Raw genomic sequence first — 54,579 nt, 5'->3', positions numbered from 1 at the left:
TAGATCCCTTACTTTTTTGGGAGCAGGGTCCCAGGAGGGTCTGTATGTCTCCAACATCCTAGGAGCCAATCAGTACAAAAGGGGAGAGTGTTAGTCACTGAGAAAAGTCTTCTAACATGCTTCCTTGGCCTTTCCTGCTGTTTGGAGCCAATCAGAGTAAAGGCAAGTGAGTCAGCCACTGAGAAGACTCTTTTCAGTAGCTAAATCTCTTTCATGCTTATTGGTTGCTAGGGATGTTTGCTGTTGTGAGATAAGGCATTAATAAGAATCTCATTCTCAACTCAGCAGCAAAAAAGAAGGAGAGGTACGGTTGTGACTATCATGAAGGGACCCTGCACTTCTGAATTTGCCACTACACTACTATTCTTACCTGGTGTCAACCTTGCTATGCTTTCACCATTAGGTAGTTGTTATCCCAGTTTGCCCAGGCATTTTAAGTTGGTAAGTTCATACATCTGTTCCTTTTCTACCTTTTAATGCTGTTTTATATTTGTGGTGTTGTAGACAATAGTCAAGAAATCAGGAAAAGGGTAGGACTGGGGAAGGCAGTTATGAGAGAACTAGAAAAGGTCCTTAAATGCAAAGATGTATCACTGAACACTAAAGTCAGGATCATTCAGACCATGGTATTCCTGATCTCTATGTACGGATGTGAAAGCTGGACAGTGAAAAAAGCAGATAAGAGAAAAATCCACTCATTTGAAATGTGGTGTTGGAGGAGAGCTTTGCAGATACCATGGACTGTGAAAAAGACAAATAATTGGATGTTAGAACAAATTAAACCAGAACTGTCACTAGAAGCTAAAATGATGAAACTGAGGTTATCATATTTTGGACATATAATGAGAAGACATGATTCACTAGAAAAGACACTCATGCTGGGAAAAATAGAAAGGAGCAGAAAAAGAGGAAGGCCAAACAAGAGATGGATTGATTCCATAAAGGAAGCCACAGACCTGAACTTACAAGAACTGAACAGGGTGGTTCATGACAGATGCTCTTGGAGGTCGCTGATTCATAGGGTCGCCATAAGTCAAAATCGACTTGAAGGCATATAACAACAACAGATTAAAAACAGATTTTTTAAAATACACAGATAGATGTAACAATACAGTTGTATCACTGGTGCTATACAAATGACCAGGAAAACAAAAATGGGTTGTATTTAATACTACTCCTACTCAGAGTAGACCTATTGAAGTTAACAGACATGACTAACTTAGTGTCATTGGGGCTACTCTGAATTGGACTTAGTTGAATACAACTCAGTGCCTTCGTCTGGTACCTAAGTGATGACAGGGTTGATGCTAGATGGGTCTCCCTTGGGAGAACATTCCATAGATAGAGGAGCTACTGCAAAGAAGTGCTCATTCTCTCACTGCACACTAGGGTTGCCAAGTTCAGGGCCTGAGACTGATCCTGTATCTTTAGGAGAAGAGAAAGTCAGCCAAGTGCAGGTGTTCTTGCAACTCTGTAATGGGAAAAACCACAAGGTGGAATTCTCCCTTCCCCTTGCACAACTTTTAAAGATACAGAAGACCTCTTGGAGGCTTGTCCTGGCCTCCAAGAGGTCTTCTGTATCTTTAAAAGTTGTGGAGGGGGAAGGGAGAATTCCACCTTGTGGCTTTTCCCATTACAGGGTTGCAAGAACACCTGCACTTGGCTGACTTTCTCTTCTCCTAAAGATACAGGATCAGTCTCAGGCCATGAACCTGGCAACCCTACTGCACACCCACCTCAGGCTCTGGACAGGCCCATATGGGAAGAGGCGGTCCTGAAGGTATGGGAGGTTCCAAGCCATGTAAGGCTTTAAAGGTCCAAACCTGAACTTTGCATTGGCCTGGAAACAAATTGGCAGCCAGTGCAGTTGGGCCAGAACCGGTGTGTTATGTTCATGCCTTCTTGTTCCAACTAACAACTGTCTTAATAAATAAATAATAAAAAATAAATTAAATTAAAATAAAAGGCCAAATGTTATATCAGGCCCAGCTGTGAATAAACCTTGGAGCAAAAGACTTAGCTTCTGCAATGCTCTGTGGAAAGTTTTTTGCAACCCAGTTACTTTGGTTATTTGAGGTAAAGTGAGGTTGAGGGAATGCAGAATGGAAGGGAAACAGCTTACAGTGACGTGACTGACTAGAGGCTTCATGGGTCAAGAAATGAAGTTTTAAAAAGAAAGAAACTAGGCCACAGCTCCTGAGGGAGAACAACAAGCCTGGAAAATCAAATTGGGTGGTGAAATCTAAACAGTTCCATTCTGTTCTTGTAGGAAAGATCTTTTGTATAGATACATCACGATACCTTCACCTGTAAAACATTTGTGATGTGTTTCTTTGTCAGCTGGGAGACAACATTGCTTAAATGTCATATTTTTAAATGTCATTTCAAGAGACAATTAATTGGAATTATTGTTACCATCATCATTACTAATAAAAATCTTACTTTTTGCATCATGGTAGGTATGTAATTTGAATCTATCCCAAACCTTTAAATGTCTCATTTTTAAAAGAAATTCTAATGAAATAGAGACCAAAATTATACACAGCCTGTGCTCTTTAATACTCTCTAATACTCTATAGAGAGCCAGTGTGGTGTAGTGGTTAGAGTGTTGGACTTTGACTTGGGAGACCAGGGTTCAAATCCCCACACAGCCATGAAGCTCACTGGGTGACCTTGGGCCAGTCACTGCCTCTCAGCCTCAGAGGAAGGCAATGGTAAACCCCCTCTGAATACCACTCACCATGAAAACCCTATTCATAGGTCACCATAAGTCAGAATTGACTTGCAGGTAGTCCATTTTTAATACTCTATAATCAGCTGTGTAGTCCTGCCAGGTTGGTCCGTGATGCCGTCCTGGAGCTTTTTTTTGGAACCAGCTCCCTCCTGGATTCCTCTGTCTTGAGTGAGCGATTCTTTGCAAAGTGAAAGCCAGCAGGCAGCCAAAGCCCTCATGCTATGGGAAGACCCAGGGGGGCTCTGCTAGGGACAGCAAAGCAAGGGCTGGCAGCCCAACTTCTTGAGTCTCAAGTCTCCGATTAACCCTCCCTAGCTGCTGGTGCTAATAATGGTAGAGGGCCAGAGGCTCCATCTCCCTGCTTAGCACTCCTCTTCTATGCTCCCCCCATATCATAGGGTTGCCATATTGCCCGTTAGCTGGGTTTTACCCAGATTATAGCCCTGCTACCCAGCACCAGTTTAGCCCATGAGGTGGCCTGGATTTTCCAGGCGGGCGCTGAGCTGCAGAGACTAGCGAGGAGAAAAGAAGAGAGGAGTGCATGGAGGGCAAGGTGGGCAGTGCTCAGGGCCGGCACCAGCCTGCCCCAGGCCCCTGCACGCACATTCACGCATGCATGCACAATCTACCTACCTATCTCTCCCTTGACATAAATGCTGGTAGCACTGGGGGCACAACCCTACCATCAAGCAAGATGGCGGCTGAGGCTTCCATAAGGGGCTGATGCCTCTGCCACCATCTTGGTTGATGGCATGCGAGCATGCTATGTGCGTGTATCCCTGTCATCAACCAAGATGGCGGCAGGGGCATCAGCCCCTTAGGGAAACCTCAGCTGCCGTCTTGGTTGATGGCAGGGTTGTGCCCACAGAGTGACCAGTATTTATGTCAAGGGAGAGGTAGGTGGAGCATGCAGAAGGGCATTGCGGGCCTGCACAGTGAGGGGGGATGCCTGGGAGCTCCCTGTCGTGATCTGCAGCAGGGTCGGGAGCCTGGATTTGTGGGATTAGAATATGGCAACCCTACCATATCAGTGAACACAAACATGCACAGGCACACTCACCACTGACACTGGCCAGGGAAGCTTGATCCTTTGCACATCAGGGACAAGAAGGCAATGGTGATGGGCCAGCCAGCTCCACTCAGGGCTAGGGAAGGCAGGAGAGAAAAACTGGAGTGGATTCCAGAAGGACGGATACACCTGGGAGGCCAAGAGGATGTACACATACATCATCCAGGAAGGAAAATCTAGAGCAGAACAGAGGGAAGGATCAAGGGGGAACTCAGTTTGGAATAGGGTTGTCAGGCTCAGGGGTTGAGACTGATCCTGTATCTTTAGGAGAAGAGAAAGTCAGCCAAGTGCAGGTGTTCTTGCAACACTGTAATGGGAAAAACCACAAGGTGGAATTCTCTCTTCCCCCTGCACAACTTTTAAACTACAGAAGACCTCTTGGTTGCCGACCTCCAAGGAAGAGTGTGTGTGTACGAGACAGTGTGGTTAGCCACCTTGTATATTTTTCTCATATCAAGAAATGCTCCCTGTTGTTATTAGACAACAATAGCATCAGTGTGTGTGTGTGTGCGAGAGAGAGAAAATCAATATTGTACGATTGCCATAAACAGGACCAGCGGGATATAGCACTGACTTTCCAGGGTAAGCATGAAGTGGCTCTATTCTACTCTAATTTTGTGCAATGCCATGCTCCCATTGTTGGCTATGCCACACACACCATGGTGACCACTTTGTGAGTGGTGCTGTTGGCAGCGGTCTTCATTTTTAATTCTCTATAACTCAAAGTAATAAACATAATCTATAAAATGGTAAAATATTTTAATTTTATTATTTTTTAAAAAAATGTAGTATCAACTTTTTATTATCATAACAAATTCAATAGAGAAGAGGGAGGGGTGGGCAGAAGAGGGGTGTGACTGCAGGCGGGATGGCTGCAGGGGGCGTAGCATGACTCATGAAGGGATTCTGCACTTATAAATTTGCCTCTACACTACAGTCTATAATAGACTGTTGCTCTCTAATACTAATGTTGTTATATGCCTTCAAACTGATTATGACTTATGGTGCGAAAGAAGATGGCGGCCACGATTCAGCCCCTCTAATCTAAGCTCCGTAAGAAGCCTTTTATTTTATCCCTTTTATTCCTATTTTATAAACACATTTTTAAATTATCAACATCTCTCAATAGCCCAGCAAAGCAGCTATTTACTTTCTACCGGCAAATGTTTTTCTTCCTAGTGCTAGCTGGATAGATAAGCTAGTTATCTTTCTCTCCTTTCTGACAAGCTCTTGTCTCCTTTCGGGCTGCACGGAACTGTATGAAACTGCAGCCGTGCTTGTGTTCCTTTTCTGGGGTTTGGAAGGTTGAGGGCACCCCTATACCTGAACCAGTGGATTATAATAACTGACAACATACCTTGAAAAACCAAACTTACTGAACTAAATTTGTCTCCAAGAGTTAAGACAATAAACGGATAAAATGGTCCTGACGAGGCAAAGATATAGAGCATTGGCTGACAGCCAACTTCTACAGCCACAATCTCTTCCTCACCAAACTGCCCAGCCGAAAATTACTGACTTCTTCTCTCAAAAGAATCTTTCACAGACGCGAGATCAAAGAAGCCTTGATATGGAATCCCACCCCACGACGCCTCCACTGACCTTGGATTGGTCAATAAGTCATATTGACACTTTTCTTCCTACCAGAGAGGTTTCGTTTTCAACTCCATTGAACGTTGAATTAGCAGAAGCTAATATATTAGCTGGGGAGATTCAAGCCAGCTGCCTCCAATCTCAACAACAACCTTCTCCCTCCCCCCCCCCGCTCCTACTTTCATCTTTGAACAAGAACACGCCGACTGAGGAAAATACATCAGAAGATATACCACCATCATCTCTTGCCACCATTACGGCGCTTCTGCTATTGGTTCTAGAGGACCTGAACTCAATTAAGTCTTTCTGTACTGAAGCATATGCCCTTTTAAAAACACTGACATTAACAACTAAAAATTTTTTACCTAATATTTCATCGGGAATGGAGGCTACCTTACGCAAAGGAAAAAAGTCGACTCCCTTAAAAATTCTTCCAAAAATTCTTTTTCAATCAATCAATCTACTCAACGCAGAAAATGCAAGAAACACAAAAAAGGAGACAAGAAAGTTAAGAAAACCAAGAATTTAAATAATGTTAAATTCCTATCATATAAGAAATTCAATTTCAAGCCGTTATTTGAAATCTTGAAAGCCTATGATTGTTTAAAGACACATCCCCTATTAGGCTACCCCCTTCAGATTCTACTGAGACAAATATAAAAGCAAATACTACTAGGAGATCTGAGCCCCTTACTAGTCAAAATGTTTCAGTAATTTTATCTCCAAGCTATCCAATTCCTCCCACAAATGCTAAAGAAGTTGCTAGACCCACACCAAGAAAAAATGCTTTAGTTCTCCACAAGGACAATCTTTTATCTCATAAAGTTATTGAAACTGACCTGTCGAAGAGTCACATGAAACTAGTTCTGGATCAAAACAAAGTGGCCCTTTTAAATTATCCCAATTTTCCGAGGCGACAAGGCTACTACCCCGATAAATACCACTTCTGTGAGCACCTAAAAGCGCTCTCTTCGTTACAAATTACACCTGAGGAGATAAGTAAAATTTCATTCCTTTACAGTAATAAACCAACAACTAGAGTAATAATAACCTTTGTAAATAAGCAACACTCAAAGAAGTTTTACACTTTAAAACCTTATTTGGAGGATCGTGGTTTATTTATAGTCAACTGTTTTAAGAACATAGCCAACCCGATACCACTGCTGGTTAGACCCCTGTCTTTGAATTCACCTTTAAGTAAATCTATCACATTTAATTCCGACTCTCCTCTCTCTCTACAACTGTCTCAATCAGACCATTATGACCAGCCAGAAAACCTACTAAATGAATCACAAGAGTCAGAGGACCTCCAGTTACTAGAAGTCTTTCCAGAACTGCCTTTAGAAGAGCAAAGGAAAATAATTAGTAGACTTGATCGGCTTAAGGGCGATTTATGCCAACAATACAAGAACTCTCCTCCCCTACTTTCGCAATATGATAACGCCCATATGATTCCCCCAGCACTACTGTCTCGAGAGTCTGATCCCACAGTGGTTTCTTGGACGGATAGGAGATTTCTGGCTCCAAATGAAATCGGATATAATAGTCAACCACCACAGCCACTAAACCCCCAAGTTAGTGTGGGCAAACTCCCCACCACAAATGTCAGTGTAATAAGACCTGAATTAGAGCTAATTTCCCCCTGCCCCGTTCCAAACCACTGAAATCCATTGTGTCAAGATGTGGATAACTTAACAATTGATCTGCAAAGTGATCCTCCTGTTACATTATCTCCAGCACCATCTACTATACTATATTGGAATATAGCGGGCTGGAAAAATAAAAGTAACAACCAGGAATTACTATCTTTCCTTCATGGGTTCGATATTCTATGTTTTCAAGAAACATGGTTGACAGATGACCAACCTATGTTGATTAATGGATTTAAATGCTGGACTAAGCCTGCCGCACGTAAGGCCCAAAAAGGTCGGGCCAGTGGAGGTTTAGCCCTCCTAATTTCTACTGACCTAAATGTAGTAGTATCGGAGGTTTTATGCCCACCCCCCGCAAATTGCCAGGTCTTAATTATAACACCGAAAACATCCCCAGAACTTCTCCACCACTTTATGTTTCCTTTCATCTGTATCAATGTTTATTTTCCACCTTGCTGTCCAGTCCTACGTAACCAGCTTTGGCATGATTTTCTGGACTTTATTGATTTAATTTACCAAAAATATCCCAGTTATAGTTTAATAATTGGCGGGGATTTCAATGCGATGGGTCCCAATCTCTTAAGATCCTTGGATCATTCAGATCTAATGTTAGGAGACCCCTTTTATTTGCCCCGCACATCATGTGACAAGACAACAAATATAAATGGCCACAATCTGTTTAAGCTATTGATTAAAGCACATCTATTATGTCTTAATGGATCGAAATTTTACCAGTCCAAGGGGTTTTTCACTTTCATCAATAGTAAAGGAGCTAGCGTGGTCGATTATATCTTGGTTTCTCCCCAGTTGTTAGAAATTGTAAATAAACTAGATATACTAGATCGATCCGATAGTGACCACCTCCCCCTATTATTGTCCCTGTCCTCACCAATTACTCAAGCACCTAAATTACAAACTTCGCCCAATCCTTTAATATCCCAAGGGCCAAAACGACGAAAATGGTCCACTCTTTTATTAGAGGAGACTAGAATACTATTAATGTCCCCTAGGTTTATGGATCTACGACAAAAAGCTACATGTCAAACAAATGACATTGTAAAGATTTTTGAACAGATTCTTGATCAATTCCATCCTGCTGTCACCTCATCAATTGTCACCCAAGCTGGTTTTCGAACAGGCCTTAAGTCATGGTTCGATAAATATTGTAGGGCTAAGAAGAAACAACGTTGTTATCAAACCCGTTTTACAAGGCTACACTATTTGGAATCGGCGGTTGCCAAACTTTTACAATTAAAAAAAGAATACAATAATTTATTGAAAAATAAAAGATTATCATATTCTATTAAATTTTGGCATCGCCTTGACCTAGCAGCCCGCCAAGGAATTCAGCAGGAATTTTGGAGCCTGATTCACGTCTCCCTTTATGATAAATCTATAAATTCAATCCCTCCGATTCTTCCAGATACTTGGGTCACACATTTTCAAACTATATTTGGTGAGTTAATACCATCAACCCAAAGTTTGCCATCTCTTCCTCCAGACTCTCCAGTATGGCCCCCAGTGTCGGTCGAGGAAATTGACAAATTAATCAAGTCTCTACGTTTAGGCAAGGCCCCTGGCCAGGACATGATTCCTCCCGACTTATACCAAGCCTACTCCCTATGGTGGTGCCCCATCCTGGCGGCTCTATTTACTAAAATAAATAATACTGGATGTATTCCCCAGGGGTGGAGAACGAGCATAGTGATTCCGATATTCAAGAAGGGTGATCCTGCCTTACCTTCAAATTATAGACCTATCAGCCTTCTTGATGTTGCAGCAAAGCTCTATGGGCGATATTTATTAAATAAACTCCGTGATTGGGATAGGGAACATTCCATTATATCTGAAGTCCAGGCAGGTTTCAGAGAGGGAGCCAGCACGCTGGACCAATTGTTTATATTGCATCATCTCATTGGGAAAGTTAAAAAAGGCCCATTGCATTCTCTTTACTTAGCGTTTATTGATTTTGCCGCAGCCTTTGATTCTGTCGATCGCACTTTACTATGGCAGAAACTAGATAAGGCTGGCTTAGATAAAAGGCTTTTATGGCTTCTTCAAATCCTCCATTATGATACAGTCATAAGAATACGCCTGGGACTTAATGGTACGCTTTCCCAAAAAATCCCAATGATGAAAGGAGTCAAACAGGGATGCATACTGGCGCCATTTTTATTCAACTTTTTCATCAATGATATTGTTCCAGTAATGGCCTCACCAGAGTTTTTTCCTCCAGCGGTCAGGAACAGGAAGGTGCCTGTTCTACTTTACGCTGATGACTTACTTCTATTATCACAGAACAAGATTGGCCTTAAATGTATGCTTTTGGCACTACAGGAATATAGCGATTCCCAATCTTTAAAAATTAACTATTCAAAGTCAAAAATAATGGTGTGTGGGAGATACAGCAGATCCAGAACCATCTGGAGACTAAATGGCCACACTCTAGAGCAAGTATCCTCCTTTAAATACTTGGGAATACGTATAAACAACCAATTACACTGGTCCCACCAGTTAGCGTATATCAAACTACAAGCTCTCAGAACATTGGGCCTATTTAAAAAAAATTTTTTTTACTCAAAGGGTGGCCAACTAGTAAGACCTATGCTCAATCTCTATAAAGCTAAGCTTCTTCCCACAATTTTGTATGGAAATGAGATCTGGGGCCACTCACTAAGGATGACCCTCGAGTCAATCCAAAATACTTTTTTTAAACAAATCTTGGGCCTCCCAAAAAGTACCCCAGCCGCTCATGTGAGACTGGAATTAAATGCCCCTTCCTTAATGGTTAGACTTGATTTATCATTTCTACGCTATTGGAAAAAACTTTCGCTCCTCGACTCATCCTCCCTGGTAAAACTATGCTGGGAGGACCAAATGGAAAATGGGGGCTGGGCCTCTAACTTTTTTGCCCTTGGTTTCCAATATCTTTTGACGCCCACCCTTCTTACAAATTTTAACCCAGACGCGCTACGTAATTTCATGTTCGAACATGGCCTACAAGTGGATAGAGCAGCGATCGCCACCTCATCCTTTTCCCATTGGTTTCCACATATTATGCCAAATGGTACAGCCCTTAATTATTTTGATATACTAACGTTGGCCCCCCTGCGCAAAGCATACACTGAGCTGAGATTCCAGGTAGTGCCTTCAGCATATTTACAGGGCAGATACCTTGGAATTCCTATTGGTGACCGTTTATGCATAGCTGGATGCAAGGTACCTGAGGATTTGGTACACTATATGCTTGTATGCCCAATGTTCTCTCTCCCACGTGAAAATTTTTTAAATCCATTGATTGCCACGAGGAAAGACCTTAATAGTTCCCAAAAAGTGATCCTTTTATTATCTTCTGTACAACCCCACATTGTGTTATCTACAGCCAAGTTTGCCTTGGCAGCAAAGAAACTTAGAGTCAAATGTGCTAATAGCTGTAATTGAACTTATTAGCAAATTATTGCTTGTTTTATTTTAGTCTTGTGTATAGTTATGTTTTATGTTTTGCTTTTGTAACCACCTTTGGCTATATACATTTAATAAACAAACAAGACTTATGGTGACCTTATGAATCTTTTTGGAGGTATTCATAGAGTTTTCATGGTAAGAGGGTATTCAGATGTGGTTTACCATTGCCTTCCTCTAAGCCTATGGCACCCAATATTCCCAGGTGGTCTCCCATCCAAGTACTAACCAGGCCTGACCCTGCTTAGCTTCTGAGATCAGACAAGATCAGGTGTGTTCAGGGTAGTATGGCTGTAGGCCTAATACTAATAGACTGTAATAAACTGTTACTTCAGGCAGGAACAAATAGCAGAATTATATTTTTCAAATGTCATTTCGAGAGATAATTAATTCAGCTTCTATTCCTCTTTTTTAAAAAAACTTATTTTTCCAATCATGGTAGGAAATCTAAATTGTATCCATCTCAAACCTTTAAATGACTCATCTTTAAAAGTTTCTGAATAAAATACAGAGCAAGATCATACCGAGTCTATGCTCTTTGATGCTCTCTAATAGAGATTTTTTTTCTGAGGAAGGTTGTACATTTGGCTGAAAAGGGACTTACAAGAACCAATTGAAGAAATACATATTTAAAATACTTCCATCCTGGGCTGACCAAGATCAGAGTGCTTGGGCCCTCTCTCTTGCCTCAAAGGACCTTGGAGGGAGCTGTTGCCTAGCAACTGCCAACTGCCAGTCAAGGAATTCTTGACTCCATCTTGGGCTGAGTGAGTTCCAGTTGCTCTGCTCCACTCCTTGCCTCAGAGGATCTTGGAGGAGGCTGTTGCCTAGCAACTGCCAGTCAAGAAAGTGTTGCCTCCATCTTGGGCTAAACAACTTCCAGTTGCTCAGCCCCACTCCCTTGCCTCAGGGGATCTAGCAGGAAAGAACAAAGATGAGGGCAATGTTGGCTGAATAATCCTGGTTCCATATGGACACCCTGTCATTTCTGTTCCTGTACTAAAATTGAGTGTGGCTTTCTTTCGAAAATCATTTGTAATCTGCTGTGAGAGCTTCTCGGGGCTATAAAGTGGGACATAAGTATTCTAAATACATCCTAAATGAGTAATACAGTGATTTTCAAACTGTTTCTTGGAGGAACCCTGGATTGTCCCAAAGCTAATTGTTCCTTTATTTATTAAAATATCTATAGCCAACTTTATTTTTAAAGTTCATCAGGGCAGCCAACAACATGAATTAAAAACATTGCAAACCCATGTAGAAACATATTATTTTCTTTCTTTTGTTTTTTAAAAAATACTGTACTGACTAACTGGTTTTTAATTAGCCTTTGATCAGACTAGACAGTAACGGGGGTGGGGGTATAATCAGGGCGACCAAAAGTTATTTGGAAGAAAGCTGTCTCGGTCTGGGATCTGAAAACCAATAAAAGAGGAAGAAGACAAATGTCCTGAGTGAAGGAGTTCCACAGCTTTGGAGCTATTGTGGAGAAGCCCCTGTCCTCTTGTATTGCCCCTCAGCATACTTCAAACAGTGGCAGGCTGTCCAGGTGTCCTACTTTACAGAGGACAGATCTCTGTTTGAAAGGTTGTCAGAGGGCAGTCCTCTATTTGATAGCATGCTCTATTTGAAGTGTAATCTGGTCAAAATCTGGTTGAAAGATAAAGGACCCTAAGAAGACAGAGCAGGGCTCTGAAGTTGCCCATCAGCAGTGAGCACCTGGACAAAAGATTGAGCAGGAGCACAGGTCACTTGGACACAGCTTTTCCTACTGTGGTGAGGTGCATTGAATTTCTATTTAAATTATAGTGATTATAAATCTGCGTTTATACTTATAAATTAGTATATGCAAATCTCTGCCCTCTTTTTGGGTGATGCATTTCCTTTTTTTCAGCAATGTGTGAGTGGTCACCCTAAACAGTGTGTCACATGAGGTGGGGCCTCTAATGAAACTCTCAGTTAAAGGGTAGGTTTTTCTGTGAGCACATTATGAGGTGTTCTTTAGTGAGAAGATCAGTAATGGCAGACAATCCCTGAAATGCAGGCCTTCCATGAATGTCCCCTGTTATGTGCAGCTACAGGGTATTTTTTAAAAAAAACAAAAACGGGTACACTGCATTCTCCATTCATGTGGGTTGGTGGTGAGGTCCAAAGCACCTCATAGAGCCACATGTGAATCAAATTTCAGCTTAGAATATTTCCCAGATTCCTCTGCAACATATTGGGGGGGGGTTTCTGTGGTGGATTGGCAGGGCTGGGCTATAAGCTGGGCTATGGGCAAGCAGTTGAGATAGGCCAGAAAGCAAGGACCAGGAGCTGTAAGGACTGAAGAGTAAATCAGATCCAAAGGACAAGGCAAAGACAGAAGACAGAACTGGAGAAAAACCAAGGATGCAGGCATATGCTAGAGGCTTGGAAGACCTTTTTGCTCAAGGAAGTTCTGTGTATTCCTTCCTGTCCAAGAGGATCCAATGAATAGCCAGACCAGGGCCTGATGGTAGCTCACTGAGATGTTGTCAAATTCAGTTCAATGGTTCGCCACAAGGGGCTGCTGTCCATAGATGCCAGTAGTTCCTTATATACTCTTCTTGAGAGGGGCCATAGAACTATGATATTCTTGCGTGCCTCCCCAATCTCCGAGCGGTGAGATTTCAGGGGTCCCTGTGCTCATCCAGGGTTTGGTTTCCTTTGGGAAGAAGTTCAGTGGAGACTGTGGTGTCTTTATGAAATATGGGTTATTTATTTACACACATTCCAACCTGAGCTTAGGATGGAGGGGTTCTAGGCATCAGCAGTCCAATATCCAGCTTTTCCATCAGTGTTACAGGAGGCATCCTAAAGCCATTGTGCAGAGAGATAGCCTCTTTGCCTGCCTCCAATTCCCAGCCTTTCTCCAGACACACTCTCAAAACACTCAAAGCACAAACCTCTGCTAGCCGCCGGGGTGGGGGTGGGGGTGGCTCTCCTGCAGAGTTTAAATGACAAAAGAATCTTCCTGGCTCATTCACCAGTTGCTGGGCACCTGAAAGACCCATTAGCAGCCTGGCCACGCTATTAGCTTAACAAAAGAAATTCATCTGGCCAGCAGAGCCAGCCCCAAGGCACAGGATTCCAAATCAGAGGCTGGAAGGGGACTCACAGGGATCATCCATTCCAACCCCCAAACCACAACAATATGCTAATACACAATTTTAGTTCTCCTGTTGTGGGAAGGGACAGGACATCCTCCTCCTCCTCCTACTAAACCAAATATAGCTATTTTTCTCCTATGGGTGTGGGATACAGTGCAAATATGGAACTCAACCATTTTGCAAGGGCTTCCACATTCAATTAAACAAATGGGTCAGATCTAGGTGTGCATTCTTTTGCGCATGCCAATGTGCTTTCTTTCAAAAACAATGAGAAATTTGGCATGCAGATAAGTTCACAGAGGTCGTATTGGAGCAAAGCTATCAGGCAGCACCTGCTGAATATTACCAGAAGGTTGTTCCATGTTCCTTGATAGAAGTGCATCTATGACAATAATAAGAAAACATTCTGATTGGAGAGAACACTGTTGTTTCTTGGCCAGTGTGGTGTGTTTGAGGTTAATGGAATGTATATTTCTCTGGAGAGGTTACAGTTTTCTGTCTCATGCTGTAATGTTCCATGCATGAAAACATTTCACTGTAGAGCATGAAAGTGTTTCAGGGGGAAAAAGTGTACTTGTCGATAAGGATAGATCCTAAACTGGCGCACAATCAAGAAAGGTCTTTCTTTTCAGGAGGCGGCTGCATATTTGAAAGAGAACTCCAGCTTTAGGGATAATTAAGTCCCTTCTGTTCAAAACAACACACTTCTGTATGAATCGAGAAAGCCCTGGCCAGGGAGCACATACTGCCAGCTCCGTCAGTGGCCTGAGAAAACTGTTGGAAGCTCAGCAAGGAAGCTCAGCCCAGGCAGCTTGTGCCAACAGCTGCTGAAGAGACCATCAGTTGGCCCGAGAAGTCTCTGCTGCTCTATCGTTTATTCTACTTACTTGTTGTAGTATCTTAAAATTGTAAACAGCCTTGGGTGCCATGGCAAAAAGGCAGTGTATAAGTGTAGTTGAATGAATGAATGAATAACTTAAGATGCTTTATATCCGAGCCTGATGATTGCTGCGATCTGTGGGGGAGTCTCTGTTGTTGGTTGCCCACGGCTCAGATGCATAGCTTGTAACGACTAGAAGCCACTCATTCAGTGTCGTGGGCCCAAGCATGTGGAACTCCCTCCCAGCTGAGATTAGGCAGGCACTCTCCTTCATATCACTAAAACATTCTTGTTGCAGGAAGCTTTTTAAGGTAGTACTTGGTTTTATGATTATTTTATTGTTTTACTGTTTCATTTTACGTGTGGCTCGTTTTTATGTACACCTCTTTGAAATGTGAATGATTAAGCAGTACATAAATGTCTTTATTTATTTATTTATTTAAAAATCTAAAAATTAAAAATTAAATTAAAATTTAAAGTTAATAAATTAAAATATTATTTATAAATTGGTAAATTATTTATAAATTTATTTATTTATTTATAAACATATAAATAAAAATACTAGGAGTTTCCTGTTTTAGGGTGAAATCCAGCTCACATTTATGCTGGGGGAGGGAAGTTGGATGTGGAGGATCTCCAGCTGAATGCAGAAAGTGGCAAGCATTGAAAAAGCCGAGAATAAAAAAAGAGGGGAAATCCCAAGATGCTGGATGAAAAAAGCCCAACGTGTTTCGGCCACTATGCTGTCTGGCCTTCGTCAGGGGCTGTAAATAAAATTGCAAAGACACACTACATTATTACAGATAATAAACAAAGTACATTACAGCATAAAATCCTTTTTTATTCTTGGATCTCCAGCTGAGCTAGCTGGGTCAGCTGGGTTACGCCAGTGTTAAGTCTCTCAGCCCAGCTCAGCCGAGACTCAGCCGGGGCTTGGCCAGCTCAGACGAGACCATTGTAAGTGAAGCTGGTGTAAGCCAGCAAAAGTCCTGAAAAAGGCATGTTCTGGGTGCGTGTCAGGGGAGGGCCTGAGGTGAGGGGACTTAGGCCACATCCAGCTCATGTTCAGAGTGCTCCTACAGGTCCCAATTTGGGCAAAAGTTGAGCTGGGAAAAAGGTCAATCTAAGAAAATAAATACAACAGAAACAATGAAGATGTCTTACTCCCTGATAGGGGTATTTGGGAGATCAGGCTTTTACTTTTTGGTCCCTGCATGCAGCTCCCAGCTCCTGAATGGCAATTGGATGGAACTTTATTCCAGCTTCTCTTGCACCGGCACACTTACGCCGGCTTCCGCTGAGCTGGATTGCTCAGCCTGTGCTTGGCACCCATTGCATTCTATGGAAATGCATCATGCTGCTCATCCATCCTCATCAGTTATGTGCATGGATCTCATTTGCTGGATCAAGACATCAGGACATTTTGGGGATGTAAGCCCACCAAAGCAATAGAGCATTGCTACAAATACAAAATATTAAAATTTTCTTGTACCCTATCTCAAAATAGCCTGACTAATCAAGTGCCTTTTGTAGTATATTGTTACAAACAGAATGCACAAGCATCTGTAGTGCATAGTAATTTTAAAGAAAAACCCCCACAGAGCTGGAATGAGCATGTTTTTATAAATAGCCTGAAAGGTTTCAAACTGGCACCTGACAAGCGAGCAACATGGCTGCATAGTAATTTCCTCCTTATGGTGAACGTAAATTAATGGGAGTAGAACTGAAAACAGACAGGTCACAGCACCTAACCAAAAACACCTGGGCAGAGAATAACCAGAGCATTAATGGATGTGATGTGCAGAGGGAGAGGGACACATTTTTCTCCCTGCTGTTACCTTGCCAGTCACATCAAATTTTCATTGGAAAATGATACTGCAACCTATTAGGCTTCCTGGGCCAAGTCACCATGACAACAGGACATTAATCTGCCACCTGCTGAAGGTGGTGTGGGAAGGAGACCTACCACCACAAGGACATCATTTTCTGTGCCCCATTATACACTCCAAGACTGATCTAAAACACATCGAGAAATCAAGAAGAAACGGGGTTGCTTTAATAGTGAGAAGTGATGTAGCAAAAGCAATTAGGAGCTACAACGCAAGGTCTGACCGAGTGATATCAATGAGATTAAATGGGAAACCTATCAACACAACCATCATCCAAGTCTATGCTCCAACGGCAAATGCAGAAGAAGAATTGGTGATATTTTACGCAGAAGTACAGGAAGAAATTGATCACATACCAAAACAAGATGTGCTGATAATCATGGGGGACTGGAATGCAAAAGTAGGGAACAGAGAAGAACTAGGAATTGCAGGGAAATGGGGTTAGGAGACAGAAATGAAGCAGGAGAAAGACTTATTGAATTCTGTGAAGCCAGTTATTGGTTTCTTACAAACACATTTTTTGAACAACCGAAAAGACGACTGTACACATGGACATCACCAAATGGTCAATATAGGAATCAAATTGATTATATAATTGCTAGCAGAAGGTGGAGAAGTTCCATACTTTCTGCAAAAACAAGACCAGGAGCAGACTGCGGTACAGATCATGAACTGGTAATATAAAAAATCAGAGTAAAGCTAAAGAATAAAGCAATCATAATGCCAGATACAATTTAAATAACATCCCAGAAGAACATAAAGATCAAATGAGGAACAGGTTTGAGGCTTTCAACTTAGTTGACAGAGAACCAGAAGAGCTATGGAGTGAAGTCAGAGACATGATCAGGGAAGAATGCAAAAAGGCAATACCTCTAGTTAAAAAGAGAGAAAGGCCTCAATGGATGACTGAAGAAACTCTTCAAATGGTTAAAGAGGGGAACACACTGACTGACTGAGATGAAATAAAAGGAAGATGGAAGCAATACGCTGAAGAACTCTGTAAAAGAGATGCCAGGACAGATTCATTCATAGAGGAAACGTATGATGAAGAACCAGAAATTTTAGAGTGTGAGTTGAAAGCTTCTCTGAAAATACTTGGAAGAAACAAATCACCAGGAATAGATGGCATACCAATAGAACTGCTACAAGCTACTGAGACTGAACCTGTCCAAATTTTGACAAAAATCTGTCAAGAAATATGAAAAACTAAACAATGGCCCACAGACTGGAAGCGTTCCATATACGTCCCAATTCTAAAGAAAGGGAATGCAGTAATTATTGAACTATTGCCTTAATATCCAATGCAAGTAAAGTAATGCTCAAGGTTCTACAACAAAAGCTCTTACCATATATGGAGTGAGAAATGCCAGACATCCAAGCAGGATTTAGAAAGGGAAGAGGCACCAAAGAGCATATTCCAAACATACGTTGGATAATGGAACGGAACAAGGAATTTCAGAAGAAAATCACCCTGTGCTTTATAGATTACAGCAAAGCCTTTGACTTTGTAGATCATGAAAAACTATGGAATGCTTTAAAAGAAATGGGGGTGCCGCAGCGTCTGATTGTCCTGATGCGCAACCTATACTCTGGACATGAGGCTACTGTAAGGACAGAATATGGAGAAACAATTGGTTCCCCATTGGAAAGGATGTGAGACACGGGTGTATTTTATCACTCTATTTATTTAATCTATATACAGCACATATATGGAAAGCGGGATTGGACCAAGATGAAGGAGGTGTGAAAATTGGAGGGAGAAATATAAATAATTTAAGATATGCCGACGATACCATACTACTAGCAGAAACCAGTAATGATTTGAAACAAATGCTGATGAAAGTTAAAGAAGAAAGCACAAAAGCAGGACTACAGCTGAATGTCAAAAAGACTAAAGTAATGACAACAGAAGATTTATGCAACGTTAAAGTTGACAATGAGGACATTGAATTTGTCTAGGATTATCAATACCTTGGCACAGTCATTAACCAAAATGGGGACAATAGTCAAGAAATCAGAAGAAGGCTAGGACTGGGGAGGGCAGCTGTGAGAGAACTAGAAGAGGTCCTCAAATGCAAAGATGTATCACAGAACAGTAAAGTCAGGATCATTCAGATCATGGTATTCCCAATCTCTATGTATGGATGTGAAAGTTAGACAGTGAAAAAAACGGATAAAAGAAAAATCAACTCATTTGAAATGTGGTGTTGGAAGAGAGCTTTGTGCATACCATAGACTATTGTTATGAGGTATCAAATATTGGGAATTTTTAATCTTTGATTCATCTCAGTGAACCAGAGTTTGGAAAGGCCTGCAACAGCAAAGATTCCTGGGAAACAGCCCCTCTGTGACCTCTGAGTACATACCTTGCAATGCCTGAAGGTATAGACTTCCTGACTCATGGAAATTTGGGATTTGTCACCCAGTAAGAATAGGCGCTCCTTTCAAACAGAGGAAATGTTTATGATAACCTAGGCCATCAGGAGGAGACAGAATAGCTCCTTTCAAAGTAGGAGGTGTTGTGCATTTCTAAGACTTTGGAGAAGACAGGATAAACTCCTGTCAAACAAAGAAACTGTTTTACACAAGGATTATGATAATCTTAACTTTGAGGAATCATCAGGAATCTACAGCAGGGAGATCACACCTATCATCTGGGAACTTATCAGGAAATGAGTGGGTCCACATCCTCCTGGAGACATTTACTTTAGGTTTACTTTGGGGTCAGTTTAGTTAGGAAAAGGTATAAAACATGAGGAGTGAGAAGGTGAAGGCAGTTCATCTTCTGGGGGGCTGCAACAACTGCTTTTTTTATCAACGCACGCTAGCATCTTTGGGACAATTTCAGAGCTATGGACTTGGGTGAGAACTTTCAAATCTGGCGCTGGTTACAAAGGGTGGAGCTTTTGCTCATTGGGCTAGATACGAAAGTTTCTCTCTCAGCTTTAGGCTTGCAGCAACTCTCCAGGAAAGGTATATGCAACTATCTGGGCCTTTTTCTTTCCTTTTTTCTTTCTTTCTGTGTGGGTGAGCTTAATGTGAAAATGTTTATAGGGCTAGTCTCTTTGCTTCAGTCTATCCAGTGTTGCTGAATGAATGAATGAATGAATAATAGTTAGAAAACTACTCATTGTTAACTGCAATTGTAAACTGCAATATTTTTCCTTGTTCCTTCTCTTAATAAAACCACTCTTTATTTTACTTTCAGTGTATGTATTATTGGGTTAAGGGTAAAATTATACATGTTCTGGGGGTGACGTGCGGGTAACTCCAGCAAAAGATCCTGCTGCTCTCTTTTGGGGAATTTGGAATTCTAGTGAGCTATGCTCATGAGGAAGTTCAAGGTCCTGTCGTAACACTATGAAAAAGACAAATAATTGGGTGTTAGAACAAATTATACCAGAAATGTCACTAGAAGCCAAAATGATGAAACTGAGGTTATCATACTTTGGACACATCATAAGAAGACATGATTCATTAGAAAAGACAACAATGCTGGGAAAAACAGAAAGCCCTTCCTGGTGGCTGCCATGTTGTTTTCCTCCAGAACGCCTCAGATGTTGTGTTTTTACACAGCACCTTGGGGAAGAAAATGGAGACTGTGGCAAAGGATGATGCACTACCTCACCACTGGTGGTGGCCATCTCCCCACCACCCACCGGCATGACCAAATGCCCTAGAATAATGCAACTTTCAGGGCATTCTGAGAAAAATTGTGGCCAGCCACCAAGGGCAGATGCTGCTGCTGTTGTTGCTACTATTAGAAAAGGTAAGTCACTCCCTCTTCCAAATAGAATGAATTCAATGTGACACATGTGCCATCTCCCATCTTCAACCACAAATCCACAGACATGCCGTGGACCGCTTGAATGAAGCCTACAGACCACAGTCTGGGAACCCTTGCTTTAGATTGCAGGGAAGTGAAATTGACAAAGTTCTGAATAAGGAATTATTTAAATCACCCGGTTGATGAGAAAAACCAAGTCCTCTGAAGTGCAGCGGAAAAAGTTGCATACCCTTAGCCTGGAGAATAAAAGATTAAGGGGGAGGCATGACAGCAGTCTTCAAATATTCAAAGGGCTGTCACAGATAGAGGATGGAGCAGACATATTCTTGTTCACTCCAGAAGGCAGGATGAGAACCAACGGGTGGGAGTTGCAGGGAAGCAGATTTCAGCTAAATTTTAAGAGAGATGTCCTAATGGTGAGAGCTGTCCAACTGTGGAACAGACTGCATCAGGAGGTGGTGGGCTCTTCTTTGCTGGAGGGATTTAATCCAGCCTGGATAGCCATCTGTTAGGGATGCTGTCATTGCATCCTATGTTGCAGATCCTGCCTTGAACACAGAGTTAGACCAGATGACCTCCTTGCAATGGAGACTGGTCGCTTCAATGTCAGTGGGGCAGTGAATCCTCTCTGGGTTTTAGCCTGAACTTTCAAGGAGCTGTCCAAGGTGCTGAATCTAGATTAAGAATAGCACTTGGGACAGCTCCATGAAAGTTTGTACTAAAACACAGAGCAGACTCACTGCGCCATTGACACTGGAGCCACCCGTCTCCTCTACCTCCCTGGACCCTTCCAGCTCTATAATTCTATGACTATGAATCCTGTCCCATAGTGACTGGACACAGTATACAGATGGATATGTAGGAGACTTGCAGAGAGAGAAAAATGGTGTTTGAGTCCCTCTTGTGTGCATGGTCCTTATTAAGCCCAGATATTCCCCCTAAAACACACAATCACCCTCACTATCAAGAACTATTGTCTGACTCTAGACTGAATATGAAGCTTCTAGCCACTCAGACTTCATAATATAGTCTCCTGCTATTTAAAGAAATTCACTGCAAAAAAAAGTCATTCAGAGAGAATGGCTTCAGTTGCTATGAGCGCCACAATCTTGATGATAACCTTTCAGCCAGCTTGAAATCTGCAAATGCCACAGAACAGGTACCCTTTAAGGCACTTAAGATTGTGAGCTATTGATAGAGATTGAGCACAAAGGTGTGTTGCTTGCAGCAAAAGAAGAAACCAGTAATTTTCTTTTAGGGATGAAGGACAGAAAGTTAACCTTCATGTGGAATTCATAGAGGTATTTCTTCCCTTTAAAAACCCACCATTTTCTGAAGACTTTGCACGTAGTGATCAAGCACCACATCACCAATACATTGTGCATACTCTAATGGTTCTTCCGTGGTGCTCTAAAAGTGTTCACTGCAGTGATCAAGCTTAAAATTCCCTGCCTCGAGGTCAGATGTGGGGTCACCTCTGGATGTCATGGAAAAGCCCTTCCCTCTGTTGGCAATCCGTATAAGAACATAAGAAGAACCTGTTGGATTAGAGTGAAGTCTTACATGCCCAGCCTGCTGCTTCCCATAGTGGCCAACTCACTGCTTTTGGGGAACCTTCATGGTAAGGAGTCCCAATTCAATGACTCTTCCGTATGTGTGAATCTGAGGACTCATTTTCTCATTGCATTCATTGTGAGGGAGCCTCTGCAGTGCAGCCGCTTCCCCTGGTGCAGAGGTACATGAGAAGCCCCAGAATGTGTGGGTTTGGTCCCAGGAGAAGCAATGTTTGTGTAGGGGAGGCCTCTTGTTTCAGGCTGAAGCCTGCTGAGTAATCAAGCCCATGGATATCTAATGGTGGGGCTGGTCATTACAAGATAAAAGACAAAAGCTCCACAGATCACACTGGATGCAAGGCAGAAGCTTGATACAAGGAAGAGGCTCCTCATGATTAATGGGAAGCAAGGTCATGCTCCTGCTCCCCCCCCCACTGCATATGTCACGGATCCTCCCTTCTCAGTGTTCACTTGTTAGGTGTGAACATCTGGAAGGAACACAAGAATTCCAATTTGCTGCTAGGTCAGATTCAAGCTGCGAAAAAGACAAATAATTGGGTGTTAGAACAAATTAAACCAGAACTATCACTAGAAGCTAAAATGATGAAACTGAGGTTATCATATTTTGGACACATCAAGAGAAGACACAATTCACTAGAAAAGGCGATAATGCTGGGAAAAACAGAAGGGAGTAGAAAAAGAGGAAGACGAAACAAAAGATGGATTGATTCCATAAAGGAAGCCACAGACCTGAACGTACAAGATCTGAATAGGGCGGTTTATAACAGATCTATTGGAGGTCACTGATTTATAGGGTCACCATAAGTTGAAATCGACTTGAAGGCACGTAACAACAACAACAAATGTTATTTCACAAAGCCCTAAACAACTTGGAGCCAAAGTACCTTAAGGACTGCCTCACTCCCTATGTTACATCTCTATCACTGAGATCTTCTGATGGGCCGCTTTTAGAGGTTCCCCATGCCCTTGAGGTTCGGTTGACCTCCACCCCAGACTGAGCCTTCAGCGTGGCAGGCCCTGCCCTTTGGAACTCCCTACCAATAGAGGTTCAGCAGGAACCACCGCTCCTTTCTTTCAGGCATCTCAACTTTTGAGACAGCCCTTTGTAACATGAATCCCCCCCCAACCAATGCAGTATTTATTGATGTTTTTATTATTGTTTTTCATATTATCATTGGTTTTAAAATTTTATTATGTCTTTGCATGGTATAAGCTGCCTTGATGTATGTCTATGGAAAGTGCGGCAAAGAAAGAAAGAAAGAAAGAAGAGCCTGCTGGTTGCCAGGCCCGGCCTCCCAGAGGTCTTCTGTATCTTTAAAAGTTGTGGTCACTTCCCGGAAGTGAGTGCCCAGCTGGTGATTGTCTCTGAGAGATCTCTGCCTCAGAGGAAGCTTATTTCAGTTTAAAAGCCAGCCAAGAGGAAACTTTGACTGGCTTAAATGTTCTCCAAGGTATAGGTGAACCGATCAGATTTTCCACAGGACTTCGTTGAGCTGTCGGCTGCTGGAATTGATCAGGAATTCCCTGAGATAAGAAGGCATACCGATCGGCTGAAGACGGAGTCAGGACTTCCAACATGCTGTACTGAAAAAAAGCGAAGCGTTTTTTTTCTTCCTAAAAACGTTCTTAACCAGCGAGCCTCCTTCTGTCTAAATCTTATCATTTGGCTTAAATTACTACAATAAAAGGGATTTGTTTACGAATCAGCAACTGAGAAACCTGGGTGAGTCATACTTTTTCTCATTTAAATATAATTAAGGAAGAAAGAAAATGTAAACAATTTATATTTTTTTTTTACGACAAAAAGCTGGCCTGAATTTGGAGTTTTAAAGATTAAAAACGGATGAGAGGTAGTTATTATTTGATGGAAATATATTTTGGACTATTTTTCTCCTTAAATTATTTCTTTTTGGATGAATCTGCTGTTCGTATATGTTACTAATCGCTTGGTGTTGTGAACCAGAATTGTTTTGCATTCCTGGACGTAGATAAGAACTGTGCTGGCCGGACTATAATAACAGGCCTGGAATATTAACTCTTTTGTTGGTGGAGGAAAAAAAAAAGAAATAGACTGCCTCTAGGTTTTGGAACAGTGGTTAATATCAGAAATTAAAGTCTTCTTTTGAGAATGACAACTAGAAAAGCAGCTAAGGCTCAGGAGCGAAGAGGTTCAATTGATCCACAGGAAGGGGCTATACCCCCAGATATGTTTCAAAAAATAATGGAAGGGATTAGTGATATAAAACAGGAAATGAAAACTGAATTGATAGATATAAAAGACTATATTAAAACACAAGTGGATGAGATTAAAGGGACAATTGGGCAAATAAAGGAGGATGCAAAAAATACTAAAGAAAAGGTACAAATCTTGGAGAATAGAACAGATATATTAAATCTGGAATTAGAAAAAAATTTGGACTACATGGCTGTGATTGAATTAAGAAATAAAGAACATTGTTTGAGATTCCGTGCAATCCCTGAGGAAACAGGTGAAGACATCAGAGATAAAATTGTTAATGCTTTAGTAAAATTTCTGGATTTGAATGAAGATCGGATGAAATTTGAAATAGACAAAGTTTATAGAATTAATTCCAGATATGCAACAATGAAAAAAATTCCAAGAGATGTGCTTGTTCACTTTATAAAAAAGATGACCAGAGATATGGTATTACAACAACACTTCAACAATACCTTTAAAATTGATGGTAAGGAAATACTGGTGATGAAAGAAATTCCTATTAGACTTTTACGTAAGAGAAAAGAATATGCTTTCTTTACAGAAAAACTTAAGCAATGCAAAATTCAATTTAGATGGGATGTTCCAGAAGGAGTGATTTTTACATTCAGACAACAGAAATATCGATTGAATACTGTTCAAAAAGCAAGGGATTTCTTGAGAAAAGCTTCAAAAGACATGGAAGAAGATAAACTCAAAGATATGGATACAATTCCTGGGAAACAAAGTCAACAGGAACATGCAGAGGAGGGGAAGGAAGATGATGGATTAAAGGGAGCATCAGGTACATTTTAAAATACACGCTTAAAGATGGATTACAAATATCTAACTTGGAATATAAATGGAGCCAACACCGCGCAGAAGAGAAAGTGTTTCATTATTTGAAAAAATTAAAATTGGATATAATTTGTTTACAAGAAACTCATATTAAGAAGAAAGATTCCAAATATTTGATTTGTAAAAATTTGGGTGAAGAATTTATTTCGGCTGGATAAAAAAAAAAAAATGGAGTTGTTCTTTATATTAACCCACAATTGCTTCCTAAGTTGATATTACTGGATGATAGTGGTAGATTTGTGGGGGTTGAAATTACTTTACAGGGCATAAAAATTTTGATAGTGGGTATTTATGCCCCCAATGAAGATAAAACAAGGTTTTACACAGGACTTATGGAAAAATTGTCAGAGTTTTCATATGATCATTGGTGTGTCATGGGTGATTGGAATGGGGTAATCTTACCAAAAATTGATAGACTTTCTGAAAAAAATATTAAAGAGACACAGGGTAAATTACCGAAGATTTGCTTTGAACTGATGGAAAATTTAGAATTGGTGGATACCTGGAGATATATAAATGATAATGCAAAGGAATTTACTTATTTTTCAGAAAGACATAAAACATTCTCGAGGATTGATATGATTTGGATGTCTAAAAATCTAGTGAAAGATATTGTTAAAATGGATATATTACCAAAAACTTTTTCAGACCACAATCCTGTGATATTAACTTATAAAAAAAAAATCTTGGATTTAGATGGAGACTAAATGAATCTTTATTACAGAATGACAAAGTAGTACAAGAATGTAAGAAGAAATTAAAAGAGTTTTTTGAACATAATTTACATAAAGGAACAAATGAAAATGTTGTTTGGGATACAAGTAAGGCATTTATGAGGGGATATTTTATTAAATGTAACTCTGAATTAAAAAAAAAGAAACAACAGAAAATGCAATTAATTTTGGAAGAAATAAAACAAAAAGAGGAAGAATTGAAAAAGAATCCAACTAAAGCTTCTATTGTAAATCAAATTAAAATATTACAGAATCAAGTATCAATGCTGACAGTTAGAGAAATTGAAAGGAAACTAAATTTTGCTAAACAAAGGACTTTTGAATTTGCAAATAAACCGGGGAAATGGTTAGCATATAAATTAAGAAAAGAATGTCAAAAAAAATTATTTTAAAGATACAAGAAGGAGATGAGATGCTGACAGATAATGTAAAAATCAAAAAGATTTTTCATCAATATTATTCAACATTGTACAAGTGTCAGGAAATCCCATCTGAAAAAATAGAAGAGTATATATCTAAACAGAATTTGCCTAAAATTACAGACTTCCAGAGACAAGCTATTAATGGCCCTATCACGTCAAGAGAGATATCTGAAGCTATAAACAAAATTAAATCAGGAAAGGCGCCAGGACCAGATGGGTTATCTGCAATGTACTATAAATGTTTGGAGGAAGAACTCTTGCTACCTTTACAGTATACAATGAATTCTATTTTGCAAGAGGGAAAGATACCGGATAGTTGGAAAAATGCTAACATAACATTAATACCCAAAGAGGAGCAAGATTTAACTAAAACAAAAAATTATCGGCCGATATCTCTATTGAATAATGACTATAAAATTTTTACAATGATCTTGGCAGAAAGAATGAAAATAATATTGCAACAATTTATCCAGGAAGATCAAGCGGGGTTTTTAACTAAAAGACAATTACGTGATAACGTCAGGAATGTCTTGAATGTGTTGGAATATTTAGAACAACGAAATGATAAACAAGCAGCTTTGATTTTCTTAGATGCTGAGAAAGCATTTGATAATTTGAATTGGAAATTTATGTTTCAGGTTTTGGAGCTAATGGATTTTGGAGACAATTTTATAAAATGGATTAGATTGATTTATACATCTCAGAAGGCTCAGATAATTGTTAATGGAGATTTAACGGATTCATGTGAAATACAAAAGGGTACAAGACAGGGATGTCCATTATCTCCCCTTCTATTTATTCTGGTTTCAGAAGTGCTGCTTAGAGATATAAGGCAAGATAAAAGGATTTCGGGATTAAAGATAAAAAAGAAGAATATAAATTGAGAGCATTTGCTGATGATTTGATAATTGTATTAGAAAACCCTTTGGAAGGAATTAATGTATTGATGGACAAATTAAAAGAATTTGGACCGTTAGCAGGATTTAAGATCAACAATCAAAAAACAAAGATGTTGGTGAAAAATTTAACTTTAAGGGAACAGAAAGAGTTAATGGACAAGACAGATTTTACAATAGAGAAAAAGTTGAAATATTTAGGTATCATTATGACAAATAAAAATTCAAAGTTGTTTCATAATAATTATGAAAAATTATGGACAGAGATTAAGAAAGACTTGCTAAGATGGGATAAACTACAACTGTCATTAATGGGTAGAATATCTGTGATAAAAATGAATGTATTACCGAGAATGATGTTTTTGTTCCAAACAATACCTGTAATATCCTCTGATTTACCTTTTAAACAATGGCAAAAAGATATCTCTAAATTTGTATGGCAAGGAAAAAAACCAAGAGTCAAATTTAAATTACTACAAGACGCCAAAGAAAGAGGAGGACTGGGATTACCAAATCTGAGACTTTATTTTGCTGCCTGCTGTTTAGTCTGGATAAAGGAATGGATTTTATTGAGGAATAAAAGACTATTGGATTTGGAGGGCCATAATTTGAAGTGGGGATGGCATGGATATCTATGGTATGACAAAGTAAAAGTAAATGTAGACTTTAACAATCATTTTATAAGACGTCCTCTGTTGAAAATATGGAATAAATATAAACCAAGGTTTTATTCGAAAATACCATTATGTGTCTCAAGTCAAGAAGCGTTTTACAGAAGAGAAATGGCTGGAAAAGAGAAATGGTTAACTTATCAAGAACTATTAGAAAATGTACATGGAGAATATATAATGAAAGAGAGAGAACAACTGATAAAGGAAGGATATAGTTCTCAATGGTTTGCCTATTTACAATTGTTTGAAAGATATAAAATGGACAAGAAGTTAAGCAGCAGAGCGAAAAGAGGGTAAGTAGCTCCCATTTATTCCATTATTTAATTGAAGTAAAACAGCTCAGAGCAATAAGTAATAAGGGCAGCCCAAGGTCACCCTGAGCTAGGAGCCAAATCCTGAAAGAACCTATATCTTAGGAGACAGATCCTAGGAGAAGGAAGCCCATAGAAAGCTAGTTTTCAACACCACCCTAGGAGGAAAGCTTCAGGGGACACTGTAAACAAGGCTAAATTCCAGTCGAAGAGAAGGGGGAAAAGGAAACTCCACCAACACATACAGGGAGAGAGTCAGCTCAGTCCTTGCTAAAAAGGGCAGCTTCAGCCTTCCTGAAACACAACCACAAGCTCTGTTTCCCTAGGTTAAAGAAAGGTCAGGCTGTTCTAGGTGGGAAAACAACAAACACAAAAGACTTGCCTGGAAGGCGCAGCCCCTTGATTAGATTAAAAGCAGCCAAAAGCTTAAACAGCCCCGCCCCTCGCTCAGGAAGGAAGGAAGCCTGAGAGAATACTAAAGTGTTAAGCCCCAGCTGATAGCCATCAGCCTCAAGTAACACATCATTGGCTGGCAGCAGTAGCTGGGAGGAACCAGCCACACATATAAAGTCAGAGCACCCTAGCGAGGGAGCCTGCTCCACGAGCTAGAGGGAGCCCCAGCTGACAAAGCATCAAGGCGAGTTAGGCAGCAGAGCGAGTTAGGCAGCAGAGCGAGTTAGGCAGCAGAGCGAGTTAGGCAGCAGAGCGAGTTAGGCAGCAGAGCGAGTTAGGCAGCAGAGCGAGTTAGGCAGCAGAGCGAGTTAGGCAGCAGAGCGAGTTAGGCAGCAGAGCGAGTTCGGCAGCAGAGCGAGTTCGGCAGCAGAGCGAGTTCGGCAGCAGAGCGAGTTCGGCAGCAGAGCGAGTTCGGCAGCAGAGCGAGGAGGCCAGGGCCCCCCACTCTGCCCGTCTGTTCCCTCACCTCAACTAAACCGCAGTCTCCAACCCATTGATGTAATAAACCTTAAACAAAACTATGCTTAATGGACAATATAAAAACTGACAAATCACCGGGCCCGGATGGCATCCACCCGAGAGTTCTCAAAGAACTCAAAGGTGAAATTGCTGATCTGCTAACTCAAATATGTAACTTGTCCCTCGGGTCCTCCTCCGTGCCTGAGGACTGGAAAGTGGCAAATGTAACACCAATCTTCAAAAAGGGATCCAGAGGGGATCCCGGAAATTACAAGCCAGTTAGCTTAACTTCTGTCCCTGGAAAACTGGTAGAAAGTATTATTAAAGCTAGATTAACTAAGCACATAGAAGAACAAGCCTTGCTGAAGCAGAGCCAGCATGGCTTCTGCAAGGGAAAGTCCTGTCTCAGTAACCTATTAGAATTCTTTGAGAGTGTCAACAAGCATATAGATAGAGGTGATCCAGTGGACATAGTGTACTTAGACTTTCAAAAAGCGTTTGACAAGGTACCTCACCAAAGGCTTCTGAGGAAGCTTAGCAGTCATGGAATAAGAGGAGAGGTCCTCTTGTGGATAAGGAATTGGTTAAGAAGCAGAAAGCAGAGAGTAGGAATAAACGGACAGTTCTCCCAATGGAGGGCTGTAGAAAGTGGAGTCCCTCAAGGATCGGTATTGGGACCTGTACTTTTCAACTTGTTCATTAATGACCTAGAATTAGGAGTGAGCAGTGAAGTGGCCAAGTTTGCTCTGACGACACTAAATTGTTCAGGGTTGTTAAAACAAAAAGGGATTGCGAAGAGCTCCAAAAAGACCTCTCCAAACTGAGTGAATGGGCGGAAAAATGGCAAATGCAATTCAATATAAACAAGTGTAAAATTATGCATAAAAATCTGAATTTCACATATACGCTCATGGGGTCTGAACTGGCGGTGACCGACCAGGAGAGAGACCTCGGGGTTGTAGTGGACAGCACGATGAAAATGTCGACCCAGTGTGCGGCAGCTGTGAAAAAGGCAAATTCCATGCTAGCGATAATTAGGAAAGGTATTGAAAATAAAACAGCTGATATCATAATGCCGTTGTATAAATCTATGGTGCGGCCGCATTTGGAATACTGTGTACAGTTCTGGTCGCCTCATCTCAAAAAGGATATTATAGAGTTGGAAAAGGTTCAGAAGAGGGCAACCAGAATGATCAAGGGGATGGAGCGACTCCCTTACGAGGAAAGGTTGCAGCATTTGGGGCTTTTTAGTTTAGAGAAAAGGCGGGTCAGAGGAGACATGATAGAAGTGTATAAAATTATGCATGGCATTGAGAAAGTGGATAGAGAAAAGTTCTTCTCCCTCTCTCATAATAGTAGAACTCGTGGACATTCAAAGAAGCTGAATGTTGGAAGATTCAGGACAGACAAAAGAAAGTACTTCTTTACTCAGCGCATAGTTAAACTATGGAATTTGCTCCCACAAGACGCAGTAATGGCCACCAGCTTGGACGGCTTTAAAAGAAGATTAGACAAATTCATGGAGGACAGGGCTATCAATGGCTACTAGCCATGATGGCTGTGCTGTGCCACCCTAGTCAGAGGCAGCATGCTTCTGAAAACCAGTTGCCGGAAGCCTCAGGAGGGGAGAGTGTTCTTGCACTCGGGTCCTGCTTGCGGGCTTTCCCCAGGCACCTGGTTGGCCACTGTGAGAACAGGATGCTGGACTAGATGGGCCACTGGCCTGATCCAGCAGGCTCTTCTTATGTTCTTATGTTCCTCTTCCTCTAAAAAAAACGGACTTCACATAAAAGGGAACCTTCCCCCCAAAACCTTAAAGGTGTTATTATTTATTTATTTATTATTTGATTTATATCCCACCCTTTCTCCCAGGAGGAGCCTAGGGCAACAAACAAAAGCACTAAAAATGCTTGAAAACATCTTAAAAACAGACTTTAAAATATATTTAAACAAAACATCTTTAAAAACATCTAAAAATCTTTTAAAAAATCTTTAAAAACATCTTAACAGCAATTTCAGCACAGATGCTGACTGGGATAAGGTCTCTACTTAAAAGGCTTGTTGAAAGAGGAAGGTCTTCAGTAGGCATGGAAAAGATAACAGAGATGGCGCCTGTCTAATATTTAAGGGGAGGGAATTCCAGAGGGTAGGTGTCACTACACTAAAGGTCTGTTAATGCGTGTGGGGAAAAACACAAAGTTACTACATGATATTCTCTTTATGTGTCTTGCTTAGGATGAAAATATCTCAAACTACAGCAGCATCTGTACAGAGAGTCCCTGAAGGCAAATAGCAAAATGAAAATGTCAAATATTTCACTTGGCCTTTAACATCAAACAACATTTTTCTCCTTTTTTCCTTCTTGTTTATGCAGTTGGTTTTTTTTTTTTACTTTGAGCTTTGAAGAGAAATACTAATATTTGAGAAGATTTAGATTTAGAGCGAAAATTTGTAGTGTTTTCATTATTTTTTTATTTTATATATATGCAGTCCTAGATTATGGGTTATTTTTTATTTCAGTTTTTTATTTATTTAAGAAATTTATATATTACTTAATCATTCATATTTCTAAGCTGTATTTCTCCCTTTATCATCGTTATTTAACTCCCTAGAGAACTGGGTCGGCATACAAATGCTGAAAACAAACAGATTGCTGGAAAATCATTTATTTATTTATTTATTAAATATGTTAGCCGCTTGTTGCCCGAAGTTCTCCAAGCTACTTACAACATTGTTAAAAACAAAAATAAATATATCATACTATAACCAGCCCCCATAAGTTAATAACAACCCCCATACAGCCACAGGAAATTTTGGCAGCACACTAATAACAAACAGCATCATCCTAGTCTATCCAAAGGCCTGGTGGTGATGGCGAAACCTAAGTCTTTACCTGGCACCGAATAGATGTCAATGAAGGCACCAAGCACACCTCACTGGGTGCATTCCACAGATGGGGAGCCACAACCAAAAGGCCCCTTCCCTTGTCACCATCCTCTGAGACTTTTTCAGGATGGTGGTGGACATGGAGAAGGGCCTGGACCTGCAATCTTCTCACTTTTCAGGAGGAGACCTGCTGGATCCGTCCAAAGTCCCAGTCTAGCCAAGCATCCTGTTTCTTAGAGTGGCGTATTAGATAACTCCAAGAAATCCACATGTGGGTATGAAAGCTCCCCAGAAATAGCTGGCATTCAGAGAGGAAATATGGCTCTGAATCTGAAGGTTCCACACGACTATCATGACCAACAGCCATGGAGAGATGTACCCATCTAAGCCAGCAGCCATTTAAACAAATTCCACACTTTATATGCTTTGTGAAGCAGGCCTGGCCCTATCATTAGGGAGAGTAAGGCAGCCTCCTCAGACAGTACATACTGGGGGAGGGAGGTTTTAGAGAACAGAGCTGTGTGTTCTATGCAACCCGCCTCTTGTCCCCAAGCTAGCTGGCTGCCCTCAGGTAGGGTAGAGGATGCTGTTCCATCACTTGTCAGTTCACTGCAATTGTGTACATAGAATGGGGGCGGGTGGGGGTCATCTTCTCCTTTGCCTCAGGCCAGCCCTGGTTTTGCCTCTGAGATTACAATGGTCTCCTTCAAAAATAGTATGAGAAACAGTTATGAGGCCAAGGCTGGCCCAAGGCACACCAACAAATGGCATAATGTCCCTCCACCAAGAGAAGGTGTGTAGTATTAATGGGTAACTTAGTTATTTTGGCACCTGCATGAGGCAACCCCCCCCCCCCACAATCCCACAAGTTCCTCTCCCCTTCTTTGGCTGTGAAAATGTAACAATAATAAATTGATTAACAAAGTTTGATGCCCTGTCATGACACCTCAAATCAGGTGCTTGAGACAGCTGCCTCACGCTGCCAGAGGTCAACAACTTGGTACTCGCAAGTACCAGTGTGCCCACCAGTTTCTCCCATGATGCTCATGAAAGGTCTCAGTAAATATTCCTTCAAAAACTACAACACAAGAGAGAGACTGTTTGCTCTTCCTGTTTCAACTGGCTCAGCTTCTCCTGTCTTGAGGCCATTGTGCCATTTCCCCACAGCAGCCATTTTGTGATGTGCCATGGCCCCCTAGCAGCAACCAGGTCTGAGCTCTGAACCTGACCCAGCTCCCCATTTGGTACACCTGCAGCCTCTGACTCTGTGTCCAGTTCACGGCTAGATTCAGGGGTCATGACACTTCTCCCTTCCCAAACTGGTTTTCATGTCACATTGCCTGAGTAGGGTCTGGTCCAGTCATTCCAGGATGCCTCTGTCTACCACAGTGAGATATATTTCTTCTCAGTTCTGCCGTAACATAAATAAACTTTTGTTCATAATTAATACATTTTAAACATTTCTTTTTGGTTATACGCTTGCCAAAATGTGTTAGAAACTGCTCTGGGAATGTGGAAAGGCCAATCAATCAGACCTACATACAGAAAGGACCAGCCAATCAGCACCATGCATAGCCCTGCTACAAGGAGAGAGACAAGGTGGCTGTGTCACAATGACACAAAGGCCAACCAATCAGCACTGTGCATCTCTAATTTCCACTGACAGCCAGAACAGGTTTCCCCTGAGTTCTGTTTGAGGGAGAAAGTTGTACATCTCTCCCAAATACCGTGAGTGCACTTCCGCAATGAGTTCAGGATTGAAATTAACGTGTATTTGAGTGTATCGGAGCCCTGCCATCCTATGGTCATTGGGAGGGCAACCCAGGGGCCATAGAATAGAATGGGCTTCCTTCTCTCACTGCCTTTGTAGAAGAAGACCCAGCTTCATAGGTCCCTCATCCTTCGTCCCAGAAACCTCTGAGGTTTTAGCTACACTGACATTGGAGCACTGATGTCAGTGAAAGTGAGGAAAAGAGGCAGACTGGTCATGTGCTAGAGCAGACTGGGGGAAAGCACAGATTTAAAGCAGGGATGGGGGAGAAATTCGATTCAGATCACATTGAAAGCCGAACCTATCAAAGGTGCACTTTCCGAAAGGAAACGAGGACTGAAACACAGCCATTCATTGAAACCTGCACTGACCTGAAATTTGTGATGCAGTCCTCCAACCAACCAGTAAAAGAGGCATATATTAGGCAAAAGTGTGCATTAAAATGAGCATATTAGTGAGAATAACATACAAAAATGCATCATATTGGGAGAAAATGCTTGCCCAAATGTGTTTTTGTTGTTGTTTTGTGCCTTGACCATGACTTATGGCGACCCTATGAATCAGTGACCTCCAAGAGCATCTGTCATGAACCACCCTGATCAGATCTTGTAAGTTCAGGTCTGTGGCTTCCTTTGTGGAATCAATCCATCTCTTGTTTGGCCTTCCTCTTTTTCTACTCTCTTCTGGTTTTCCCAGCATTATTGTCTTTTCTAGTGAATCCTGTCTTCTCATGATGTGTCCAAAGTATGATAACCTCAGTTTTGTCATTTTAGCTTCTAGTGACAGTTCTAGTTTAATTTGTTCTTTGTTGTTGTTGTTATGTGCCTCCAAGTCGACTACAACTTATGGCGACCTATGAATCAGTGACTTCCAATAGCATCTGTCATGAACCACCTTGTTCAGATCTTGTAAGTTCAGGTCTGTGGCTTCCTTTATGGAATCAATCCATCTCTTGTTTGGCCTTCCTCTTTTTCTACTCCCTTCTCTTTTCCCCAGCATTATTGTCTTTTCTAGTGAATCAGGCCTTCTCATGATGTGTCCAAAGTATGATAACCTCAGTTTCATCATTTTAGCTTCTAGTGATAGTTCTGGTAGTTCATAGGACTGTGAGAGACCCCTCAGATGACATCTAGATGCACTGTCTAAACTTAAGAATAATGTTAATAATCATGCCTTAACATTCATGCATGTATATATTTACATGAATACGTATTACTGACAAGACGTATCTACTCACACCCAGAGATATATAGAGCAATCCTCTATAGGATTGGGTGTGCAAGTCAATGGGATGTATGTCTGAGTTTGTTGTTATGTGCCTTTAAGTCTATTACGACTTATGGTGACCCTGTGAATCAGCAACCTCCAAGAGCATCTGTCGTGAACCACCCTGTTCAGATCTTGTAAGTTCAGGTCTGTGGCTTCCTTTATGGAATCAATCCATCTCTTCTTTGGCCTTCCTCTTTTTCTACTCCCTTCTGTTTTCCCCAGCATCTTTGTCTTTTGTAATGATTCATGTCTTCTCATGATGTGTCCAAAGTATGATGCCAAAATGTGTACATTAGTCAAAACTGCATACGGAAATGTGCTTATTAGGAGTCATTTGTACTATAATGCTGAAGAATTTTCAGAGGGTTTTTTTCTTTTTTAAAAATGGCAGATTGCTACAGAAATGTGGAGACCTGAATTTAATACTGGAAACATAAGAAACTGATAGAAACAAAATGGACAGATCCTTCCATCCCTGACCCAAACGATCCCAAAATCAAGGTGGAAACTATGCTAGCTCTGGAGTTGGCACAGTGAATTTTCCTTCTATTGTTTCCAATCGGGTGTGTGTGTAGGTTTAGGGAAACCAAACCGAACCTTCTTCAAAACCAGAAGAGGACAGCAGAGCACAAGACCACTATTCCACCTTCACTTCTGTCCTGCTGGTGAGAGCCTGGTGGGATGTTGGATGTAGCAGTTCATCCACCTTCATTTTTCCTACCTAGTCTTGCCTCTAGCATTGCAGCCTTAAGAGTATTACAGATGAGTTGCTATCTTAGCAGAGACGCATGACCAAGACAGGAAGAGAACTGACTACCTAGGTGTAACTGGAGTTGTTTTGGCTCATTTTTTCTTGGCTTTCTGAGCAGCTTTCTGAGTGGCACTGAAAGGTGTTAAAAATATTAATTAGATTTCAGCAAGGTCACACTGACCTGGCTTGGCATTAAAATATCAAAAACAGGCTGTTTTTCTTTTGAATTAGAGACTTGGCTGCACATAGTTGAACTGGAAGAAGTTAACCATGTCGCAAAGTGGTGCAACATGATCCTGAACCACAAACCAGAATCTAGTGCCCCATATAAGCAAGCACAGACATTGAGTAGAAATGTATGTCCATAGTGGACTCTTTGTTACATAATAAAATCTGGACTTGAAAGTTCAGATTTCAAAATTCAAGAATTCACTGGACTCAGGTTTATCCAAGCAGCTCAGAGCAGCAAAGATAACTCTCCCATTTTTATCCTCACAATGACGTTATGATTGTGATTTGACAGTCTTTTATTATACAGCCCCGAGAGTGGTTGTATACTCTAGTCAGCATGGATTTTTTGCATTCCGCAGTGTTAAACTGAAAATATCCCCCATGCCATTCTGATGCTTCCCATAAGCTCATTTCAAAACAAAACCTTACAAAACTTATAGTCCTGAACTCAGAAACACTTGCTTAACAACCCTCTAAATTTTCATGGCGATACATGAAACAGTCAGAGAGAATCGAGAATTCAAAGTGTAAAAAGAGAGGGTGGAAAAACAGACCCATGTTAGACTTTTTTCTGTCAGAGTTCTCATAATTTGTTGAAATCAATTAAAAATCAGCTGTGTTCACACAGTACCTGTAATCCTAATACTGACCTTGACCCATACTCTGACCATCATCTTCTGCAGTCTAAAAGGAATGGCTGATTTTTCATTAATTTAGAAAATTCAACATTGAAGTCTATTATAGTGTTGGGCATGCTCATTAAGAACCAACTGTCAGTGTTCTAAAAGTCAGAATCATACTTGTTTGGCTTGGCTAAACAGGTGGCCACACCCACACCAGTCATTTATTCCGCTTTAGACAATCATGGCTTCCCCCAAAGAATCTTGGGAAGTGTAGTTTGTGAAGAGTGCTGAGAGTTGCTAGGGGACGCCTTATTCCCCTCACAGAGCTCCAGTGGCCAGAGTGGTTTAACAGTCAGCCCCTCTCTTCTACGGATTGTAGCTCTGTGAGGGGAATGGGTGTCTGCTAGCAACTCTTAGCACCCTTCACTAACTACATTTCTCAGGATTCTTTGGGAGAAGCCATGACTATCTAAAGTGGAATAAAGGTCTGGTGTGGATGTGGCCAGGGCCAGCTTTGGTTTAAGTTTGGGTGGGAGGCTTCATGTGCCTGCTGTAGAATAAAAAGGTGGGGGAAATGCTGAAAAACAATGATACTGCTCACAATGTTTTCCTTTTGGAAAGGAAAGGGGCTTCCCCTCTGCCCAGTGCCCACCCATCCAATCTCCTCCCCTACTCCTTCTTCCCTCCCTTCCCCCTCCCCTTCCAGCCCTCCTCCTCCCCTCCTTGCCCCTCCCTCAGGTCAGTTTCACCTATCCTAAGCATGATTATATTGGAGTAAATCCCACTGAACTCAAAAAGCATGCAAATGATCAAATCTGCCTTCCCCTCCTTCTCCCTCCTATCCCCTCCCTCTTGCCCCCTCCCTCCCCCTCCCCTCCCCTTCCAATCTCCCCCTCCCCCTCTTTCCGCTCCCCTCTCTTCCTCCTTCCCTCTCCTCTCCCCTCCCCCTCCCCTCCCTCATGGTCAGTTTTACCTATCCTAACCATGATTACATTGGAGTAAATCCCACTGAACTCAAAAAGCATGCAAATGATCAAATCTGCCTTCCCCTCCTATCCCCTCCCTCTTGCCCCCTCCCTCCCCCTCCCCTCCCCTTCCAATCTCCCCCTCCCCCTCTTTCCGCTCCCCTCTCTTCCTCCTTCCCTCTCTTCTCCCCTCCCCCTCCCCTCCCTCATGGTCAGTTTTACCTATCCTAACCATGATTACACTGGAGTAAATCCCACTGAACTCAATAAGCATGCAAATGATCAGACCTGCCTTTCCCCTACCTGTCCCCTTCTCCTCCCCTTCCCTCTCTTTCCTTCCCCTCCCCTCCTCTCCTTCCCGTCTCTTTTCCCCTACTCCTCCCTTCTTCCTCCCCTTTCCTCTTCCTTCTTCTTCCTCCCCTGCCCACTCCAGCCCTCCCTCCCACTTCTCCTCCTCCCTGCAGCATGGTCAGTTTTACCTATAAAACCTATAAAAATTTACCTGTAAATTTTTTTACAAATTTGTAGGGCAGTATAATATCTCAGAGAGGAGGTCAGGTCTCCTGCTCCCCTGGTGCATTCACTATAGCTGCCCAATTTCCCTGCTTTTTAAAATTTGATAGAGATATCTGTGGGCCAAAAGTACGTTCTTAAACTGCAAAGGTTTTTTTTGCCTATTAGTGAATTAACTATACATCAGAGGACACATTTGCTCATTGCCCTTCCTCAGAGGCCTGGCAGATCTGGACACAAATATGAATAGAACACAAACATTGAACTTATTACCCTCAGCTGCTGGCTATTCTTTGTTTTTTTGGACGGTGTGATAATCATTTCTCTGTTCCAAGCTCCACAATACATACTTTAAACATCTTTTAGTTGGTTCGCTAGTTTTTTAAAAACATTTTAATCTAATTGTGCTTATGTCTGATATATGAAGCATCATTGTTGTTCTTTTTGTATGATGTTACCTGAGAAGAAAAATCAATTAAAAATTATACAAAAAGAAAAGAAAAGATGATTGTTCTCCAAATTGCATTCTCATCCATTATCAAATTGTTTGCCACCAGCAGAGCTGAGATGGGTTACCTCACTGGGTGAGGTGGTGGTGGCTCTGTAGCTTTCCGATGCCTCATCTGAATCTCTGGCTGTAATCAAATTGTCTGGTAACATTTCAACAGTTTGTGAATGTTTGCCAATCCAATCCATGCCAAAAGGCAAAATAACAGTTTGCCTTCTGCCTTCTGTGTCAGGAACAGATGTCTGTTGTTAATCTGAGTTTCATTTCTAGTTGTGAAGGAGAGAAAGTGTCCTGAATTGGTTTTGGTCTACAAATAAGTTGCATGCCCAGAGATTGCTCTGATTTTGCTCTGCTGAGCACTGATTTACATGATGCTGGGGAATGAGTGGAGTACAGGATTGTAGGGATTAGTCTGCTAGAGCTTCTTTGGAGAAAATCAGTCAAGAATCAGAGAAGGGAAGTTTGGTTGCTTCCACACTGGCCCTGTTCTCTGGAATGGCCTTTGTTCACTTACTTTTATGGAGCGTGCAAAAAGACATCATTGTCGGCCAGTCACAACATGGTGTTTGCTAAGTTGGCCCTCCCCTGTTTTGTCAAATTTGATTTATGGAAATGTGTGGAGTAATGAAATGCAACTACAGCATTAGCCTCTGTGGTGTGGCAAAGCACTATTGAGGCTCTTAAGGGCTTCTTTGCCTTTATTAAAATGCTTCCTGTTTGAAGGTGTGGCCCGTTTGATTGATTCATGTATTGTCCCAAAATAAGTTTCGGTTCCCTACTTGGCGCAGCAGGGGTGGGGAAATTTATTTCTAGTACTGTTGCTCCTGTTGCTGCTACTGCTGCTGCTGCTGCTACTACTACTGTTACTATCTTTATCATTTTATTTTCTCTTACTTTTTATAGCAAAACACCCCATGTTGCTATGTAAAAGGGGAGAAAAAAGAGAAAAATGTGAGGAAATCAGTAATTAAAATCTCCCTCATCCCCTGCTGGAACAGAATCTGACACTGGCCAAATGGACAACAGGGAATTGTGCAGCATCTATCTTCCACACACACAGAGCACCTAGTTGGACTGGGATATATGTCTATTGCCTTTTTGGTAGGTTCACGAGACCTTATCCTCTTGAGCATTTGGCACCTGTAGGTACTAAAACTCAGTGCCACCATGTGCACTGGCCACAGCCCTGGCCAACTGATAGAGGAACCCCAAAGTGCGTAGAATCACACACACCCCGTACTGACACCAGTGATGCATCAGCCAGGGATATGTGGCTGACTCACATGTCATCATCAAAAGGGGCAGGGTTAGCCCCATGCGTATGTATCCCCTCTGGTCCCATGACATGATAAGTGTTCACGATTTTCGAATGCCTGAATAGACATTTCGTCTCCCAGATATTATTCAGCGCCATCTCTATCTTTTCGGCACCTTTTGAAGACTTTCCTCTTTCAACAAGCCTTTTAAGTTGAGACCTATCGCAGTCTGCGTCTGTCTAGAATTGCTTAATATGTTTTTTAATAATGTTTTTAACCCTTTTTAAAGGTTGTTTTTAAAAATGTTTTTAATGCTGTTTTGTTTTAATGTATTTTAAGATCTGTTTTTATGATGTTTTAAAGTGTTTTGGTGCTTTGTCTGCCGCCCTGGGCTCCTGCTGGGAGGAAGGGTGGGATACAAATTAATTAATTAAATAAATAAAATAAAATAAATCATCACTACATAGCGCTTGGGTTTCTTTCTTCTTCTTTGCTAGCCCTTGCGGCTAGCTGAGCATACAAGCAACTTGTAATAGTTTCCTAAAAACACCTTTTGCTGAGCCTTCTTTTAAAAATCCCCCCTTCTTTTGGCCACAACTGTATTATAGAAAGGCTGGTTCATTTACCATGATTTGCTTTCTTGTCTTTTTAATCTTATATTTCAAGCATATCGTGCCCCCTCGGACTTACAGCACCTGTAACACCGCACACAAAAGCTTTTGCTAGATTCATTTCCCTAAGGGGTGGGGGACCTCAGAGCTGGAGGGCTGAATGTAGCCCCAAGGCCACCCTATCTGGCCCTTGGAATTCTCCCCAGCCCATGCTCCCCCAGCCCACACAGGCCCTGCTCCACACCCTCCCTGAAGTGCTCTTGAACGGTGTCCTTGAACGGTGATAAATCTGGAATGTGCATTTCCTCCTTGCCTCTGCAGAGCTAGGAAAAGACTAGAGTCACTCACCATCACAGTCGTAGGCCTGGTTCACATCTTGTGGCAAACCAGAGAATGGCTCAGTGTGACTGTGGAAATGTGCTGGCTCTTGGCAAGGAGCTCACACCCACTTTGCTCTCCCTGAGGCTTTTTAGGATAGATTGTGGAGAAGGAGGAGACATCTTAACCACGGTCCCAGTTCCGGATGACATGCCAAGCCAAACCTTGGCCTAGCAGCTGTGCCATGCTGACCTAAAAAACGCAGGAAGGAGAAAAGCAGCTGTGATCTCCTCCTTAAGGGCCAGCAGGGGTGGCGCCAGAGACCAGTCCGGTTGGGCCCTGGCGAAGGGCCCCTGCAGCTCAGAGGGGCCCCTAAAGGGCCCCTCCTTAGGGTGGGAGGGTAGCACTCCCGTTCCACGATTCGCAGCCGCATTAGCTCCCGATCCTGCTGCAGATCGCAGAGAGGGAGCTCCCAAGAACCACCCCCCTGATACAGTCAGTGCAGCCTTCAATAAACCTGCATGCACACCCCACCTACCTCTCCCGTCCCTGTGAATGACATGTATGCTGTGTGTGCAAGCCTGCTATCAACCAAGTTGGCGGCAAAGGCTTCCTGAAGGGGCTGATACCACTGCCGCCATCTTGGTTGATGGTAGGCATGCGTGCACAGTGTGCATGTCATTTATAGGGATGGGAGAGGTAGCTGGCATGCGCAGGCAGGCTTATTAGCCCTGTGTTGTCTGTATGGGGAGACTGGGCTACAGTGCTGCGGGCCTGGAGCAGGCTGGTGCCCAAGGGCACAGTCACACCTGGCACTGCCCCTGAAGGCCAGCACATACATGTGTTCATGGTAAGCCATCGTTTGGCTTACCAGGATGTGCAAAGGCTTATTATCACTTCGATTGCTTGTTAGAATTGCTTGGTAATATGTGTTTTTTTAAATAATGTTTTTAACCCTTTTTAAAAGATATTTCTAAAGCTTTTTAAAAAAATGTTTTTAACGTTGTTTTGTTTTAATGTATTTTAAGCTCTGTTTGTATGATGTTTTAAAGTGTTTTTAGCATTTCTGTTTGCCGCCCTGGGCTCCTGCTGGGAAGAAGGGCAGGATGTAAATAAGATAATAAATAAATAAATATTGCCACTGGGGGCTGCTCGGTTGGCAGTGACCCTTGACAGGGCCTTCTCGGTAATGGTCCCCCATTTGTGGAATGTCCTCCCTAGTGAGGTGCATCAGTCCCCCTCATTGCTTACTTTTAGGAGAAATTTTAAAAAGTTTCCTGTTTACCCAGACATTTGATACCTGAAAATCCTGCCCCTGGCAACTCTGAAATTATTAGAGAGTAGATGATTGCTTTTAGGAGTTAACTGTTTTTAGAAGGTTATGTTTAATTGCTTTTGGGAGTCTGTTTTAAACTGTTTTTAGAGGTTTTAATTATATTGTTTTAATATTCATTTGTTTGCTGCCCTGGGCTCCTTTGGAGGAAAGTGTGGGATATAAATCTAAATAACACTATCACCACCACCAATTCTAGTCTAACTGGTTTCCCACTCCAACTTGCTGATGCTGGGGGAGAAATTCATTTGGTCCACTCAGGGCCAACTCCAAGGGGCCGTTGGGCACCGTGTCCCCTTGTCCCCAGGGCACCCAGGTGTTGCCTCATGGTGGCTGCCACCACTGTAACACCTTATGCACCCCTTTCCCTACCATAATTCTCCATTCATCTTGTAGCTTTTTCCATTCATTTTGTGCCTCTTTTCCGCCTCTCACCCCATACCCATACCCCTTATTTTCCTCCTTACCCCATAACCTCTCCCTTTCTCTTCATACCCTCATACCCCACACAACTGTTCTTTCTCTCTCATACACACACTCACCAGCCACTCCTGCCCCTACCCCTCCTTTTCCTTCATCCCAGCCCTTCCAACTCCATACCCCCATTTTTCTTACTCACTCACCAGCTTCTCCCACCCCTATGGCCATCCTTTTCTTCTCATGTCCCATGCCCCCATTTTTGTTTCTTGGGCTCATCCGCACGGCAATTTAGCGTGTGTCTGGGGCTATTTGCATCCCTTTGTAATTCACATGGTTCACATGATGTTGCAGGCAAGCAGAAGCTAGAACACACTTTTCTCCTTTAAATCCTTATTCACCCAATCCAATTATAATGCAAAAAGGAAAGGAAAAACCATCTCAGTATTAAAAATTCAAGTCACACTGCCACTAAGACTCTTTGTCAAAATGCATTTGGCTGTTCTCTGTTTTTTTATTTCATCTTGTATGGGCATTGATTTATTACCATCTTCAGAATTTTATGGCTGTATTCTGTTTTTCTCTATTTCATCTTACACATGGGCATTGATTCAATACTACATACAGAATTTCAGTAGTGATTTTACGTTGGTTCTATAATATTTGTGCATTAAATGTTTATCATGCTTTATTTTTATATGTGCGCCTTTACTCTTTTTTGAGCATTAAAAAAAATATGAAAGGAACACAATACAGGTGCCAACGGCCACAAAAGGTCACAGAAATGAGCTCTCCAGCTCAATCCTCCTGCAAGAGTTTTCAGAAGCTGGGAATCCCACAAGTGTGAGGGCAGCTTAAATTTGGAGCACAAACAACATGTGTGCTTTCTTTTATGTTTTATGGTGTTGGGGGAACATACTCTGTGAAGAAGCCATTCGGTGGTGCGCGGGAATTGGATAGGGAGAAGTTTGTCTTCCTCTTTCATAACACTAGAATTTGGGCCATCCAATGAAGCTGAACGTTGGAAGATTCAAAACAGACAAAAGAAATTCTTTAACACAGTTAAAACTACGGAATCCTTTTCCACAAGATGTCGTGATGACCACAAACCTCAGTGGTTTTGAAGGAGGGTTAGACAGTTCCTGGAGGATAACCCTATTAATAGCTACTAGCCACGAGTTGACTTCTATGTTCTCTACTTGCACTGTCAGAGGCAATATACCTCTGAATGCCAGTTTCTGGGAATCACAAGTGGGGAGGGTGCTGTTGCACTCAGGTCCACCTTGTGAACCTGGTGGTCTATGTTTCGAGAGGATTGGAGATGCAGTTCAGTACTCTCTAGAGGGTACCATGTTGGAAAAGTCTGGTTTGAAGCAGTGGTTTTCAAATTTTCTAAATTCTGGGAACTTTTCTCTCTGAATTGACTTGAGCATTTGCCACAGGGGCATGAGGTTTTGCAGTGGATCGAGAGCTTGTTCTCCATTTGGGCACTGGTCAGGCCAATGGGCCTTCACTGCCATCACAGCATGGACAGAGTATGTGCCTCAGAACATGTCCCACACCCTTTTCTGTCTGTGTATTGCAAAGGAAGGGAAGACTGCATGTGAGGGCCAAGCAAGGCAGAGCTGTACCTATGGTTTGGTGGGCCCTTGGCAACATGCCCATAGTAGCTCCCCCATCTTCCTCCACACAATGTCTGAAAACCAGTTGCTGGGAATCACAAGTGGAGAGGGAGCTTTTGTGCTGAGGTTTTGCTTGTGGGCTTCCCATAGTCACCTGGCTGGCTACTGTGAGAACAGGATTAGTGGATTAGATGGATTATTGGCCTCATCCAGTAGGGGTCTTCATATGTTTCTTATAGAATCATAGAACATAGAGTTGAAAGGGGCCTATAAGGCCATTGAGTCCAACCCCCTGTTCAATGCAGGAATCTAAGTTAGAGCATCCCCGACAGGGAGCTGTCCAGCTGCCTCTGAAATGCCTCCAGTGTTGGAGAGCCCATCACCTCCGTAGGTCATTGGTTCCATTGTTGTACTGCTTTAACAGTTAGGGAGTTTTTCCTGATGCTCAGCTGAAATCTGGCCACTTGAATAGTGCTGATGGTCTTGGTAGACCCCTTTTTCTGCCTGTTGTGGCAATTGTAATACGCTGTGCTAGATGCTATATGATTTTTAATAGTATTTTAATTGCCTCTTTTATTTCTTACATTGCATTTATTGTCTTACAATTTGCAGTTCGTAGAATTCCAATGGCAATAGAATAAAATACAACATAGCAAATAAAATAAGCAATTCAAAAATTAGAAATTAATATGAATATTTAATGTGGACATGCCACAGACTACCTGAATGAAGCCCACGGATCACCAGCAGTCCATGGGCCACAATTTGGCAATCCCTGTACTATAACACTGGATTTCAAAGGAGCTACTCTGGCATTTTCTACAATAGAATCCATAGAATAGTAGAGTTGGAAGAGGCCTATAAGGCCGAGTCCCACCTTCTGCTCAATGCAGGAATCCAACTTAAAGCATATCCGACCGGTGGCTGTCCAGTTATAATTCTTGTAACAAATGAGAATGCTTTGAATGTTACATTTATGTGGCCTAAGCTTTTGTGGAGCAGAGTCCACTTCACCAGTGTGACTGATCTGTTTATCCCTGCTTGAGGTCCTTTAAACTGGAGATGCCACATATTGAATTCAAGATCTTCTGCTTGTCAAAGCATGTGCTCTACCAGGGAGTGACAATCATTCTTTTAAACAAAACGGGTAGTATTCAACGCTAGTCTGACTCAGAGTAGACCCACTGAAGTAAATAGACATGACTAACTCAGTTTCATTAATTTCAGTGGGTCTACTCTGAATAGGATTTAGCTGAATACAACCCGACATCTTTTAAAAAACCATACCTACCTAGTAAACACTGCTGAATCAAACGAGTCTGAGACTGAATAAATAAGCAAGGACACAGCTGGTATGAAACATACATCTTAACTTTTTTTTTTCATTCTGTGTGCTTTATTTTTTTTCCTTTTTTTTTACACAAATGGAATGGATGCATTGAGTATTTACACTTAACAGGAGTGAATGCTGTCTAGTGTATTTGTAAACTCCAGTTCCAGTTCAGAGTACCCCCCCATTCCCACAAAATTACATCTGAGTTAAGAAACAATCCTGTCGAAGAGAAGCGTGTAAAAAGAAAAAATAATGTGTCAGGGACAAAGCATACAACCCATTTGCACTCTGGCATTCAGACTCTCCAATTTCAGCACACAAAGTCACCCATTAAAAAGTAACCAAGAGAATAGTTGTTATTACTTTACTGGGATTCTGCAATGCCATGTGTTTCAAAAGTGATGTTCAGTAGGCCTTTTTGCCCTCCCTGTGCATAAGGACATCGGAAGGACGTTAGTCCATTTAGTACAGCAACTCTCTACCTGAGCTATGATCCCTGCAGAAATAAGGCATGATCCTGATTTCCCCCTTCATTTCCTTATGGCTAGGACATATCTTGCATTTCATAACCAATGGATGATTTCTTGAAAGATTTTTGTGGATGCAAACATTGAACTGGAACGAGGCGTCCTTCTAGCTTGCTCAAAAGGCCAAGACCCTAGATTTTAACTTTCAAACTGTTTGCTGGCAACCTTTGGCTTTCCTTTAAAAACTTTCATGGCTTCTCAAGAGATTTGTAGGTGGAAATGTTCTGTTGAGGGGTCCTGAGGAAGTATTAGTGTGTGTGTGTGTGTGTGTGTGATTGCAGAACATAAATACAGGTAGCCTAATATATTTAGAGTTATTAAAATCTATCACTTCTTAGTATGCAGTCTTATGGAGTTGTATCTAGTGTTAATCATTGTTATGTTCAATGTTAATTATTTTATATTTAACATAAGAGGCAGTATGGTGTAACAGTTAGAGCATCAGACTGGGACCTAAGAGACCAGTGTTCAAATCCTCACTTAGCCGTGAAGCTCAGTAGGTGACCTTGGGCCAGTCATGGTCTTGAAGCTTAACCTGCCTCACAGGGTTGTTGTGAGGATAACATTGGGAGGGGAAGAACCATGTTGGTCTACCACCTTACACTCCTTGGAGGGAAGGTGGATATAAATGTAATAATAAATAAAATAAAATACTCAGGGTAGACCCATTGCAATTAATGGACATGACTAGTTTAGGTCCTTTAATTTCAATGGGCCTGCTCTGAGTAGAATTTAGTTAGATACTGCCTCATGGTCTCTAGAAGGCTTTCCCAGGGGGCATATGAGATCCTTTTCCACCTGTGGTAAAAAAGAGGTGTTCTGGAGTGTGCCTAGGTGGCTTGGAGGAGACTTTGGTGCCCTTATTTCCTTCTGATTAGAATCAATGATGGGGGTAAACTAAGAAAAATGCCACCCCGACCTTCCACCCTCCTGATGTGAGCCTGGCAGAGCTTTGGATTTTTCCTCCTCAGCCCCTATTGGATTGTTCTGGATGTGAGGAACTAGGTAGAATAAAGCTAATATGCTTTTCCTCTGCCGTTAGAATTAAAAAGGTCCAGAGGCAGCACATATGCTTTGGAACTCCCTGCCTATTGACATCATTGCTGTAGTCTTTTTGATACCTGCTTAAAAAGTGTTTCTTTTATTTATTTATTATTTATTTATTTACATTTATACCTTGCCTTTCTTTTCATGATTGAAACCCAAGGTGGCTTACATATGGTTCCCAGGCAATCTCCCATCCAGGCGCTGACCAGACCTGCTTCATCAGGGAGCTGGCCTCATGTGCCTTCAGACCTTTTAGGCAAGCCTATCCAGACCCATAGATGCTGCTGTGTTTTGATGTCTTGTTATTTATTATTAGATTTATATCCTGCCGTTCCTCCCAGTAGGAGCCCAGGGCAGCTACTACTTTTAGTCTACTGTTGTTCTGAATCTTTTTTTTTTTTTGACAAAAATGTCTTTAACTGTTTTTATTGATAATTTTAATGTTTTTGTAAACCAGAGGTTTTTCACAATCAAGTGGTACATACACTTTGCTAAATAAACAAATATGTGCCTTTTTTTAAAAGAAGGCTGAACAATTGAGCAGAGGCACTACATATATATGAGCAGTGGAAGCTCCCACTGCCCTCCCCTTGTGACTATAGTCCTGCTCCTCAGTGAGAAGATCAGTAGTAGGGATGGGGTCTATTGGCTAGTGCCAGTTTGAAAGCAATCCATAGACTTAAGAGGCTGGCATCAATTCAAGTTTGTTCTGTATCCACTAGCTGCTGCTTTAACTAATCCATGTTTGTTTCCACTCAGAAAAATATCGATAGTTTGAAGAAAATGTCAATATTTTAAAAGGAAATATTGACAAATGATCATTCTTGCAACCAGTGTTTTAGAGGTGGATTATTTTTTTTTTTAAAAAAGTCTGGTTTCAAAAATATCCGTGGAAATTCACTACGTTAAAATCCAATCGTCAGCGATTGAGAAGAAGCAAATTAATGGAAAATTTGGTACCAAATCTGAATTGGGTAGAATTCTAGCACATCCCTAATCAGTAGTGATGGATGAACATCCTTGAAAGAGAACTCCCCTACCTCCATGCACTGTTCTTCCTTGTTTCTGAGCCAGAGATATTCATTAACTATCTACATATTTCACTCGATATCCATGGATAATAATTTAATGCAGTGGTTCAGGAACATGGAAAGTGAACTGATTTTGATCTACAAAGCCCTGCATGGTGAAGGACCCAAAGACTACCTTTCCCTGTATGAACCTTCAGACCCTCCAGATCTTGTTGGACTGTAATCCCATCAACCACATCCAGTATAGCCTATTGTAAGGGATGATGGGAATTGTAATCCAGCAACACCTGGAGGGCACCACATTGACTACCCCCGAGCTTCAAAGCATCAGGCAAGACTGTGGGTTGCATTCAACACTAGTCCTACTCAGAGGAGACCCACTGAAATCAACAAACCTAAGTTAGTCATGTCCATTAACTTCAGTGGGTCTGCTCTGAGTAGGATTAGTGTGGAATGCAACCTTATTTGTTCATTAAGCCCAGTGTTTTCTACTCTGACTAGGGCTGGCTCTCCAGTCTCTCAGTCAGACGACTTTTCTGATACCTACTACAAAATTATTTTAACAGGAGATGCCAGGAGCTGAATCCTTATGCATGCAAAGTCCTCGTGCTCTGCCCAGAAAGGGGAGAGAGAATAGCCAAGAACATGCAAGGATATTCTGTCATCAACCTAGATAGCTTGTTCCACTGATGAGCCAGGCTTTTTTTTTTTTACATCTATTACTTATAGTTATTTAAATTAAATGCATTTCAATAGGGTATATTTTGCTCTTTTTTTTACATTCTTGTTACTTGCTTAGCATGTTCAGGGCAAGACAGGCTCTAAACTCATTTTGCAGCAGTGCTTTTGTGCAAGTTGCAGCCATGATCTGCTTTAACATGTTTGTATCCACAGGAATCGTTCCGAAAACAGCTTTGGGTGGCAAAATATCAGATTTGAACTGCCTCTTAGCATGGTTTTCCCTTACATTTGTGAAAATTTTCAGAATTTGTAATTCAAGAAACATTACATCCCCTTCCCGAAAAAAGGTGAACTCATAGTCCTCCCACCCCATAAAGCAATCCTTATGCAATTCCAATTGCTCCTCACCATCTTTGCCTTCTTCCATCACCTCCTGCCAGTACCATTCTTGCTATCTTTATGAGGATTATGCGGCAGCCATTTGAGATGGGAAAGGAAACAGAACCTCTAACACTGGCTGTTCCAGTTATTACTTACATGGCCAACACAGCAGTGGAAGGGCATCCATTTACTAGTGTCCTCATTAGGTCACAGACAAATCAGAGATGATTCATATGGGAAGCAGGAGGACTAGAATATCCCCCCCCCCCAAAAAGGCTGCTAACTCATAGACTCAGTCCTCCTACCCCACAAAACAATCTTTCTGCAATTCCAAAGACAAGGATTTTAGGAAGGAGGGAGACTAGAAAGCCTGAAAGGAATGCACAGAGATGTTCATAGAAAGGCTCATGGTTTGAGTAGAAATCGAAAGTGAAAGGATGTGGATGCAATGGTGATGCTGTGATGAGGTCACTCTATACCAGTCTGGTGCCCTCCAGATATCTTGGACTATTGGCCAGGGCTGATGGGTGTTTTGGTCCAAAATAGCTCGAGGGCACCAGGTTGGGGAAGGTTGCTGCAAATATCATACCATCTTGCTTTCAAGGTACTCCCCTCCACTTCTTGTTGAAGCAAGCAAAATGGAAATCAACAGATGTAGCCATGTCACCCCATATGAACCTGCCCAAATTCTGAGGTCATCATCAGAGGCTTCTCTACCATCAGTGGCATATAAGGCACAGAGCCTTCTCTGTTGTGGCACCAAGATTATAGAATGCCCTCCCAAGGAAGGTCTACCTGGCTTCCTCCTGTGTGCTTTTACAATGCTTTTTCCCTGACGGATATTTCACAGTTTTGCCACTGAGACTCTTTGTAATCATCACACAACTTTTTATGTTGTTGAAATTCAGGGCTGGCCCAAGACATTTTGCTGCCTTGAGGGGAATGACAAGACGGCACCCCCTCCCAGTTTCACATACAGAAGCTGACTGGACTGGGTGGCTGAATGTTACTTTGACATTTATTTATTTGATTTATATCCTGCCCTTCCTCCCAGTAGGAGCACATTGTTGATGGGGATTGTTGATGGGGACATTGTTGATGGGATAGCATCCTCTACCACTCCTGAGGCAGCAGACCAGATTAAGAGGCCCAGGAGATGCCATTTGGCAACAGAGGGGAGTGCCAGGGGCCCAGGAGAAGCAGCCAGGGGCTAGAGGTGGCCTGGCTGGCATTCTTATATGGCATTATGTATTTTAATTTTGTGAGCCACTTTGGGCCTGTTCTTCTAAATGCAAAAGTGAGATTAAAAGTGGTTTTTTTGAGGGGGGGCAGGGGGATGAAAACCATGGCCACAGCCCATAGGATCAAGAAGACATATCCAAGAACTTGGACAAAGGGAAATCTCATGTCCTCACACCTGTGCCAATGGCTCATCCCAGTTACAAGGCAGGTTATACTTTAGGACTGTTCAAGACGGTGTGTGTGTGTAAGCAGGACTTACAATAGACTGGGAGGTATGGCCATGGGCATAATTATGTGCCATTGTTTCCCCATACAAATGGGGTTATAGGGCTGCCATCAAGTGGGGCCAAGCAGGACTTCTCTTCCTCACTGGCAATATACAGGATGCTCTGGGTCCATGCTTCAGTTCATGGCAAAGCACTGGATCAAGCTGCCTAGGACAGCCCTTGGCCAACTGGGTGCCCTCCAGATGTTTTGGCCTACAAGTCTCACCAGCCCCAGCCAGCACATCCTCTGCATGCAAAGCTGGTGCTCTGCCACTGAGCTAAGGTCTTTCCCATTGAAAACTTAAAGCTGCTGGGAGCTATCATCAGGAGTTTTGGGCTGCGATGTCATCAATATGCAGATGACACGCAGCTCTATCTCTAATTTAAATCTTCACCAGAGATGGCTGTGGAGACCTTGTCCAAGTGCCTGGAATCCGTGAGTGGATGGATGGGAAGGAACAGACTGAAGCTCAATCCTGATAAGACTGAGGTGCTACTTGTGGGTGACAGGGGGAGGTTGGGTGCTGTTGACCTACAGTTTAATGGGGTGAGTTTACCCCTGAAAGATCAGGTCCGCAGCCTCGGGGTGGTTCTTGATTTCAAGCTGTCCATGGAGGCTCAGATTTCGGCAGTGAGCCGGGCAGCTTGGTACCAATTACATCTCATACGGAGGCTGCAACCCTACCTCCCTATTCATCAGCTCCCACTGGTGGTACATGCCCTGGTCACCTCTCGATTAGACTACTGCAATGCGCTCTACGTGGGGTTACCCTTGAAAACGGTCCGGAAACTACAACTGGTGCAGAATGCGGCGGCTCGGTTGCTTACAAACAGCCGCAGCCGTGATCACATCATGCCAGTATTATTTCACCTACATTGGCTGCCAGTTGTTTTCCAGGCCCAATTCAAGGTGTTGGTATTAACCTTTAAATCCCTATACGGTCTCGGCCCAGTTTATCTGAAGGAGCGCCTCCAGTACCACAAATTAAGCCGCCCAACCAGATCAGCCACACAGGGCCTTCTCTCAGTCCCACCAACGAAAACAGCTAGGTTGGTAGGGACTAGAGAGAGGGCATTTTCAGTGGCGGCCCCCACTCTCTGGAACTCCCTCCCATTCGATCTTCGCCATGCCCCTTCCCTGGATATATTTCGCCGGGCATTAAAAACTTGGCTTTTTGGACAGGCCTTCAGGAATTCCGGGGAGGGCTAATTTTTTTGGGATATTTTATTATCTATTGATCACCCTAACTGATTTCATGCTGCTGTGATTAATGATCGTACTGATTTTATTGTATTTTATCTGTATTGTATTGTAATTTACTGAATTTTAGTTTGTACGTCGCCTAGAGTGGCTTCGGCCAGATAGGCAACACAAAAATTAAATTTATTATTAATTTATTATTATTATTAATTTTGGCTGACACAAGGCAAAGATGAAAACAACAACAAAATACCCCAAAGGAGAATGAGTCTATCTAGCATGATTCCCCTCTTCTACTTCAAGGCAAGGTGTCCCCCCAGCCCTCATTTCTAATCTTCATATTTTCAAGGGAGATTTTTAAAGCAGACGCAGACCTGGAAGCCTTTTGAAAATCTGACCCTTCATACTCGGGTAGCTTTTTAACACCACACGGACGTTTTCTTTCCTTGGTGATGCAGAATTACCTCTGGGAGACCTTATATAATCCATTTTACAAGAAGTCAAAACCCATCACATCTCCTCATGAAGCTCCATCACTTCCCTACTGAACAACATCAAAAGCAAAAGGCGGCATGTCCAAAACATACAAATAAATCAATGAATAAATACAAACGGCTCCTTCTGAGAGAATTTTATGTGTATAGCAGAGTGGTTTGTGGATTTGAGAGAGAAGAAATAAAACTAAAATACTGCATTGTCGGCAAGCTGTCAGTGTTAGCGGAAGTGAAACCACAATGTTTTTCGGTTCAAGCTGGACTGCCGACGGTGCTACAGATTGTGCCACATGAATATAAGAAATAGCACCAGGGAAGTGATCTGGCACATTCCCCTAAAGGATTCAGTATTTTCCATTCCTCCAACCCTCACTTCCTCCAACCCGCCAAGAAATCGAAACACGGCTTGTTGCAGACGTTAGCACCAACATTGTCTGGGAAACCCAAGCTTGGTTATAGGAACCTAGGAAGCTGCCTTATATTGACACAGGTCATTGGTCCATCTGAGCCAGTATTGTCTACACTGACTGGTAGAGGCCCTCCAGGGTTTCAGGCAGGAGTTTTTTCCAGTCCACCTTGGAGGTGCCGTGGATTGAACTATACATGCCTTCTGCATGCATAGCTACCACTGAGCTACGGCCCATCGCTGTGGATTGTCTTCCTTCGACAGCCTGCGCATAACACTCTCAAGTGTCCCTTGTTGCCACAATCACCACATTTTTCTTTGCAGCTTTTAAAGGGCTCTTGGCTACTTGCCTTGGCTCGGCAAACTCCCGTGTTAAAAATCGACAGGGTGGGAGATGGGGAAAGGCAGGCCACAAAGGTGCACAAGTTTAGTATGACTTCAAAAACCATATACCCTGATGCACTTTGACCTCCTAATGCTCTTCCTTAGGGGATGCCATTTGATGTCTAAATTTGTGCAACAAACCCCAAAAACGAACAGAGGGGGAGCAACTGCAGGTGCTACAAAATGGCGCTTATTGTGAGCCCAACTTATTTCAGAAAAATTCCTTTATCAAGGGCACATTTTTTGAGCAACAATTTTAACACAGCAGGGGTACTGCAGTAACTCCTGAGCCCTTGAGAAAGGATTTTATTTTCCCCAAACACACATTGGGCTCACAGGAAATGCTTTTTTGTAGCATCTGGAGCTTTATCCCCTCCTTATATTTTCTCCATTCATGGATAAGATTGGGCAATACCTCGCCCTGATCCAGCCCACACATGTCATTGCGATGACATACTTCCCCTCTACATGCCCCTTCCCCCAGAACTCTGGGCTTACCACTGGTATCCTTGGACATTCACATGGGGCTGTAATGTGTCAATATGGCCAACGAATGTAAAATCCAGTGGACACCGACAAAAACCGCACAGTCAGTTACCAGATTCTGTTCAGGAAATTGACCATGTACGTTTGGCCTACACATTATAGGCTGTATTTGAACTTTATGGTCCCATGTAGATGTCAGGAGACATTGGAAGTACAGCTGTTGCACTGGATGAGTAAGGTCCACTTTACAGATGAGCCAGGTTAGGGTTGGGGTATAGTCTGATTCAGCCCTCGACAGATTATAAAAAGTGGAAACTTGTCACCTCAATAGCTCCTTCAACGATGTGTTTTGTGGTTTTCCACTTTTTCTTCCCTGTGGATTCCCACCTGTTCACACTCTTAATCTCACAGAAGAGTAGCTGAGTGCTTTTGAAGGAAAAGACCACACTGTATGGAAACGTCTTTCAGCTGCCAAGGAACACAAAAAAACAAACACTATCTAGACATGAAACAAACAGAAATGCAAATCCTAAGGACAGCAAGGCTTATTTTGTTACTTCTGTTGGTGATTTTCTCCCCTCCCCACCTCTTCAAAATATAATCTCCCCTTCCCCCAACTTTATTTTCTTTTTTTTAATTTTGCTTAAAAAAAGTGCAATGGCAACTCTAAGCTGGAAGCGCGCGCGCACGCACACACAGAAACAGGGGGGAAATGTTACTCCAGTAACCAAGGACTGATGGGAAAAAATTGATTGTACTCAGCCACAGTGGTACTGCCAAGCTGGAAAGCACAGCACATGACAGAACATTTACCAGTAGGATAGTTCTCTTGAAAGGTTGCATGCTTCAGTGAGAAACAAAACAGACCAAACAAACAGAAAAGCTGATGGGAGTGATGAAAAACAAAGCTGAAAAATCAGACAAAAAGATTTGGCTTCAGGTCCTTGGGGGAGTGTCCTAGACCCCAGACCTGAGACAACAATAACGTTTTGCTGACATAAAAATGAACAATTGCTCCCAAGGATTTGGGTTTCTCCTGTGTATTTCTGCAGAATGATCTCCAAACATCACTGATTTGATTTTGTTTTCTTTTTAAGAAAAAAAAACACCAAGTTTCTAGCCCTTTTGATTTGGATATTTGATTTTTTTTTGCAAGTCTGGAGCTAGCTGGCTGGACTGAAGCAAAACAGCACTAAGAGAACACCTTTCCCATGTTCATCTTAAGTTGGTCATTAA

General features: G+C 42.0%; 1 non-coding gene across 1 annotated transcript; it reads right to left on the bottom strand.

The window, feature by feature from the left end:
* Positions 1–10,690: 10,690 nt before the first annotated feature.
* On the bottom strand, positions 10,691–10,809 carry LOC133386384 (5S ribosomal RNA). Its single transcript, XR_009763125.1, has one exon. It is a non-coding gene; the product is annotated as a 5S ribosomal RNA (ribosomal RNA).
* Positions 10,810–54,579: the final 43,770 nt, after the last annotated feature.

This window comes from Rhineura floridana, chromosome 5 (genome assembly GCF_030035675.1).
Source record: "Rhineura floridana isolate rRhiFlo1 chromosome 5, rRhiFlo1.hap2, whole genome shotgun sequence".
NCBI lineage: Eukaryota > Metazoa > Chordata > Lepidosauria > Squamata > Rhineuridae > Rhineura > Rhineura floridana.
The sequence above is the reverse complement of the archived record's forward strand: the minus strand, read 5'-3'. Positions and strand labels throughout refer to the sequence as shown.